The 64,865-nt window shown below is 41.8% G+C and overlaps 6 protein-coding genes and 6 non-coding genes across 16 annotated transcripts; 2 read left to right on the top strand and 10 right to left on the bottom strand.

The window, feature by feature from the left end:
• Positions 1-149: 149 nt before the first annotated feature.
• On the bottom strand, positions 150-1,515 carry LOC146985782 (uncharacterized). Its single transcript, XM_085780451.1, has 2 exons — positions 1,427-1,515; positions 150-1,148 (listed from the first exon to the last, which is right to left on the bottom strand). The coding sequence occupies exons 1-2, from the start codon at positions 1,442-1,444 to the stop codon at positions 150-152; spliced, it is 1,017 nt and encodes a 338-aa protein (XP_085636577.1). The 5' UTR covers positions 1,445-1,515.
• A 3,626-nt stretch (positions 1,516-5,141) lies between these two features.
• Positions 5,142-15,891, top strand: map2k1 (mitogen-activated protein kinase kinase 1). Its single transcript, XM_085779025.1, has 11 exons — positions 5,142-5,435; positions 11,061-11,271; positions 11,714-11,860; positions 12,080-12,157; positions 12,316-12,367; positions 13,131-13,255; positions 13,739-13,943; positions 14,930-14,994; positions 15,113-15,171; positions 15,304-15,349; positions 15,425-15,891. Exons 1-11 carry the CDS (start codon positions 5,353-5,355, stop codon positions 15,536-15,538), a joined length of 1,185 nt encoding a protein of 394 aa, XP_085635151.1. The 5' UTR covers positions 5,142-5,352; the 3' UTR covers positions 15,539-15,891.
• Positions 14,068-14,134, bottom strand: LOC146985781 (small nucleolar RNA SNORD18). The gene has a single exon (XR_015036118.1). It is a non-coding gene; the product is annotated as a small nucleolar RNA SNORD18 (small nucleolar RNA).
• LOC146985780 (small nucleolar RNA SNORD18) lies at positions 14,345-14,415 on the bottom strand. The gene has a single exon (XR_015036116.1). It is a non-coding gene; the product is annotated as a small nucleolar RNA SNORD18 (small nucleolar RNA).
• Positions 15,892-15,907: 16 nt separating the features above from the next.
• On the bottom strand, positions 15,908-19,441 carry rpl4 (ribosomal protein L4). The gene is made up of 10 exons (XM_085779026.1): positions 19,372-19,441; positions 18,456-18,627; positions 18,232-18,338; positions 17,857-17,995; positions 17,449-17,573; positions 17,056-17,185; positions 16,718-16,874; positions 16,426-16,509; positions 16,118-16,238; positions 15,908-16,030 (listed from the first exon to the last, which is right to left on the bottom strand). The coding sequence occupies exons 1-10, from the start codon at positions 19,372-19,374 to the stop codon at positions 15,959-15,961; spliced, it is 1,110 nt and encodes a 369-aa protein (XP_085635152.1). The 5' UTR covers positions 19,375-19,441; the 3' UTR covers positions 15,908-15,958.
• On the bottom strand, positions 16,314-16,380 carry LOC146985778 (small nucleolar RNA SNORD18). Its single transcript, XR_015036117.1, has one exon. It is a non-coding gene; the product is annotated as a small nucleolar RNA SNORD18 (small nucleolar RNA).
• Positions 16,591-16,661, bottom strand: LOC146985777 (small nucleolar RNA SNORD18). Its single transcript, XR_015036115.1, has one exon. It is a non-coding gene; the product is annotated as a small nucleolar RNA SNORD18 (small nucleolar RNA).
• On the bottom strand, positions 17,661-17,760 carry LOC146985776 (small nucleolar RNA SNORD16). The gene has a single exon (XR_015036121.1). It is a non-coding gene; the product is annotated as a small nucleolar RNA SNORD16 (small nucleolar RNA).
• Positions 18,055-18,152, bottom strand: LOC146985775 (small nucleolar RNA SNORD16). The gene has a single exon (XR_015036119.1). It is a non-coding gene; the product is annotated as a small nucleolar RNA SNORD16 (small nucleolar RNA).
• Positions 19,442-19,876: 435 nt separating the features above from the next.
• On the top strand, positions 19,877-25,467 carry zwilch (zwilch kinetochore protein). The gene is made up of 18 exons (XM_085779035.1): positions 19,877-20,051; positions 20,196-20,238; positions 20,579-20,671; positions 21,414-21,580; positions 21,754-21,944; positions 22,057-22,136; positions 22,214-22,369; positions 22,533-22,604; positions 22,692-22,785; positions 22,874-22,926; positions 23,031-23,133; positions 23,229-23,308; positions 23,418-23,574; positions 23,686-23,714; positions 23,797-23,933; positions 24,043-24,138; positions 24,629-24,744; positions 24,835-25,467. Exons 1-18 carry the CDS (start codon positions 20,002-20,004, stop codon positions 24,915-24,917), a joined length of 1,800 nt encoding a protein of 599 aa, XP_085635161.1. The 5' UTR covers positions 19,877-20,001; the 3' UTR covers positions 24,918-25,467.
• Positions 25,097-30,666, bottom strand: lctlb (lactase-like b). 5 transcript variants are annotated; one of them, XR_015035994.1, is made up of 16 exons: positions 30,525-30,647; positions 29,478-29,660; positions 29,201-29,361; positions 29,018-29,105; positions 28,814-28,923; positions 28,579-28,707; positions 28,375-28,470; positions 28,217-28,271; positions 27,951-28,112; positions 27,580-27,857; positions 27,359-27,485; positions 27,054-27,253; positions 26,813-26,876; positions 26,446-26,519; positions 25,844-25,888; positions 25,097-25,643 (listed from the first exon to the last, which is right to left on the bottom strand). XR_015035994.1 is itself a non-coding variant. In XM_085779019.1 (15 exons), the coding sequence occupies exons 2-15, from the start codon at positions 29,602-29,604 to the stop codon at positions 25,528-25,530; spliced, it is 1,758 nt and encodes a 585-aa protein (XP_085635145.1). In that variant the 5' UTR covers positions 29,605-29,660; positions 30,525-30,647; the 3' UTR covers positions 25,097-25,527. The 5 variants fall into 5 exon arrangements, 4 of the variants coding, with proteins under 4 accessions (XP_085635145.1, XP_085635146.1, XP_085635147.1 ...); XM_085779019.1 differs by lacking the exon at positions 26,446-26,519; XM_085779020.1 differs by lacking the exon at positions 26,446-26,519 and having other exon boundaries at positions 30,521-30,612.
• A 1,442-nt stretch (positions 30,667-32,108) lies between these two features.
• snapc5 (small nuclear RNA activating complex, polypeptide 5) lies at positions 32,109-33,942 on the bottom strand. The gene is made up of 4 exons (XM_085779032.1): positions 33,796-33,942; positions 33,335-33,457; positions 33,163-33,243; positions 32,109-32,776 (listed from the first exon to the last, which is right to left on the bottom strand). Exons 2-4 carry the CDS (start codon positions 33,422-33,424, stop codon positions 32,582-32,584), a joined length of 366 nt encoding a protein of 121 aa, XP_085635158.1. The 5' UTR covers positions 33,425-33,457; positions 33,796-33,942; the 3' UTR covers positions 32,109-32,581.
• Positions 33,943-64,865: the final 30,923 nt, after the last annotated feature.

Genomic DNA, 64,865 nt, shown 5'->3' with positions numbered 1-64,865 from the left:
ATGTTCTCAAGGACTGTCCATGAGCAAAAGTAATACAATTTCAAAAGTAACTGAAAATAAGTTACTCTGTATCTGAAAATAACAACAACAACGACCACTCAGGTTGCATGCAAATAAACGTTTTTAAGACATTTCATTTGTTAAATACTTCAAGTACCGAATACGCTGGAAGAGTCTGAGGTTTGCTTAAACTCTTCTCCTATGGTCACTAACATATGGCTTTTGATATGGCTCCTCAAATTTGACGATGTTCTGAAACTCTTCTCACACTGGTCACAAACATACGGCCTCTCCCCAGTGTGGATGTGCTGATGGACAGTTAATTCCCATAATCTTTTGAAACTCTTCCCACATTGGTCACAAAGATACAACTTTTCTCCAGTGTGGATGCGCAGATGATTGGTGAGACTGGTTCTAGTAGCGAAACTATTCCCGCACTGGTCACAAACATACGGCCTTTCACCAGTGTGGATGCGCTGATGACTGGTGAGATTGCCTCTAGTAGCGAAACTATTCCCACACTGGTCACAAACATACGGCCTTTCTCCAGTGTGGATGTGCTGATGTTTGGTGAGATTGCTTCTAGTAGCGAAACTATTCCCACACTGGTCACAAACATACGGCCTCTCCCCAGTGTGGATGCGCTGATGTTCAGTGAGATTGCTTCTAGTAGCGAAACTCTTCCTACACTGGTCACAAACATACGGCCTCTCCCCAGTGTGGATGTGCTGATGTTTGGTGAGACTGTTTCTAGTAGTGAAACTCTTCCCACACTGGTCACAAACATACGGCCGTTCTCCAGTGTGGATGCGCTGATGACTGGTGAGACTGTTTCTAGTAGTGAAACTCTTCCCACACTGGTCACAAACATACGGCCTTTCACCAGTGTGGATGCGCTGATGACTGGTGAGATTGCTTCTAGTAACGAAACTCTTCCCACACTGGTCACAAACATACGGCCTTTCACCAGTGTGGATGCGCTGATGTTTGGTGAGACTGGTTCTAGCAGTGAAACTCTTCCCACACTGGTCACAGACACTAGGCTTCTTCACGGTGTGGACACACTCTGGCTGATGTGGCCCATGTCCTCTGGTTAAACACCTTTCATCTTCATCTTTAGGTCCAGCTTGGTTTTGCTCCATATGTTTCTAATAAATAAAAACGTACAGGTGACATTGAATGGTCACGTTCATGAAATCTTTATTATTGTAAATGAAGATGGTTGGAAAACATTCATAGTTAATGTTTTACAAGAAGTGTGATGAAAAATCAATTTATTCTACTGGTGCAAGTTACAACTGCTGATTTGAACTGAGTAAATTGAGAGAATTTATATCACTAAGATGTATTTGAAGTTATTCCAGATAAACCAGGAGTCTGTTGACTGACTTTAAGTGTTAAATTTATAGTTATTTTTCAGTCTTACCTCTGCAGTGGAGCTCATGTTTCTGCTGCTGTTTCTCTTCTTCTACACCAAATTCTCCTCCACCCGTCAGTCAGCTCTGACAAAGATAATAACAACACTAAAAGTCCACAGAGCAATAACTATGACAATGACTGCAGAAATACAGCCGGGTCCTTCTACTGTATCTTTCAGCAACAGAGCCAAGAGAATAAACTTGCAAATCATTCAAATGATTTCTCTAAAATATCTAAATGATGATTTTGTTAAATGGTATAAAATTATATTTATTGAATTTATATATGAAAGCCCATTAAAAAACTCTACAAAGGAACTCTACATCAACATCACATTTATCAATATATGAAAATGTTCCTTTGGATAGGTTTTATATACTTTTACATCAATGCTTTTATTTTGTAGGTACATGTCATATCTAAATCTAACAGCTTATGCATAATGTAACGTTTGCATATAATTAAATGTACATTTCTGCAGGCTAACACTAAAAGACCCTCGTCTAAACTGACCATCAGTTCACTAGACCACAAGTGTAAAACATTTAAAGAAGTTTCATCTCACCGTGTAATGTCACTGTGTAGTTCAATCCCTGCAGGTGAAGGCAATCTTCATGCAGAGCTGCAGGTGTCTCTGTACTTTTGAATGTAAACGGATGATTTCCATGGTGACCGAAGTAGAATCCACCCAAAACATTGACAGTGTGGTAGCTTTTTAAAAATAAACACTCCAAACACAAGAGGTATCTACCAAATGCATCCTGGTCAAAGCTATGTTACAGAAAAAAAAAACATTCATGTCATGTTATGATAAGATCAATATAACAATGCATTGTTAATGCAACCCTATTATGCTGTGAATTGCTGTCATTGAATGTTTCCAATCCCTATGAGACTGTTGAAATTCTCCTGCTTGTGATTACTTCATGTGCCTCACCTGTGTTTACACCACTCTTGTCTCTTTGCCTTATGGGTTTGAATCCTATAGGCTACCTGTAGCCCTTTGTCGCATGCCATCCCCTCTCCCTCTCTCTTCCTGACATTCAGAACTATTGATTAAAAAAATGTCTAAGCTTTTTTCCATATCAATGTTCAGATTTTATTTGCAAAAAGCGGGTGATTTGAATTAAATAAAGTGTTAAACTGGGAGCCTAGTATTCATTGGAAATGAAAAGGAGGTTGAGCACAAAACTAAGAGCCTCTAAAAGGATAATCAGACTTTTTGTACAATACAGAAAGATTAATCAACAGCTTCTTTTCGTCTTCGACCACAGAGTGTCAACAATAATACTAAAAGATAACAAAATGCATAAGGGGGATAAGAGTGGGATAAATCATTGAATCCTTGGTTATTCTGGACCAAAATGAATAAAACAGGGAAACAATCTGCAGAAGCTTTCATAGGATTTCTAAGAGGCAGTTTATAACCTCTAAAATTGTTAAATTATTTGAAAGGACTGTCTTCAGATGAGAGTGTCCTGCTCTAGTAACAAAATGGTTTCTGTTTATTGTACACTGATCATACATGTACTTTCATCTTTATAAGTAATAAGAAGAGCGTTTTATTCATTCAAATTCATTTCATTGCATTAGAGGCACTTACCCTATTTGCATAATACTAACACACTACTTGGATAAAATCAATCACACATTTCATGACTTGCACGACTAATTTTTCAATAGTTTCTTTTTGGCTCATGATTTGAATACATCATGTAATGCAATCTAGTAAGAAGGTGCATTTCCTGAAACACTATCACAGCAGCCATAATACATTTCATTGTGGAGATTATTGGAAGGACTAAAAGCATCACTGTTATCCTGGAAAATTAAAAGATTTGAGAGAATAAGAGCCTGAATGTACACTGATATCAACAGCATTTATTATTTCTATTAGTTATACTGTACATTTTGCCTTTGGTGTAAAGTTTTCGTTTAATATGAAAATCCAGCAACTTGCTCCCACTCAAGGTTGAAACCAGATTGGTCAAGAGAACCCATGAGTCTGTTTTTCAAGCTGTTCCTAAGTCGTCTCAATGCTGCTCACCTTTGTGATGGTAAAAAAAGAAAGAAAGAAAGAAAGAAAGAAAGAAGAAAAAGAAAAGAACCATTCACCCTGTGTCTACTTTAAATACAACGAGTCTAAAATGCTGAAATTAGCTAATAAGATATGAATAGTTTGGAGAGGTAGAGGGTTTCTTAGCACATGTTGTCTCTCTCAACTCTCTGTCATTTGAGGCAGATGGCCTTTCACTCTGAGACTGGTTCTGCTTGGTCACACCTTGCCACTGGTGCCAGGTGCTTGTTCAACTAGCAGGAACTAGCAGAATGAACAGCCGTATTTCTACTCTACCCACCACCACTGTGTTATCTGTGTATCATCATCATCATCATCACTGCCACTGCATCTCTGACCAAAACAAATGTTTGGTCAATTACACCTCTGGAGGTGGAGGGAGGCTACAACCTCCCCCTCAATCAGCCAAGTGTTAGACACCATGGGAAAGTGGCCACTAACACTGAAGAAGCCCCACTGAATCATGTCACCATGTGTAAGCTACACAAAGAGCAAACAAAACACAACCCAGCAACAAACAACGGGGTCATTCCTATGTTCCCACAGCCTGATGTTCCCACATTTCTAACTTTTGTTGTCACTGAAAATTAGGCCCTATGTTCCCACAGCCCTTTGGTCCCACCACCATTGGTTGGGTTTAGGCAATGAAGAAAAGAGTTGGTTAAGTTTAGTAAAAAGACCCAGTAGAGGCTAGACAGGCCAGATAGATAGAGCCCAGATAGGTATAGAGAGTCCAGTGGGAACACAGGGCCTAATTTTGAGAAAAATCTTAGAACTGTGGGAACATAGGCATGGACCCACAACAACCATTAGCCAGCTAGCCATAGCGAGCTAACATCTGCAACAAATGTGTGGCAAGTTAGCAAACTTAACCATGTTTGTACGACCACCGACCACAATAGTTGGTGAAAACAGACATGTAACATTATGTTGCCACAGGAAAAGGTAGTAGTAGAGTGGGCTTAAAGAAGTACAAGAAGTAGTAGTAGTAGTAGAAGAAGCAGGTTTAAGTAAAGCATTAAAAAGTTTGAGTAGGCCTAGCCTACCTTTAGCTGCTCTTGGGTTCTCCATCTCCAAAGACAAACTTGGACCCATGGTCAGACTGGGAAAGAAATTTAGCCTGGGATGTAGTGGCTGTAACTTTAAAGAAAAAAAAGGGGGTGGGGGGGTATTTTGTCCGTCCAGGCGTCCACATGTCAGCCAGTTGTAGAGCCAGTCACCTCCACGGCCCCCTGTCTGTCCCCTGTCTTCTGGCCGCTCCGCCGCTGTCACCTGCACCCATAGACTGTAAAAAGAGGCCTGCACCACGCTGCCTGTTACCATGTGAACCGTCTACAAGTGTTTTGTGGAAATCCATGGACCAAAGGTTTTCACTCATAGGCTCAGGGCCATTACTCTTTACGCAGAGTATAGGAGCCTAATTAGCAGCAACATTATTGTTGTCAGGACTGGGTGAAATGTCTCACATTTAATCAATGAACTCCTGGTGAAAGGAGACTCCTCCTCTGACAGGTCCTTCAGCCCAGTCCCGCTCCCACAGGTTTGTTTGTGTGAATGGGACCAGGCCTTGTTGTAATACCACCCGTGGCCAGCAGAGGACGTCGCTGCCATGCTGTCCCGGCGGCCTGAGTGTAAACATTTCTGTGACGTTTCATTTCCCGGATCATTCACGTCCACCCATTAATAAGAAGGATATCAGTCCATCTGTCCCTGCAGCTCATGACAGCGCTGCTCGGTGTCTTACTCTGTCAGTCCCCGTCTCACCTTGTCTGCGTTTGATACCTTACTGAGCTCTCTTTCTTCTTCTCAACGTTTCCATCGTTACCGCCGTAGTTTGTGTGTTTTGTGTGTGTACCATGCAGAAGAGAAGGAAGCCAGAGCCGATCCAACTCAACCCGATCCCAGATGGGAACACAATCAACGGCACCGGGGCCACAGAGTGAGTGACAGCGTCCGTATACCGCTGGTATTCAGACTGGTGCATGTGGTGTATTGATTACAGGTTTCTCGTCTATCATATGATGGATGTTCAGTGTGCTGTAAAGGCCAATGACAACTACCAAATGCCACACAGATGACCGAAAGGTGCCTGTGTAGTGGGCTATGTGTCAACTTCTGTCCTGGGTCTCATGAGACTCTGCACCAGGTGTGTGTGTGTGTGTGCATGTGAGTGATTGAATACAATTTTCTAAGCTGTATCAATATTGTTTTCTATTTGTTGGATAGATGATGATCTAGCCTAAGTTTCCAAGGGAAATCAGGATTAGAGAAAGAATGATTCCTTCCACTAATGATGTAGCCTATCAGTCGATAATTGTTCATTTTATCAATGAATTAAAAACTACAGAATATCTGAAAATAGTGGGAAAGGTAGGCTACCTGAGGTGATTGATTCTGTCAGTTAACTAATCAATAATCAACCAGCTATCTGCTTCATCTCTGTCAGCATTAACTAGCAGCCAAAAACCCAAATGTAAAATGATATGAATGAAAAAGAGAAAAACAGCAAATCCTCATATTTTATAGGTATAACTTTTGGGCATTTTTGCTTCATAATTGACTCTCATAAATGCTTTTTTTTTCTAATACAGTATTTCCCTTCATCTTAATGATCTAAATATCATTGTCTCTAATGTGAAGCTCTCAGGTCATATCTTCATGGTGTCACTGAGTAGGAGGCCGCTCCATCACTGTTGTAACAGCACACTGTGATTAGTCACAGACCAACCTTTGCAGGGAGGTAGCGTGTAGAATAATATTTCTGTGTTGGAAGAAGTTTTGCTCGGGCCACCACCGTTTGATAAAACACAGTAATGGGGACATTAAACTGTTGTGACACCGTGCTCTAGATCTCAGTTCACAGAGAAAAGCCCAGTCAGTCCAACAACAAGCTGGATCAGATGAGATGAGAATTACATAACATGTCATCCCTGTGATGGCAGCTTTTCTGATGCGTTGTTGAGGCAGAACATTTCTGTCATTGTTCGATCGTGCATCTGAAGGCCTTTTGTGTGTTTGGCAGTACACTGTGTAAAAAGCAAAAAAAGAGGGAGAGAGAGAGACTGATATCAACCCCAGCCTTTAATTCAAATACATTTAATAATTTCTTTTCTTGAATGAAGGCTTATGAAATGCAACAATTTAAGAGAAGAAAGGCAGCACATTTTACATCTCATTTCACATCTAAGAGGCCGGAAGCATAAAATGTTTAACATTTTTTGCTTGAAACGTTACTTGCCAAATTATTTTTCGAGGCATTAACTACTCAATGAATCAACTAATTGGTGTAATCTGCAAATCTTATGTCAAACAATATTTTTAAAAAACTAAAAAACTAAACATCTGAACTATACCATACATTTGTAACATTTCATTTTGAATCAGAAAATGAATTTTTTTAAGAATCTGAACACCTGATGTGTTTAAGTTGGAGGTTAAAGATGCTACTCATGTTGAACAGAGGAATTTTGTGTTGGCTTTGTTTAGCGGAAGTTGACAATGACATAATGTTTGGCGAGCGGCGAGCACATTCCTGCTGCTGCTGCTGTTGGGCAGGCTGGAACGGGCTGAGGAGCAGCATGTCAGGATGAAGCAACAATCAGGAAGAGCTTGATTTGGCAGCCTCTGCTGTGGAGGAATCCCTCTTGCTACCACAGTGTGTGTGTGTGTGTGTGTGTGTGTGTGTGTGTGTGTGTGTGTGTGTGCGTGTGTGTGTGTGTGTGTGTGTGTGTGTGTGTGTGTGTGTGTGTGTGTGTGTGTTCCATTTCCAATAAAACTGCTGTGTTGTGCACCGTGACATTCAGACTGACATTCTGCTGACAGAAAAGCCCGGTGTTACTCTCAGTCATCTTTGCCATAAAAAGCCAGTGTCATGTGTGTCTCAGCGGTCTGAGGCACACAATTGCCCCTTATATGCCATAGACATAGGCTATAATTAAATCCTTCCATCTGCAATCTGCACACGGAAAATAGAAAAGGAGCAAAATTTTGTTATGTTGCACAGAAATTACAGCATTTCAAGTAAAAGGTTACTTATGTCCTAAAAATGCACCAGTTGTATGTTAGATGCCAAGGTGCCAGAGATCTTTCATATTTTCTAGGCTCACAGTCTGAATCTACTGTGGAAACGCTGATATGGGGGATGAACATCCGTTTACCTCAGACACTGAACTGGCATATCTGTAACTTTGTCCAGTTTATTTATATCAGTGAGGGTAAAGCCAAAATATCCAAAACATGTCTATGTATAATGCAATACTGTTTAATAGCAATACCATTCAACAGCCCCATTTCAACATGGTGGGATGCCACAACCTCCCCAAGTAGGATTTATTGAGTGAATTTGCTGACAATATACGTAGTAAATAATAATGACAGTAAGTCATTGGGCTTTGAAATGCATTATAATTCCAGTGTTTTTTGCAACTCCAGTGTAATGTTATTTAACTTACAAATTATTATGTAAATGATATAAATGTCTCCTGCGATCTAAATCTCCAAAAGTGCACATTGTCAAGGTCAAGGACATTTATTTTTACATTTATGTTTCTTTATTGACTTCTTTACTTTAATGGACAAGAGTGGAGGGTCAATAATTTGTTGAGATTAGATGGGCTTTGGAAAACATTTACACATAAATGAATAGTGCGACTGAATTTAAAGAACCAGGCCACTTTGCTTCACATAATGTAGCCGATTTTGGAAAGAGGAGAAACCCAAACTGTCCCAGTCTAAGATTCAAAATGTTATAGTTTCTTTTACAACTGAACTGGACAGAGATATCCACCATTTCAAAAAAGCATAGCGTTATGTATAAAGGCACTAGATAGCAATGATTTTATAAGATGTTTGGTCTCATAAAACATTATCATTAATAGAAAACCTACCAGTTGTTATGAACAGAGGGGAGAAACAGCTCATGTTTCAAAACACAGAAATTGTATGGAGCAGCAAGCAAGAGCTAGGATGCTCATACTAGCAGCATGAATGCTGCTTATTGGATGTAGATGAGCTTAATGCAATCGATGAGCCTTTTACTGAAACCAGCACCTTCCACTCTGGAGAGAAGGAATTGCAGGTCCAGCCCGTCAAATGCTTTCTCTGTGTAAAATGGCTGGCAGCCATGGGAAAACTGCACTGAGTGGCCCACACAATGCCAGCCAAGCATGTAATATTATCAGAGGAGATCTAAGAACAAACAGAAACAACCTGTTCTGAATAGACCTGTTCAAGCGATTTGCTACTAGAAGACTCTCTGGGGACAAGATCCTGCTATCACATACACATCCAGATTCCAGAATTAAAGAATTAAGTAGTTTGCCACTGTTTCCTTTGTATACGGTGTAGGGGTTTTGTTGATTATACATTCATTAGGTGAATACAGTTATAACTGTAGGAATAATGTTTTGCTAGAGTTCCTCTGTACACCTCTATATTTTAGTGTGTGAAAATGAAGATAACGATTAAGCCACTGAGCAACCACAGTTTATGGCACTGACTTCTCAGTGGTTACGTATGAGATGCTGTTCTATACTTGATGAATGCTGGGTGGCTAAAGCATCAGTCTTCATCACATTGTTGTGTTTCCTCGCTGAACGAAAAAATGAATTATGTATAAAAAAAATTCTTTGGATTCCTCATAAATGATACTCATCACTAAATGAAGCACCAGATTTGTAATATTCCTGATTTTTGCACTGAATCCATCATTTATCTCACAGTCCAGTATCACCTCACCTGTAGGTAAGAACAGTATAGGCCTAAGAACCGCAGCCTCTCAAGTTGATCTGGTTCAAAATATTTTGGATTTAATCAGTTATAATGCTGAAATATACCATTTTGCGGCCACAATAATAATTACTTACAGTGTAAGAGCTTATCACAAATTTGATTCTAATATGCAACTTATGTAACAGTGATGCATCTTCCCCCAGCAAGCTGTAGAAATATTTCAGCTCGTGCATTCAAGTTTGACTGGTTGTCCTTGGACATTGTGTGGATGGAGGCACAAAAGGCCAGCGTCGTGCTCACTTCTTCTTGCTCTTAGTGGGTGGAGGGAGGGGGTGCTGCTGCTGCAGTGTGCAGAAACCGTAGTCACTCCCGCATATTGTGTGTGGATGGTCTTTCAGGCTGTTCCTCTTCTCAGTATCTCCAGCCTCCTCCACCTCCAGCTCTTGTCGACAAAACACCCCCGCCACCCACAGCCAACCCAAACTCAGCACCGCGTCTCCATGGATATGCAGGCCTGTTGTCAAAAATAAAACCACTTAACCCTCTCTTTGCTGCGAGGTGCTGCAGCAGAGAGAGGAGAGAACGCCATCCTGCTCGGTTTGCTCACCACTGAGTTGTGATTAAGTAGGAAAAAAACATGATGAATACTGTTTTATTATCACCAGATAAGTGCATTATAATATGATGCAAATATGGAAGAGCACTCGAGAATAGAGAAAATGATTACGCCTCAGCAGCTGAGGATGGATGACCTTCAGTACATGAGCAGATGTGAAATGTTCATAATCTGAAATCAACAATCATCCAAAATCACGTTAGGTGAATTGATCATTTGTACCGTTAAAGTGTTTTCAATGTGATGCTCATTTGTGCCTCTTCTAATGAACATAAATCTCTACTTTTTCTTCATAGCAAGAAAAATGCACACAGACCTGCTGCTGTCTGAGCATCGAATGAGTCGATATGAGCTCATGACTTCTTCACATTACATGATCTTCCTCTAAAGTCTCTGATAAAAGCTCAGCCTGACTTTGTGTTGCAGTGCATACGGCTTTTTGATACAGAGGTGTGGGAGGAGAGGGAGAGTTCAAGGAGCAGCAGGTGAGCCTTCCACAATCAAATAGTATAGGAAGTGCATCACCATGACAACAGCGCCAGGGGAGCAGCGTCAGTGCTCAGAGGAAGTTCGAGCTTCCTCACATTGGGATCTGGGAAGGAATGCTGAAACACTCCCTATACAACTCCGTCTCTGTGTCTTCCTGCTGGCTCTTTGGTCCATGGCCATTGTTTCCGGTGGCACGTGCAGCAGCAGCACAGTATAGCTGTCACACACCGAGCTCTGTCTTTCCTCTGAGGATTCAATAATCTAACAGGTGCTGTGGTTCTGGCTGCACCAAGGATTACCTCATGTCTCCTGAGGGGACAGCAGCCCTTCCACTAGAGAACATCTGCAAACGCTCTGTTAGAATGAACTCAAGAGCCTTTATTTTGCCAAGAATACATTAAAAATGCATCGAACGCAACTGGACTTGGTTATTTGTCTAGGAAGATGTTTCACCTCTCATCCAAGCTTCATCAGTTCATGTTCGCATCTGACCAGGCTGAGACTGGTGCGACTGATGCAAACATGAACTGATGAAGCCTCTTGGATGAGAGGTGAAACGTCTTCCTAGACAAATAACCAAGTCCAGTTGTGTTCGATATAAATTTCCTTGAGATAAATATGACCCGGACAAATGAGAATATTCACAGGATTAAAAATGCACAAATTATCATTATCAAGCTCATTTTTTGAATCCAAATGTTTTTTTTCTGCATCCTACTCTTTGGTTAGGACAAACTTGGAGGCACTGCAGAAGAAACTGGAGGAGCTTGAGCTGGATGAGCAGCAACGGAAACGCCTGGAGGCCTTTCTGACACAGAAGCAGAAGGTGGGAGAGCTGAAGGACGATGATTTCGAGAAGATCTGTGAGCTGGGCGCAGGCAATGGAGGCGTTGTCTTCAAGGTCTCCCACCGACCCTCGGGTCTGATTATGGCGAGGAAGGTAAGCGAAGGCCGCGAGGGCTTTAGTGAAGATACTGTGGAGAAAAACAAACATTTTTTGCTTTCTGAAAGGCACTCAATCCAAGTTGTATCTAGTAGAGATGTGTACACTGGTATTACATAACTGTGAATAGATTTTTTTCCCCCTGAGTTTTCTTTACCAGTGTGTCAGACAGACATTGATTTTTACTGGCATCATCACTCAGAGAGTGTAGAGAGATTTTGTACTTTTCCTTGCACAATATGGAATACAGGTTACTGGGACAAGTCTGTCCAGAGAATATGTTGAGCTTCAAAATGTAACCAAAACATGCAGTTTTAATTATTCTTTCTCCCTAACATGTGGGTATTGTGTTTGATTTGTGTGTGCCCTCAGACATCCAAAAAGGAATGTGCTACCCAGGATGTGTGTGAAATAAAACCTAGTTTCCCCTGTGTTCCAGCTGATTCACCTGGAGATCAAACCAGCCATCAGGAACCAGATCATCAGGGAGCTGCAGGTGCTACACGAGTGTAACTCGCCCTACATTGTTGGCTTCTATGGAGCTTTCTACAGCGATGGAGAAATCAGCATCTGCATGGAGCACATGGTACAGCTGCTTTAGTGCTGCCTTACAGATTGTACTCGAGGCACCCAGCATTAGTTTCAATAATGTAATGTATTCAATGTAAAAATAAACACAACAGGCTTTCAAAGAAACTAACTTTGTTTCGATTTGTTTAATGTCACGCTTTCTATTTTGAATTACAAAGAGTCACCTCAGTAGATGCTCATCCACATTTTTTTCTTCCCTCCCTGCTGTCTGCAGGACGGTGGCTCCCTGGACCAGTCGTTGAAGAAAGCAGGCAAGATCCCAGAGCAGATCCTTGGCAAAGTCAGCATCGCTGTGGGTAGCTCCAACAGCCCTCCCACTACCTGGCTCTCATATGACAGCTATTATTGTTGTTTATATAAATATATATCTCTACATTATTAACTGGTGCATGTGTACTTTTATGTAATATTTGTCTTTGCTATGCTTATGTGCATTATTTGTCTTTTCAGGTCATTAAAGGGCTCTCCTACCTGAGGGAGAAACACAAGATCATGCACAGAGGTCAGTCACTATTCACTAAAATACGGTTTGGCTGCCTTTACAACAACACCAAAAAAAAAAATCCTTTGGTATGCCATACTTGAAGGGGAGGTTCATAGTTTTTTGTTTTTACAAGTCTTTCTTAAAACAATAGTGTGCACACTGAAAGAGATTATAACAATGAGCACTGTTGGAGTTATGATTTCTCCTCTTTACACTTACCATCAAAATATTATTTTGTCGTGTGTTTTCATTGTTGCAGATGGGAAAAACAAATCCCAGTTTATAATGCATAACATATTTATTCGAGATTTATCTGAAACTAATATGACGCTTTGGCAGGCTGCGTTAGTGAAGTGGATATCTTCCAGAGTTACAGCCTTTTTATTACAGGGACAACAACAAAAAACTGTATTAAACACTAAAAAGGCTGCAAATTTGGAAGCTTGTCGAAGTCAGACTGATGATGCACAAGGAGCAATGACTAAGATTTTGTCTGCCATCACCTTTTAATACTATAAGCAGGAAAAATTATAACAATGCTCATTCAAGCACCTGACTGAAGTTGGAATAGCTGTGAACACTGTTTGCTCTAAATAGCTCAAGGCTTTAAGTATTCAGCTTGGCGTTACAGTAACTCCCTGTTCAAATGTACAGACTACATGTTGTTGCACTGTTTTATGGAGATGAATAATGTGAAGAAATGTGTCAACAGACTACATGCTGCTCTACCCTGAACACATTGCCCACTGTGTCTCCTAAATATTGCATGCCCCTCTCTCAGATGTCAAGCCTTCCAACATCCTTGTGAATTCCCGCGGTGAGATCAAGCTGTGTGACTTTGGTGTGAGCGGACAGCTCATCGACTCCATGGCCAACTCCTTTGTGGGCACACGCTCCTACATGTCTGTGAGTTAAAATGGATTCGCTCCTTTTCCCCTGCTCGTATCGCCATTTTAAAAATAAACAAATCAGCTGGGACTTTTTATATTGTCTTAAAGTCAAGCGGTGGCCTGCATCTTCGTTTTTCACTATGATGAAATAAGCCAACATATAGCCAATCTGTGCAATCTATGTAGCTCATACTGTTGATATGTCATCTAAAGCATTAGTATTAACACAATGATTAGTGATGTAACTGTTTTATGTATTTTTTTTTTTTAAATACATCCAAGAATTACCTGATTGAAACTGATTAATCAAACTCAGGCTTAAACAGTAACATACTTGACTGACAGATATGGGAAACAGCACTCTCAATTATCCAGTGTGTATGAACGAACATAATTGGGCAACATTTATCATATTGCATGCATCTGCATGTCACTCATCACATATTTCAGTTTTACACTTTTACTTATTGTATTAATTGTATAATTGTGTGTTGTGCAGCCAGAACGTTTGCAGGGCACCCATTACTCTGTTCAGTCGGACATCTGGAGTATGGGTCTGTCCCTGGTTGAAATGGCCATTGGACGTTTCCCTATCCCACCGCCTGACGCTAAAGAACTGGAACAGATTTTTGGTCTCCCGGTGGAAGGGGAAGGGGCGTCCGGCGAGTCCTCCCCAAAGCCACGGCCTCCTGGACGACCAGGCTGTAAGTCTGAGAGGATTCTTCTTCAGTACTCTGCGGTTGATCTTCTTGCTGTAATGACAATATAATCCAGTTTTAACAATTTGAACTGCTAAAAACAGAAATACTTGTAAGTTATGCTTTCGTGTTGCTCAGGACTTCCATATAATCAGGATTCAGAAACACGGACCTGAAGTGGAACATCATCATAGCTGACCTAACAAAACAAACTTCATCAACTTAAAATGAGCAGTGCTTACTTAGGTGCACGAAGAGATTTCTGGATCTCCTCACTCTTGAGAATCCTGCTCAGGTCTGTGTTGGTCATCTTGTGCATTGGCAGGCTGAAATAAAAAGACATGAAGCATGTAGTTAATATACAGTTATAATGACATAACCGGAAACTGAGCCGTCCTGTGATGTTTAGACTCAGAACTTCGATAAATATCACATAGATTCAAAAACACGGACCTGAAGTGGAAGCTCATCACTGCAATATCATCAGTACCGGTGTCACTTGTGCAACAGAGTGGGTGCTTCTTAAATACTCACTTGTAGTCGACCTTCAGGGAGGCAGATTTACGCCAGGTGCCGTACAGCTCATCCAGCTTGCGGAAAGCGCTCTCGGTCCAGATGCAGAAGCGTCCAACATGACCACCAGGGGCGAGCCTCAGGAGGTTCAGTTTGTTCACATTCTGCAGAGTGATGCCTGCATCAAACAGCAAAAGCAATCAAATGATTACACAACTTCACAATATGCAATGTCAAAAGACTTTCACTGTCCACATCACATTTTCATCCTGTAAGTCTCATTGCTGCTGCATATCAAGTACACATGATGTTGATTTTACAATGTAAAGAATCTTAATATGATAAAAACTTGACACCTCACCTGTAATACTTCTTGAAGGCTTTAGTGATGCAGCATCTTGTTGCAGCAGATGGTCCTCATCTTACACTTACCCTTAGTCAAGCAATGACTGAATTATATTTGTCTCTTCTTCCAATAGCATACGGACCTGACAGTAGACCACCAATGGCTATATTTGAGCTGCTTGATTATATAGTAAATGAGGTGAGTGTGCTTGCTGCATTACCCCATACTCTTGTGTTGTGGTGTCAATCGTTCTAATGCTTTCGCCTGTGCCTTGATCATGTGAGATTTGATTTTTTACTGTCCATCTGACTTTCAGCCTCCACCAAAGCTTCCTGGGATATTTAGCTCTGAATTTCAAGACTTTGTGAATAAATGGTATGTAGAGGAAATGTTTGAAATATTTACTAGCAATAACACCAGTGGAACATCTGTATACGATCAGACTTTATGCCACCTAGTGGTGTAAAAAATGCATTACATTCTGTAAGTGTTGGCTTTCCTTTGCAGTTTGATTAAAAACCCTGCAGACAGGGCAGACCTGAAACAGTTGATGGTGAGTGTGCATACTTAAGTGTTCTCCTCTACTGGTAATTCGTTGGGCGGCTCACACCGGTTTCTATTCCCCCAGGTGCATCCCTTTATCAAAGAGTCGGAGGCGGAGCAGGTCGACTTTGCCGGCTGGTTGTGCAGCACCATTGGACTCAATCAGCCTGGGACGCCCACCCATGGCAACGCGATGTGAGATCTGAGCCATCAAACGCCATATTTCAAGGTCCTCTGTTGACTGGATTTGTATTATGGGCAAAAATTTATGTTTATACCAAGTACTCAAGATGTTGTGCAATCAATAGTTATATATTTAGTGAACAATCCGACATGCCAAGTGAAATTAACTCAAGCAAACAATTATTTGGGCTAAATCGCAGGCCTGCCAGAAAAGCCATCTTTTTCTAATGATCTAATTTAATCATGATAAATGCTGCTCAGCCTGTGTGCTTGACACTCCTTTTTACCCTCATGTCCTTTCAGCACCACCAGATTGAATCTTTGTTATCTAATGTGCAATAGTCTTGTGAATTAAAATTTTCAATGACATGTCTGACTCATTATATTTGAAACCATTCGTGTTTATTGTCACTGAACTCCAGTCCTTAGTATAAATTTATGCCTTGGGCTTGGCTGGTGCTCCCTTCTTTCCAGGCTTCTTCTTGGGTTTCAGCATCTTAGCCTTGATCTATGAAGAGAACGAACAAACTTTTTTAAAATCACTGACAATTGTCCACAATCTTTTGCTTCTAGTTTGAATTGTTGCAGTTCTCACCGATGGGTCATGCTGGAGGATGGCATGACGTCTTGCTGTCTTGGCATATGGGTTCAGTTTGAGCATTATCCTCAAGTTCTTCAGAGGATTCTTCTTCAGTACTCTGCGGTTGATCTTCTTGCTGTAATGACAATATAATCCAGTCTTAACAATTTGACCCGCTAAAACAGAAATACTTGTAAATTATGCTTTTGTGTTGCTCAGGACTTCCATATAATCAGGATTCAGAAACACGGACCTGAAGTGGAACATCATCATAGCTGACCTAACAAAACAAACTTCATCAACTTAAAATGAGCAGTGCTTACTTAGGTGCACGAAGAGATTTCTGGATCTCCTCACTCTTGAGAATCCTGCTCAGGTCTGTGTTGGTCATCTTGTGCATTGGCAGGCTGAAATAAAAAGACATGAAGCATGTAGTTAATATACAGTTATAATGACATAACCGGAAACTGAGCCGTCCTGTGATGTTTAGACTCAGAACTTCGATAAATATCACATAGATTCAAAAACACGGACCTGAAGTGGAAGCTCATCACTGCAATATCATCAGTACCGGTGTCACTTGTGCAACAGAGTGGGTGCTTCTTAAATACTCACTTGTAGTCGACCTTCAGGGAGGCAGATTTACGCCAGGTGCCGTACAGCTCATCCAGCTTGCGGAAAGCGCTCTCGGTCCAGATGCAGAAGCGTCCAACATGACCACCAGGGGCGAGCCTCAGGAGGTTCAGTTTGTTCACGTTCTGCAGAGTGATGCCTGCATCAAACAGCAAAAGCAATCAAACGATTACACAACTTCACAATATGCAATGTCAAAAGACTTTCACTGTCCACATCACATTTTCATCCTGCAAGTCTCGTTGCTGCTGCATATCAAGTACACATGATGGTAAGAATCTTAATATAATGCCACGCCTCCATTAAACACGACAACCCACCTGGGATATTTCTGAAGGCTTTGGTGACGCCAGCATCTTGGTTGTAGATGATGCATGGTCCTCTGCGTTGGATTCTGCGACGGTTCCTCATCTTACCCTTACCAGCACGCATGCGCTGAGAGGCGTAGACCTGGGAATGTAACAATTACAATGTTAGTCCAACAGAACCAAAAAAGGTTAGCAAAATGGGCAGCAACTAGAAAACAAACAAGTGAAAGTGATTACCAAATAAATTGCACACACTTGTGAGTTAGACAAGTGAAATAAGCTCAAATTACTCCCAAAACTGAGGACTTTTAGTATACAAAAGAGCAACAATTTCTACACCGTTACTTAAAGCAAAACTTTTTAATTTTGTTCCCGTTCTGCCAAACAATGGTTGAACTCAATTACCTTCTTGATGTCATTCCAGGCCTTGAGCTTCTTCAGCAGCAGCACGGCCTCCTTGGTCTTCTTGTAGCCCTCAACTTTGTCATCAACCACCAGTGGGACCTCAGGGATTTCCTCAATACGGTGTCCTAACATATGCAATCATATATATATAAACCGAAGATGTCCACAAAAGACTTGACATGATTTTGGGAGATTCAAGTGTTACTAGTGCTTGCTCAGATTTAAAGACTCATCAATACCATGTGACAGCTTAATGACAGCAGGCAACCGTCACTGTTCACCGGCTCAGACGCAAATTACACCATCATAGCAAGTTAAGTATACTTCGCCATTTAGAATAGTTTTTTGGTGGCTCTTCTAATTATGCCCATTACATTGCACTACAAAATATGGATTATTGGATCTTACCTTTGGACATCACAAGTGCAGGAATGGCTGAGGCAGCAAGGGCGGAGCAGATGGCATAGCGCTTCTGGGTGGTGTTGATCCTGCGGTGCCAGCGGCGCCAAGTCTTGGTTGGGGCAAACATGCGACCTCCACGACACATCTAGGTCAGAGTCAAGGTGGACAACTGCAGAGGAACGTCTAATAGTGGACTATCAAATCTGCTCAGACTCAATGTTCGTCAATCAACTGTGCCAGCATATGACAGTAGGCATCTGTCACTGATCACAGAGTCGGACGCAAATTACACCATCACAGCAAATCTTGCACTTTAGGTAATACATAGTGTTGTTACATGTGAGACTGAAGTTGAAATGCAATTTACAATCAAAAGGATACGTTTCCAAAAGCACCCTGGCCAGAGCGATGAGTACCACCACCCCTCACACGAGGGATACGGGCCACAGCTCTTCCTGTACCCCAGGACTCAGCACTGGTCTGGTGACCTGAAAAACACATTGTACATCACATGTCATTTCCTTATTACAGCAAGTCAGAGCTAGAGATAAATGTGGATGGAAGCAGTGTCAACATCACAGCTCAAGACTGGCATGTGCACTCACCTGCCAGTTCGCTGACTGCATAGGGCTGGCGGCTGTTCTTGCGCATGTTGGTGTGCACAAAATTCACAACATCAGGGCGAATTGGGGCCTTGAACACAGCAGGCATGACAACATTTTTGCCTGATGATTCGCCTTTCTCGGAATACACCGAGATCAGAGGTCGGGCACAGGCCTGTGAAGGGAAATGAAAGGTGCTCAGACAGATGCATGGTGGTGGATTTGTTATGCTTATCCTGTAAGATCTATGGCTTCTTTAAACGACTCACTTCAAATAACGTGTTATGAGAGGGCCATCGTGCCTATCGACGTGTGTGGGCAAAGTCTCTAAACTTTGCCAACATTAAATCCTCCTGAGGAAACGCTGAGGATTAATTATCACTACTTAAACTCACAAACACCTCGCATTTAACGTCCATGCTTGAAGTTACTGCATGGCCTCTGAAGTAACGCGTCTTTTGCCAAAACCACTGGTAAGTCTGCGTCTGTTGGCCTTAGCTTAGCTCGGCTCTGCTAACGTGGCCTAGCAAGCTACCCGTAAAGTTGACTCGTTCTCTCATTTATAATTACGGTTGCCATTTTAAAAGGGATGAGGAGCCTAATGTCGTTACGGGGGTTTTCAACATGAAATCTGCTACGGACGCATTAGCAACACGCGACATATCTTAGCTGCCGATTAGTGAGTATTTGCCACCGAGGCGACGACACACGTGTAACTGCTGAACTGAGGCTGCTCATCCAAAATGGCTCCTCGTGTTAGCTCCGCTAGCCGGGAGCTCTTTTGACTCACTACTCCGGTAAACGTAAAACGTATCTTCCCAGAAACATAAGACGCGGCCACGATTGTTCAGAACGAACTAATAGACAACTCTCGTGTGTTTCCTAGCATATTACCAAAGATATGGATGTCATTTCTCACCATTTTCGTAAATATTTTTTCGGCTCGCCGGGAACCACGCTCCTGACGGTATGGCGGCCACAGTAAAAAGGAAGTTGGCGAAGCAGCTTGAATGTTTTATGCATCCGCCCAGGAGCATACTACTTCCGTCCAGATCGTTATTACAACGATACGTTTGTTTATAATAGAAAAAGACAACAAAAATAACATATATCGGCGTAAAAACTATTCAGTTACTAGTTTCAGGCAAATTCCCAGAACTAAACACAACACTTTTAAAATTACTTGCCATGGTGGGGACTATTTCTTCACTCCATGTTGGCGAAGAATACGCGTAAAGACCGAACTACTTTCAAAATATTTTTTTATTAAATTTATTTTTTTGTTTTAACTTGCTTACACTTGTTTGCTCGTGTATATACACCACAATATACACACTTTATGACTTTATTTATATTTTATATATTTATTTTATCTTATTTAAAACTTATGACGACAGAACGGTAACCTGTGACCTCATGACGTCGATATTTAAGTGAGCGCGGGGCCGTCAAAACGTCAACAGTAGCAGAGAAAAACTTGTTAAATTCTTTTCCCTTTGTCGTCTACACAGTTGGCTCTGTAACATAACAACCACTGTGCGATTGTGCGATGGGTTTAAAGACGATATCACGAGCTAAGGAGTTTTTCAATGTTCTTCGGTGAGTTTCGATTATATCATGTTAATTTCTTTGTCCTTTTGGCTAACGTTAACGTGAAATACCTGATAAAAACTTAGCAACCTCAACCACGACATATCTTGCTCAGTTAATTTGTTGGATAATTTGAGCTGTGTTGTGCCGCAGATCGCTTCAAGAAGGAGAAAGCAACGATACATGCACATACGAGGTAAGTCTATTTTGTCTAATGTAAAACCTGCATCAGTTTTTATAACTAATAAGCTACTAACGTAACGTACAGTATGTAGCTGTCGTGTTTGATGTCAAGAAATGTACTAGAGTTTTACATATGTTTTAAAAGCAACAGTCAAACTTTAATTCACTCCACATTGTCAAAAGTGAGAATTGGCTGCTTTTCCTTATCTTTTGCACTCTTGATCAGAAAAAATAAGAAGTTAAATGACGTAACTTTGTGCTCAAGGATATTGTGAAAGAAATCTGAATAATCCATGATGAAAATAAACCATAATTTCATCTCCAATTCTGATATGGCATCTGCTTGATTACAGGAGGACATCCAAATATTAAAGACAAATGGAGACAGAATCGGTGTGGTGAACATGTATTGTGGCAACCAGCCGGTCTTCATCTGTCAAAAAGCTGTGAGTAATGTAAATGCTGTGACTGAATATAAACATAACAGGGTGTCTTAAGAAACTAGACACACATGACAGGGAAATGTGTAAACTAGCATGAGGATCTTATCTTGTATGATCTATGGTTTTGCATGGTTATTCCGATGCATCACCAGTTGCTTAAGATTTTTTGACATGCTATAGTATACTCAACGAGCCCTGCATTTCTGTTCGGTTCTCACCATTCTGTATTACAAGCCACGCACCACTACCAAACCAACAGATGTAACTTAATAAATAAAATACAAAGGCTCTTTTCAGTCTTTTCAAGCCCTTCACTAATGCTTCCCACTGGACCATGCTTGCCCCTCCCTACCTGTCTGACCTCCTCCACGTTGCCACGCCCTCCCGCACTCTCAGATCCTCCTCCTCCATCCACCTGACTGTCCCACCTGCCCGTCTCACCACCATGGGGAGCAGAGCATTCAGCCGCTCTGCTCCCCGTCTCTGGAACAGCCTACCACCAGGACTCAGGAACACTACCTCACTCCCTCACTTCAAATCCCAACTGAAAACCCATCTGTTCAAGACCGCCTTTTCCCTTTGACCTCATTTGCACTGTGTCGTTGTTTATTAACCCGATTTGATAATTTTGTTTTTTATTATTGTTTGTGTTGCGCTGTTTTTAACAAATGTACGGTGTCCTTGAGTGTTTAGAAAGGCGCCTATAAATAAAATGTATTATTATTTTATCTCTGGATTTCACAAGGTGCCGAAAATAAATGAACCTGATGATGATCAACGAATAGCTGAGTATTCAAACTGTGCTGGTGATGATGCTGGTGATGATGCTGATGCTGATGGCGATGCTGATGCTGATGCCAGTGTACTCAAGACAGAACTGGGACCACAGCCGCTCACACTGATGAAAGCAAGGTAGGCAGCACCAAGAAGCTTATTTTTATTCAAGTGCAGCAAATGCTGGTAGTTAAGCTATGTAGCTGACATATTAAGATGTGGTATTTTCTCTCTCTCTCTCTCTCTCTCTCTCTCTCTCTCTCTCTCTCTCTCTCTCTCTCTCTCTCTCTCTCTCTCTCTCTCTTAAATAGGCAATTGCTGTCTTGGTACACGTTATCTCAAAATGCTAATGTGGACACTGTGGACAACAACCCTGCCTTACACCCCCTGTGGGTACGATGTGACATGTCTGATCCTGCTAGAACAACCTGGTTTGGAGCTGAAACAGTCTGCGTGGGCAACAAAGTATCTGGTGTAAAATTATACTCAGTTACCTGCAAAGGTACAGCTCAAATACTCCATACCTCTTTGAATTTTAAATGTATATAATATATGATCATGAATTCCTGTGTGCTTTTGTACATTTTGTTATATTCCAATTTCAATGTTTCTAGGCTCATCAGTGGACAAAAAATCTATCCTAACCTTAGATGATCTTAAACAAGAGCACAAGAAAAGGCATCACCCATCCTCGGTAAGTTAGTGTGCATCCTCTCTTTAATGTCGGTATAAATGAATATGCCTTCACTTACCAACTGCCTGCGCTTCCAGATGGTGATAAAAGGCAGTGCCAGGTTCAACTTGTTTGGCTCCACTGTCGTTGAAAACACCATGATTGAGTCACAGAGTTCTGTGACAGTGGATTTCAAATGGAGTCACGTGGAGAGTATCCTTGAAACCCCACCCCTGTCTTCTACAGCCACACTGGTAAGCTTCAGTTTCACATACAGCAGTCTCCAAACAAACATAAAATCTAGACATAATAATAAGACATAATCACAGTGCAGTTGTTGTTCAGCAAGAGAAAATAACCTTCATCATTTTGCACAAATGATGATTCTTGCTGTGCTTTATATTTGTTCAATTGCAGAATATCAAAGTTGCAAGTGGAGATATGAGAAGCCCATTGTTCGAGGTGTACAGGGAGCTAGAGTTTCTTCAGGTTTGTGTCCCATGGTAATCTGAGATGAACGACCCTGAGCATTAATACAAATAAACAAGTAATTATATCAGATTCCTGTTATGTCAGACTCTTGCTGATGGTTTGAAAACTGGTGAGACTGAATGGATGGAACCTTTGGAAAGCACGTCGCCTGTGGATCTCACCAAGGCCTACCTTGAAGGTTTCAGTTCTGTTTCACAAATGTACCTTGTCTATGACTTACCAGTTGCCACTCATTGTTAATGAAGAGGGTTATTTTCTTCTTTCAGAGCTTCAAAACACTGCAAAGACACCACAGGACCAGGCCGCAAAAACGGCTGAGGTATGCTTGTCTTAAAAGCAAGAGATGGTCTAAATTAAAAGATGTAGTACATGTGGTAGCTTCCCAGCTTCTTCATCTTTTCTCCATATTTTTTTTTCTTAAAGAACTCAAAGGTGAAGTCTGACGCAGAAACTTCCATTTTCAACTCTCTCTTGGAACGAGGCGATTTGGATTTTGTGGAACAGTTGTGGGTTCGCATGAGAAAGAGTGCGTCCTATTTTATTTATTTTTTCAAAGTTTTATTTGATGTTACATTATAACAATGCAATGACAAAAATGTTCTTGAATCTTTTCCATCACAGGTGTGACTTCATATCAAGACATTAGAGACTGCCTGAAACTGGTCACTGAAGCGCTGAGATACGGAAACATCAAACCCTGGGTATGGGATGATGGAGCTTCTCAAAAGAGATGATCGCTAAGAAAAGAAGTTTGGTGTGTGTTCAGATTTATTTTATTTTTTTTGCTTTGTTTTATGTCACTTCCTCTAGATTCACAGAGATAGCAGTAGCACCCTCAGCAAGCTCATCCTGCAGTCCTACCACCAGCAGATCGATCACGTGTCTCTCACAGGCGTCACCCCTATCCAGATGCTGCTAGAGATGGGTGTGGACAAGATGAGGAAGGATTACATTAACTATCTCATTGGTAACCACTGACTTATCATTCTGAATCCCTCCGCTCTTCTGTTGTTTCCAAATTGATTATTACCACACTGCATGTGATGTGAATAATTAAATATATTGTTTTTTTCCTCAGGTGAAGAACTGACAACCCTAAACCACTTGGTAAGTTTTAAGACCAGTTTGCTTAGAGCTATTTTCAAATGACTCTTGGCAAAATATTGAGTTTTAATGCTTTCCTCCTCAGGATTACTACGTGAGTACAGAGGTTGATCTACAGGAGCAAGTGATCCGACTCAGGAAACTGCACCATCTGCTGGAGATAATTGTGACTTGCAGCACATTCCTGGCTTTGCCCTACGACCGGCTCTTCCTTCTCACACAGTAAATGAACTCAGCTTTTTCTTGTGATGTTTGTGTGTGAACTGTTTCCATCGATGGTGTTAAAGTACACCAACTAGATGGCTTTTTTTCCCCCTTTCCTTTCTCATAGGTTGTGTTTGCAGCACTACAAAACATACCCATACAATGAAGAACATGAATTCAAACTCCAAATAAAACCCACCCTGATCAGCCATTTCTACCAGAAGTAAGGCATACAACCATTTGCATGCATACTGCTTTATTTTGTTCAAAGAAATTTCTAAAGGAAATTGTGAGATTTGTCCACTCAGTCATGTTGTAAAACAAACTAGTGATTTTTTTCAGCTGTGATAGTGTCAAAGTGTGGAATAGAAATAAGAATTTCTGTGATTGGATGTCACACCCCATTCAAACGTGTTTCTACTTTTTAATTTTACTTAAGAAGCAAGTCCAGTTGTCCACAGTGTTCAGGTGTGCTCATGAGATTGGTTGTGCTCAGGCCGGAGCACATCTTCTCTCACACTGTTTTCTAATGTCACTGCCTGCATCCAAATACAGCATTAGAGATTCAAGCCCACTATATCTTCAGTGGGTTTTTAATATGAATTCACCACGATATTGAGCGGTGCCTTCTTATAATCAGGTCACAGAATGTGTATTTTAGAGCCAGCTACAAAATGTTAACATGGGCCATTGTCTCATCTGTAATGTTCCAGAGAGCAGCCACTTCTGTGGGGAGTGGAGGTGTCCAGTGGCCACGGTCCTCGTGAGGTCAGGACATCCTTACAGCTCAGTGACAAACCACTGGTTGATCATGTCATCTTTGAAACAGGTGATCTTCGTACACTTCCACAAATATGCAAGCCATGTATTTCCCTAGTTGAGCGCATCTTTATTTTATTTTATTTTTTTCTGTTTCTAGATTATGCAAATGAAACGGTGAATGGGGACAGCGAAGATCCCGCTTTCTGCTCCACGTTGGTGTGCTGCAGTCTTACTTACTGACTTACTTTGCATGGAATTACACAGAACACAACTGAACATAAGGAGATGTTTATTTTATAGATGTAATTTTTCCATCAGTAATTAACATGTATTCAAATACCGAATAGAATATACTGCATCACAAAACCTACAATGAGCACTAGAGGGTTTTCTGTTAATATACTATAGCTTTCTCTTTGTGTATATATATTCTGTGACCCTGTCTGGGGTTTCCTATCCATATCTTTACTATCATATTACATCGTATTGCTTACTTTTTATATTTTAAATAGCAGATGGCATTGTTATTTCTGAGCAACTCCTGGTTTAAACCAAATAAAAACACAAAATCAAGTAGATCATAAGGTGTGTTTGCAATGGTAGTATTCCACAGCAATATTTTAATAAGAAAAAGCTAAATTGTTGCAGGGCTGTACTTATGTCACAATTGTAGGCTCAACCAATATTTTTATGGCAAACACTGTTTACACGTCAAATTAAGTAAATCAGTACTTCTTTAGAAATTCAGTTCAAATAAAGTATTTATGTTCACACATGAGCCATGAAAGAATATGAGTGTTTGCGTGTCTTTGTGTATGTGTGGGGATGTTATTGTAAACATGCACACTTTCTAGTTCCGCCTCCGCAGCAGGAACATTAGGAAGATGGCACTGAGCAAAATAGAGAGGGTGCACACAGTGGGAACAACGATCTCAGTAACCATCTCCATGTGGCTGGTCAAAGGGTCTGCAAAGCACACACACATACACACACACACACACACACACACACATTAACAACTCACTAGGATTATTGTGTAGTTCAGACAGTGCTTATGAAGCGTGTAATAATGCTCAAGCACAGCACTCAAAGGGTTAATATTGTTTCCCCCCCCTAAATCAAATCATCTTTTATCTGATTTATAGTGAGCATGAGTGATTCCTTACCATGTATAAGTCTTAGAATATTGGCAGCAGTACTCCGCTGTTCCTCTAATAAAGAAAGAGAAATGACTCAGAGTTGATTAACGGCACTTTAACCCTTTGAGAACTGCATGCAGCTGCTGGGGGATATCGCAGAAAGCAGCATTAATGCCACAGCCGGATAACTTGGAAAAAAAGTAAAATAAAATTCATCTGAAATGTTTTTTACTGTTAGCATGAGTCCAAAAGCTCATGATGAGATGTTTCCTACAGTCAATTAATATTTATCAGAAGCAGTTTCACAGGTGCCATTATTAGTTCTGCTTTCTGAAACCCCCTGTGGGCAGAAATTCACTCATCAGCTTTACGTTTACTGAGTTTTTGTTGTCGAAGCTGCTGTGAAATCAAAAGGGCCGTTGTAGGTTGCAAATGAGATTCAGGCACACTGGTAAAACTTGGAGTTAAGTGAGGTAGTTGGCTGCACACTCTTTAGAAGGAGCACAAGCTCATTTTAAATGCACGTGTTAGTGTTAAACTGCAGAGGCCTACACTGTGTTAGTCATATTTCAAACCACAAAATCACAAAGCAACACAAATGAGAAGTGACATTAAAGAAAGACATATACCATTAAGTTCTAAACTTCATCATGCACTGGCCAAACCTTTGCCATTTCTGCATGTTCCTTGGATTTTCTTCTAGCTGGAGGGGCAAACAAAGAAGATACCTCAGATACTACTCTGTTGGAGATTTTGTTCATTCTGGTTGATATTTACAGCCTTCTTATTTAACTAAGAATTTGTCCATGTGTTTTCTGTGGTGCCTAAAGAACAGCGACACGTATTCAAGTCAAATTATAATTTATAGATCTACTGCAGTAAATTCTGATGGCAGGTTTTTGATATTTAGGGCAGAATCTTTATTTGTTTACCCCAGCTAGTTGTTCACCTCTGAACTCTGGTAAACAAAGTCAGGGATGTTTGAGATTAACTAACCTGCTGCTAGGAGCTGGTTGCTAGAAGAACAGGTCTCGATCGCCTTCCTCCTCCAGTTCTCAACCTGTGAGGGTTTACAATGCAGTTATAATCATTATTTACTTAATTTGTTATACAGTACTAACAAATATTTGAATGTCTTTATTCCACAGAAAATTAGTTAATCTGCATTTTGAATGTTAAAGATGCTTCAAAGAAGAAGGACTGAAAGTCGGTCCACGCACCACCCAATATCTCTCACCTCTCTCTGATTGGGAAATCCATTGGAGGTGATGACGCGCTTGTAAAACTGAACAGAAGCTTTGGGATAGCGAGGCTTGTTTTTGTTCCTGAAGTCCACATAGTACAAGCCAAACCTCTCGGAGTAGCCTTCGTCCCACTCAAATTTGTCTAGCAGGGACCATGCGGTGTAGCCCTTCACATTGACTCCATCTTTGATCGCTGCGTTACACCATGGCGGGAACACACAGACTTTAGATTAGTCACCAGGTCAGACCGATACACTTTCTTTTGATTTTGCTATACCGTATGCATGAGCTCATTCACCTTTTAGCATCTCATTGATGTAGTCTTTATAGTACTGTATCCTCCAGTCATCGCATAGCTCTGTGCATAACATCTTCTCAGAGACTCCATTCTCAGTCACATAAATCATTGGGTTTCCATACTGAGCCTGACAAAGGAACCAATCAGAATGATGTACAGTCAATTTTTTATGCAATTGCATAGAAGATACAACTAGCCTACTGTCAATCCTTTTCCGTTACCTTGACAAAATTGAGCAGACGTCTGAAACCCCAGGGCACAGAGTAGAGCCACTCTGACCCGGGGTCAGGCCACCGTGGGTCGACCAGCTCGGCCAGATCGCGGTCACTGAAGTAGCTGCTGCTGCTGCGGGTTGATGGGTTGTTCTTTTGGGTGATGTAGCGGGTGGTGAAATGGCCGATGCCGAGGAAGTCACAGGTCCCTTTGATGTAGCTCTTCTCTTGGGGAGAAAACGTAGGCAGTCGAGATGTCCCCAGGCCCTGCTGGACACTCTTTCTCCCTGCATACAGAGTCACAACAACCAGCCCTTTAGCTAACTCAACAATGACTAATACTGCTCAACTGATTGACTGCTTGTTGCATTTCAACCTACCAATGAAGTCTTTCATTACTTGAGGGTAGTCTCCATGAAAGACGGGTGTGGCAAACCAGCCCAGGTAGAATTGGACATATCTCTCAGCTGCTTCAATGTCTTTCTGGTTGCTGATGTCCACAGGCTCTCCCCAATCACCGGACAGAGAGATGCCAACCATACCTGCAGATATTCACAGCAGCTGTCAACACTCAAACAGACGCTACAGTTCAGAGCCATATGCTGAATTAAATCAGTGCTACTTTCAGAGCTGCTATTGAGATTACCTTTTTGTTTTGCCCTCCATTGCGTGTCATACGTGTGCCAAACTTTAGCATGTGCCTATAAAAAAAAATATTTTTATAAATTGCAGATATATATCATATATAACAGATGTTGCTAAGTGCTTTTGAAACTATAATAGAACACAGTTGTATTCTCATACCTTGATTATGTGGTGAGCAGCTCTGTACGCCCCTGTTCCCCTCAGCCTGAGTCCAGGAGCATGCTCACCCGTCTCATAGCCTTCAACTGCCACAGACTGTAGTGGAGAACAGTTTCAGGTAAATACATGTTTTCCCAAGTTCAATGATTAAAAAAGAAGAAGTAAATTCACATATCACAAGGTGGTTGTTTATTTTGAGCCTACCCATGGATTGTTGAAGGTGATCCAATACTTGATGCGGTTACCAAATCTCTCAAAGCACAGGTTGGCAAACTCATTGAAATGGTTCACCATGCTTATATTCTGCCATCCACCATATTTTTCTTGTAAAACCTAGAAAAGCAGAGGGTTAAATAATACTAGTTTTGAAGGATAGTTGGCTACCATAATTGAAAACCACTGCAGTTAAAGTTGGTGGTCATAAGTATTTTGGACCAACCTGGGGAAGATCCCAGTGATACAGAGTGGCGATGGGCGTGATCTTATTCTCCAGCAGATGGTCGATCAGTTCGTCATAGTACTGTATTCCTTTCTCATTTATATGGTCAGCTGAGGATGGTGATAAAAATGTAGATACAGTTCAGATTTAGAAATTAGCAGATAGTTGCACATGAGTGGACTTCGGTCAACAACAGTTACTCACACTTTATGCCAGTGGGGATGAGTCTCGGCCAGGAGATGGAGAAGCGATAGTGGTTGAGCTTCAGCTCCTTCATCAAAGAAACATCATCCTGTGCAACAAAGACACACACAGTGGATTGAAATATTTTTTCCCTTGTTTTCTCCATATCTCTCAGGCAACCACCACACATGATGATCACCCCACCTTGACTCTGTAGTAGCCCTCACAGGAAGAATCCCCAGTTTCATTTTGTTGGATTTTGCCTTTCTTATGGCTGAACACGTCCCAGATGCTCAGTCCTTTTCCATCTTTGTCCCAGGCTCCTTCTGTTTGATAGGCTGAACTGCCGGCACCCCACGAAAATCCTGATGAATACAACATTGGCAACAACCATTCAATTCTGACCAGCTCCTAATGATTATAATTAAAATATCCTGCGCCTACTCCACTGCAAAAAAACAAAACGAAACAAAAAAAGTACCAGCTGGAAAAGTGCCATAATAGAAGGAGCCGTGGTCGTTCTTTGTCCAGTCGAAGTCCTCAGCCGCAGACAGACACAGCACCAACATAAACACATGGCACACACTGAATGCACAGCGGGGCATCATGGTACTCCTGAACCTGCAGCTCAGTCCCTGTCTGGTTCTACTCCAGTCACTGACGCCTGCACATAGACAAGAGACAAGACAAGAGTAATGAGTATGGGTTGTTGTAGCCAGAACCACACATCCTTACATCTCCCTTCTCTATAAATTATATGTAATAGTACAAGGGACAATTTTTTTTTTATTAAATATGATCACAGTATACACTCTGGAAGCATCCACTGTGATGCACAGTGGGGGTCCCATGTCCCTAATGCAGAGCCAAATACCCCTATTCAAACTCAATGGAGTGTAAGCTCATCTTGCTGAGGCAGTCAGAACCCATACAAACTGTGGTTTCACCTCTGTAAGCAAAGTTGATGTTGGAGAGGTTGATATATTTACGGTGCACAACAGATGAATCTTTCCATGCATATAGATTCAATGTAAACTGGAACACGTCATAACCCCGTTATTTGACCATACAGTATATTATATGCAAAATGAATGCTACATGTTGCATTGTTAATCTATCAGTGGAAAATACTCATAGTTCTTTGCAAATAATTTCCATTTTATTGCATATTTGCATTACATTTTTACTCTTATCATCCTAAAAAAAAAAACTGATATGGTTGTAATGCATTTAATTTATCATAGCATGCAAAACTGAAGACACTATACTATGATCATTTCAAGCTTTAAATCAGAAATATATCAATAAATTTCAAATGTGCCTGAAATTGTGAATACTAATTGAACTATTCATTTCTGTTCTGGTCTGTTTTTCCCCTACATAATTTTCTTTCATTTGCATCTTTTTCAGTATTATTCCATCTACAAATATTTATCTCAAATCACTCATGCAAAAAGGGAAAATAATTATAATACATTTTTATTCACATCAGCAAATGTACAGAATTAAAGTCCAATCGGCAACATACCTTAAGAAGAATTCATTTGCAACAGGTGTGTGCTGAGCCCAGGTCCCTGGGTGACTGAGAGCTCTCCTGGCATAGCAGACCATGTAGAAAGCTGTATATATCTATTGGTGGAGTCTCTATTGTATGTTGCCTGGTGGAGCACCACCCTTCTCCAGAGCTGTCCCTGCTGTCAGTGTGAAAGCTGCCCTCTTTGTGAGGCTCACTGTATTGTTTTAGATGTTTAGAAAATGCTGAATGGTTTGTGAGTGGAAAGTGTTTGCACTGCATTACCCATTCGCCTGGGTCAAGTCAGGACAATTTAATGTAGGTATTACCTTAATTGAGAAACAAGATGTATTCTCTTATTGTCCGTAAACACTCATCATATGTGACAAACATTACTGCATGTTTGGAAACATGCTCGTGCAATACTAAAATTTAGTTTCAAAACACTTTATCTGTCCCAAGCAAGTTTTCAAGGTGCAGGGAATCTGTGTTTTGGCAATATTAATGTGTGTGTGATCTTCTTCATAGTATTTTCATATATATAGTTAGTAAAGACACCACTGAGTCACCAAATATGAGTCTGTCATCAGAGACAGTTACCAGCTACTGGTACCTCTCTGCAGCATTTCAACACTTGACATGAAGGATTGTTGGAAGATTGTCTGTGTTTTGGTGAGATAAGAGTTTCTTTAGGTCTGGATGCACTGAAATCTAAAGAAAAAGACCTGTGACACAGTTGTCAGGTTATTACACGATGGGCTTACCTAACTGCTCAGCACATTTTACAGTTATGATTGTGATTTTTTTTTAATATTTACTTGTCTGCATACCGATTGGGATGTTTGGACATTTACAACTTTTTTCTGAGGTCTGTTAGTGAGTAATTCATCTGATGAGATGATTATGACAGAAGAGAAGTCAACAAAAGTGATATTACATGTGGGTATTTTTCTGTACAGAGCTCATAATGTTTATACGTTCACACAAATGCATAAATTTTCCATCATCACCTCTCAAAGGCTTACACCCAAACTACTGTGGATCATAAGCTAGCCCAGTTACATTCCCAATAATTTTGATAGTTTTAATTGCCAGTTGTGTTGTGATGTTTATGTCCTAGTCAACAGGGCTTTAGGCCTATGAAAATGTGAGGATATTAGAAATCATTCACCTAGGACCTAGGAGGAGCTGGAATAATCTTAAAACTTCAAAATTCATTTGCACATTATGATAATGTTCCTCTACTGGTCCTTTAGTTTTATTCACTTTGATCTTTTCAAAAAGATGAAGACTCAGCTGAAACTGTGAGCACTCAGGTGACCTGTTAGAAAGTCAGGCAGTAAAAATCCAATTCCTTTAATGAAGGAAGGATGTACTGTATTGGTGTGGCACACTCTGATATTCTCTGCATGGATAAACAAGGGCCTATGTTGGTATTCATCCTCAAGATAACTGGATTCTACACCAGATCACACATCACCATAAATGTAATCATTTATCTATCTTCATCTAAAGGCTTATCCTGCCTGTTTCCGCTCACCAAATCTGTTTCTTTCTTCAAGTGTTGCACAAAGAAAAAACCTTTTTATATACCTTGAACCATATGCAAAACATTTTATTTTGTGCTTACAATTATCAGTTCTTACATAGTGCATACACACTATATTCTTATATGGCCCAGCCATACATTTTCATACTATCAGACACATCTCAAAATGTAATTCTCACGTCAACTTCTGCTCAGTTTATCTTCAAAATGCACAATATATGTAGTAAGCTAGAAGTACCTAATAACACTGTCTTACTGCATTTCAGTGAGATATATCTCACAAAATTTGACACACGAACTCTAACATAGTCTCAAATCCTGCTGACAGGCCTTAATTCAGGCAAAGGAGAGGATACTGGTAGCACCACACGTCATCACACTATAACTGCTACTAACCCCATCTAAATAAATTAAACTTCATAAGTGATAGTACAAAACAGGTGAAGAAATAAACAGCTGTCCTTTTACATGTGGTTCTTCTCCGGTGGTGCAAACATAGAAGCCCAATGAAACGCTGAGAATCTCAGTAATCATCCTCCTCCTCCTCCTCCTCAGGCACAAATCTGAGATCATCTTCATCCGCTTCTTCGTCATCCTCATCTTCCTCCTCATCGTCGTCTTCCTCCTCCTCCTCCTCCTCCATATCATAATCTACAGCGGCATTCAGTAGCAGTTTGGTTTGATTGATCTCACTCTCATCGTCAAGGTTAACATGAACCTGAAACAATGACAGTGAATGAGAAAACATAAACAAAAATTAAACCTTGTAGGCTAAATCTAAGTAGGAGGCCCTACATGAAATATTAGTTACAGTTAGGAGAATAAAAAACAACCTTTCACTTAGTCGTTACTTAAACATGCAAATCTTAGTTTAACAGTACACTGAGGTTTCTGAAGCAACAGGATGCTACAGGACACTGTAACATCTCTAGCACAAACATCTAATTCTATATAATGAACAACTTCATAAAAACAACTTGAGTGTGATAACCAGCAAACACAAGCAAAGCTTCAGCTGAGATATCTTATGAAAGATTGTGAGCTTCCAACATTTAGCAGTGTTGTTCCCTCATGTTTTCTCTGGTATGTAGGCTAATCCCTTACCTCAGTTTCAGGGGAGAGGCGTTCAGAGGCTCCTTCTTCTGTTTGAGCATTAATGATGGATCTCAAGGCTCCCTCTTCGAACTGAAACACAAAATGAACACAAGAGTATATATTAGCCACAAGTATCACAAACCTGTACACAAACGCAGCCCTGTTCTGCAGCCTGATTCACCTTCAACCTGTTCAGTTGGTCTTGTAGCATCACTTTGATTTTGAGGAGAGTCTCCTCTTCCTTCTTCAGCTCCTGCAGACGGCTGTGCATCTTTACTGGTGCCGCTGTAGTCAGACCATTCCTCTGATAATCAAACATACATCAGCAATCAATGATACAGTGTTATGTCAAATTGTATTTGCACTTTGTTTCCTTTATAAGCCATACTGCATCTTGTTTTCATTATGACAAAGAATCAAATCTGCTTATAGATGTGAGTTTATCATGTGTTTAAAATCCAACCGGCGTTAATTCTTCAATGCAATACTGCGTCAATTTTTTTTAAATATATAAATCGGTAAGCAGACTGTGCTGTTACTGCTAGCTGGATGCTAAGGAAAACAATTTGGCTGAATAGCGGAACCGCAAAAATGACAATTAATTTCCACAAATGTAAGAGTAAAGTCCAGTTTGACTGTTACCTCTGTATATAAATCCTGCCTAGTGTTGCATATCGACGTCGACAGCGGGAATACACAAGATAACGTGCCACTGAACGCCTTTATTTTGGATTTAGCTGTTGTGCTACAGTTGAAGCTACAAGCTGAAGTTTGGTTCCTGTGCTCATGCCGTCATATCCGGGAGTATTAGTGTATCTTCATGACTATCGGAATTAAAATATAAAATAAATAAAACAATTTTAGATAAATGCAAGGGATTTAGGATAGGTTAAAAGTTGCTATAAATTCGGATTCTGTATTTGTTTCAGACACTGTTGTAACAAGGAGCAGCTGTAACGAGCAGCTGTGCATTTCGGTAGCCGCAGAAAGAGGATGTAACGAGGGGTCCCTGAATGCAGCACCGACGTCGGCGGACCGTTGATTCTGGCGACATCGTGTGGTTAAACGACGGCAGCTGCTTCACCTGAAGTGAACAAAAAAGAAAACAAACAAACATAGTTTTACCGAGTTTGACCCGTTTTTCAACCAAATGCGGTTTTGAACGGTAAGAAAACCTGGCCGTGTTTCTGATGTACACCAGTTTACTTCCAATGAATGGTAAAATTAGAATTTGTTAACAAACCACAGCAGCTCTTTCATGTGACTACGATACCTTATTGTCAGCAGTTTGAGCAGGTGTAGCTAACTTAGCTATTAATCATATAATTCCTCCCCACTCGTTTATCAATGGCCTCCTCCTTTTCAAAGGTTTGAAGTGGCAGGTGCCAACTTTACGGCACTAGGAAGCCTAATTTGTAACAAATGTAGTTCATGGTGTTAGTCTCCCTCATAAAACATAAGGGTCACAGTATTGGAAGGCAAATAGGCCTTAAACCCGAGGTAGGCTGTGTTTGCTACTTCAGACAGTGTGTGCAGGGTGTAACTGAGCTCATGAGCAAGGTGTGAATTTGTCTTTCATGCTGGCGTAACTTCAAGAATTGGGTTTATTTTATGGTTAGAACGACTGGAGGCAAGTGTTGCAAACATATTTTTTAAAGGAAATTTGTGAATTTGTGACCGTATCTGTGGGAGCTTTAAGAGTTTTCATGCACGTGGAGGAAAAAGCCAAAAAGGGATCGTGCATGCTTCATTTGTCCGTGACTGAGCAGCCCTCTGTTTATCCAGGTATCTGACCTGCCCCATTATCAATTATTGTGCAGTCTTGCACACTACCTGCAGAGCATTCCTCTTTTCCCCAAAACCTTGTTACACTGAAAGGGAGCAGGCGACGTAGATAGAAGAATTCAGTGAAAATTTAAATAAATCACAGATGGAACTCATTGATGTGAACAAGATCTGAAACGGCTCTTAATCAGTCTTCAAAAAATGTTAGAAGAGCCCATTAGGTTCTTTATAGGATTCCTTGACTAAGTCCATCCAGATGTGTGCATTGATAATCACAGCACCCAGGCACGACTGGAGACTAACAATGGAGGCCTACCAAAAGGAGAGAGACATACCTGTCTGTGCTCACACACGTGAAAACAGCACTTTCCTCAGATTTCCTAAATCAGATCCCTTCTATTGGTGTGAGACCTTAATTACAACAGTACATGTCATTACTCTGATGAAATATCAGGACCCTTGAAATTATGTTGATGCACCTGATCCTACAAACAAGAGATTTGTAAATATGTGCCCATCCTTTTGGTGAATATGCATGGTTTTGGTTGGTACACCTATGCTATTCTACATGATTTATATTGATACTGCAATACTGTTTTTTCCCCCTTGTTTCAATGCTTAAGACTAAATCACTAAAATCACTAGTCATCACATAAAAATATGTTTCTTTTCCATGTTTCCGGATTTGTTTTTGTTTTGTTAAACTTTTTGCTTTCCTTTGTAAAGGACCTTGTAACACTGTAGTACTACTATATAAAATTCATTATTGTTATCATTACCTGTGACCCACACTGCTATCTTGACCCTTGTGTCTATAATTTCACTTTGTAAAAATACTGTGTTGTTTTTGTTTCTGGTGAGAAACAGGGGGTGTCCAGCACATGGCAGTGCAGTGGCGGAAGACCCAGTCCCAGATATTCCACAGCAACGCAGGTTTCGCAGAGGGCCGGGAAGATGTCCTTGTGCTTCTGATACAGGTTTGATACCAAGCATTACTGTCAATACAAGTGTTTCTGATTTAACCAGGCATGTGCTGATGTTTAATTACCACAGTACATCTATTTTTTAAATCAATTTATTGCAGTATACTCTTTAGTATTATGTCAGAATAATTTAAGAAATTAACTCCATAGTGATGTCCAAGACAAATGATTTTACAAAGAAATAGAGATGTGTTGTGTACTGTATACTGCATACAGTATGTTATGTTTTATTGTAAAACATATTTAATGAAGAAGATGGATTCAAATGCTTCCAGAAAAAAGTATATGGCATGTAAATGTAAATATTTTTGACTGCTTTTAAACAGATGTTTAAATTTTCCAATACAATGCCTTGGTGTAGACAATAATTGATGTCTTTACTGATGGAAACGTGCAAGGGGAATAGTTCAGTCCAACACCCAATTTGTGCTGGTCAAGTAATAGATTAGCTGCCTGTTGTTCCTTACAGCATTGTGCATTCGGTGTGTTGTGGTATGTGACCATGTACCAAAACATTAATGTTTTGAGAGCCAAATTGCAAAGGAAGCCTTGGGAGGCTGAAACCAGAGCTGTACATCAGCGTAGTGGAGACCTCGAGGATTTGGGGGTCAGACGAAAAGGTGCTCCGAGGCCTGCACCCCACTATCACAGCTGCCAGCCTCCCAGCACAGACAGGAGAGGCCCCACTCTGGCACGACGGTTTTACTTGAAGCTGGTTTCAGCAGCTTGGAGGTGGCTAATACTGAACAGTTATCACTCTGCTTCTTGAGAGCCACAGTTGCTTTCTTCTTGTCATCACACAGACTCTGTTGCTGCTACATTGCAATTTTGTCCCAGTCAAAGCTCTCCTTGGCAGGGCTTGAGCCTAGTGCTGAGGCCTGGTGGCAGCTGAGGCCGCGGCTCAGTCGCCCTGCGTGCCGCTGTGAGAGGTGGTCTGCTATGCTTGTGCAGCGTTTGAAAGTGCTCCCACTGTCTGTGGAATGCACTGCTAGGCGTGTTGGACGAGGGGCCTCCCAAAAGGGAGAGGAGGGAAGGGGGCGGGGACCACAGAGAGAGAAGAGGGGGGTGACCTTTGAACAGTGCCGTCAGGAAGTTATGACTCAATTTTCATTTGGGCCAGTAAAACAGAGAGCAAGAGCACGGAAATAGTGGAGAGATGAAAGATGGAGAAGGGGAGAGGGAGTGAAGATGATGATACAAATTGTAAGGTGAGGGCCAGAGAGATAAGATTGTAACAGAGCACTGAGGGGTTTGTGAGGTTGATGGGGTTGGTGAGACACTGGGGAGTCATGGGTTCTTGTGCAGTGACAGCTGAGGAAAACCAGATCATGGCCAGCATTTCTTATCATTAGTCTCAAGTTCAGAAATGAGCCACCCAGTCTGACAGAGTCTTACTCCGAAAGCCGATTGTGTGTCACAAAGTTGGACACGTTCTAAGCTATCTGACTGTCATGTGCTATAGGTCAGGCCGTCTGTAGAAGGTGAAGGGAAAGGTGGGGGTGGCAGCTCCAGGATGTTCCCTCTCAAGCGTTACAGTGATGTGGACAGGAGCCTCGGGCGCCTATGAAAGGAAAGGGCTCATGTGGAGATGCCGGAGCCTTTGTTTCCAAGGAACTACCTCAACCTTTACATTTCCTGTCCTGAACTCCCACACACACACGGCTGTGCAAATTGGCACGCACACACAGTGGGACAAATGTATTGGAGCGCATTCATTGTAATCAGCACAATCGTCTGCACGTACACACAGCCAGAAAGATATAGATGCATATTTTGGTGGTGAACAAGTGCATATGTAAGTGTTCTGTGTCATGCGTGCAAAAAATATTCCTATAGACTATCACACCCCTGCATGCCTCATACTGCCAAAAACAGGAAATATATGTTTTTTTAATGTTATGTTATAATTGTAGTCAGTAGAAATGATCCACATGCGAGTGAAGATGTAAGTAAAGGTCTGACGTGCCTTTGTTCTTGGCACATGAAACGTCTCACACTAATCATGTCGAAGTCCCAGTGGGCATAGTGTGACTGGATCTCAGAGGATGATTGATAACAGTGTTAATCACCAGATTACCGACAGCAATATGGTATGATCCACAGCGTGGTTTTTGTCTTTCAACACTTGGATGTTTACGTGTGTGTATTTAGGCGTACAGCTAGGTGCCCGCTGCAGCTGTGATGCCATCCTCATTTTTCCTCAAGTGAGTGTAGTAAAAGTCAAGCATTGCTCAGCTGCAAAACCTGATCATTGTTGTTGTCAGCACCGCACGATCTGCAGCACTTACATTCAAGGAGACACTCTTGATTCACTTCAGTGCCCTCTTCATGAAACTCTGAATGAAGCCTTTTTATCCCATGTTCATATTTGATTTCTGCCCGCTTGTATGGCTTTTGTTTGGCTTCTGTAGTTAAAAACGACTGTCCAGTGAGAGAGTGGATTCAGGCAAGCTGGGAAGTTTGTGCAAAAATGCAGAAAGTGAAAAAGCAGAGTGGTTCTGGTTCTCAGAAGTATGTCGGATGCATGGAAAACTGAAAAGTGGCTAAAAGCTCTGGCACATCCTCGATGTAAGGCAGTCCAATGCAACCACAGTAAAAGGCTGTTGATTTAGCTCGGGCTAAATGGAGTGAGCTTCTTTATGTTGCGACCCAGGGAATGCCTCAGATCACAGCATGAGGTTTGGGCCCTGATACGATGTGGTCAGGTCAGGGATGGCAGGAGGGAGTTTGGGACCAGGACTGAGGAGAACGCTTCTGTCACAGCTGAAATTTGTAACTAATTGACCACCCATACACAGCATTCCTGCTCCACCGGCCTTTCTCCGGAGACCGACAAACCAACCCAGAATTCAAGAACACCTCCACCAGACCAGGCCGACTGACTACAGTGTTAATTACATTTTCCTGTTTCTTCTCTTTCTCTCTCTCCCTCGGTCTTTCCTTCTTTCTCTTTCTTCTGCTCACTCTCTTGCTTTCTGAGCCTGGTGTATTGGTCTGTGTGTGTAGTCATCTCCCTTGGTACCCTAAGTTAAACATCCTTGTAATGTCAGAGCAGCCAGAGGGAAATTCGCTGTGTTTACCTTTCTTCTGTTGTTTCATTCATTTCATAATGATTCTTAATTAGCAAATCTGCAGGCTCATTTTCCACTCTCGGTGAACCTTTTCGATCTCAAATATCTCCATGCCAGCGAACAAAATATTGCGAAAGATGTTTTAAACTATCATGCTCAGTACATTTCTCCCAAAAAAAAAAAAGCACATATTAAGGGAACATTATCAAAAACGCTGATTTATGTTATTAGTTGTAGAAAGAAAAATGAATATCGATAGATGTATAATTATTGGCTCTTCTCAGATATCAGTACAAGTATTTGCCTCCTGAAGCAGTTGAGCTGTAGTAAAACCTGCAGTTTCCAACTGAACAAAAGCATCAGTCAAGTCTTGAAATGTTCCTCTTTAGATAATTTCTCCAATATTTGCTCCAGCAGGGATTACTGTAGTCCATTTCCTTGTCACCTAAATGTTAATGTTATGTTTCGAGTATCAATTCGCTCCATGTGTATGTAATGAGGTGATGTCAGCAGTCAGCTGTGAGAATGGCAGCCTAATGGAGGTATAAGGCAGAGCAGGCTCATTGGTTGGAGGAATGTGTGAACACAGTGACAAAACCATTTATTTGCAGGCGCTTCCACAGTGAGATCTAGCACCCGCAGCCCAAGTGCAACCCCAGGGAAGACACAGCTGCGTGTGAATGTTGTAGCTTCAGCCCGGCTGACTTTGAACGGCCGTCATGAGAGTGGCCCTGATCTCTTGGAGCACCACCCATCTTGTCTGATATTCTGAGTGCACAAACTGAGACATTCCAGATGTGCAAAGCGCCTGTGACAAATGATCGCAGTTTGGATTTTTTAGCTTTCGCATGCTGCGGGCTTCTTGGCACAGTGAAGAGGGTCTTGGGCTGAGAGTTTTCCCCTCTCTCCAGCTTCACTAACTGCTGCAGCACCACAGACTCTGGACATGACCTGCTGTGGATTGTTATATTACAGAGAGCCTCCAGGGTGGGGCTATGACTTAATATTGACCCTTTTCATCACTGCACTGCCTGCTCGGACAGGACTCTGGGGACTCTGTGTCATTTAGTGAACTGTTGACTGGATTAAATCAACTTGAATAATTCAGATCCTAGGCACAGCACAAAACAAAGTTGGTCTCATTTTAGTTTCAAGCCATAACCCTTTGAGAAGAGAGGAGTGAAAATAACATCTATTACTGCCAGATTAGTCACTGCATATTAGGGGGTGATGTTGGTTTTGATTGGATTCCAACTCTACTCCAGTTTCTTCTGTGGTTGCATGAAATATGTCCTTTTTAAATTCACAACTGGAGTCTCGAGGTGTGCTCCATGTTTTAAAAGCCGTTATAGAAGCCCATTGATTTCTCCATTTCATTAAACAGGACTTGTACTATGCCATAGCTGATGTCATTCTACAGTTTCCTGTCATTTTCCAGCTCAGGCACCGGTCCACTTGCCCTTCTCCAAAGCCCAACCAGTCAAACCCTGGTCCCTGACATGATTGATTCTTTTACACTTCATTTGTAGCACTCATCAAAATTTCACTGAGTCATGAAACTTTGGCTGACTACTGTCCAAAATAATCTAACCACAGCAAAAGAAATGCTAGGCCCTCTTGGGACATGGATTTCCCGAGTGATCTGATTTGGTAATAAAAAGAGCACAAATATGCGGCATTGAAATATGCAATACTGGATTCAGTTTTTCCTGCAAAGTTTGCCTGAGGCAGTTGAATCACTCAAAACAATTTTATAAGATTCTCATTTTGCCAGCAAGTCTCATATTGGCAGAAGGAGTGTATGAAAGAAAAAAAAAAGTAGGTCGGTGAACACTGCTTTCTAGACTGCCACATTTCTCTCTCCACAGTCTTGGATTGCAGTGATTGCAGTTGAAGTCACAAGCAGTATTTATATAAAGTTGTCCCCTCCCCACTCCATTGCTACACACTGGTGCAAATGGAGATTACGGTCAGAAAAAGACGGCAGCAGATTTAACAAGAATGCTTCTGAGATCTTAAGTACTCCGGTGTGTGTGTGGAATCTGGCACATGTTCATATCTGCATTTGTGGGCTCATATGTTTGAAGCACTGTTAGTTGTAAGATTGTAATCACGAATGTCATGTATGACCAGCTGTGACGTGTCTGAGCCATTGCCTGACTATAATCCAGACACACATCTAGAAAAGAAAGGGAGGCGATTATCAATCTCTTCAACTTTCTGTGGCATTTTTCTGTTGCAGCAGCTAACATAATAAAAGTAATGATAATGGGTAAAGAGGTGTGTCAAACACACTACAGACGAGGCGGTTTTCATGTCAGTGCTGACATGCTAGTTGTTGTCGACTGTTGGCTGCAACAGGAAAAGTGGATGTAGTGTGGTCGGCTTAATGCACCATATGTTGTATAATGAGAGGACAGTGAGAGGTAGTTTATTTATCTTTTTTTCCCATAGCTGGACTAAATGCAAGAAGTGCTCCACAACGGCAGGTTACATTGTGGGACCAGGGAGGAAGTGTTGTGGAGGGGCTATGAGGGCGTTGCTTGGCAACAGGGTGGGCAACTTGGCGTAATGAGCGCGGGGCTCAGGAGCTGTCTGCTCAGTGTTCCAGGTCCTGACAAGAACAGACAGGCTGGCCTGGGACGGCCTGCATGGAGCTGCCACCACGGCCACCTGCTCACAGCAATCATCACCAGTGCTCCAGCCAGCCACCGATACAGCATACAGACCCAATTAAGAGCTCTGCATGTCCCCCTCCAGCCAGCCATCACTAACACTCCTGCAAGTCTGACAAGGCTGCCTTTTTTCCCCTTAGCAAATCTCTAATTAACAACGTTGGTAGTGGTGAGGCCAGTCTGTGTAGGGCTGCTGAAAAGGGCTGGGACACAGCTCGGGTAATCAGCTTAAATACAGGTTTATTTCCTGCCCCCTGTGCCTCGCTACTTCCAGCAGAGATTGCATTCTTTTATCTGTTTATCTCCAATTTCCTCTGACTTGTAACGTGTCTCTCAGACACACTGTCACCTCCACTTGAAGCCAGACGGGCTGTTTCTGCGATCAGATGGTTTCAGAGCAGTGATCAGAGTTGGTTTTGGCAGGACATAGTTCTCAACATCATCTTTGTCTGTTCCATTACTGCCTTGCCTCCTCCTTCATACACTCCCAGCTCACTGAAGGCCTCTGATCTTAGCAGCAGAGACACGACTGAACATCTAAAGGATCATAGGTTCTCATATTGATATGTAATTCTCATTCGATTATATTTAACATGTGGTTTTGTAACCCAGTAAAGATAGGGATATATCACAACATTTTAGTCCTGTAACTAAGCAACACCAGATTTTATTTTGTTAAAATGGAAAAAAAGAAGAAGGGAGAAAATTATATTGTGAAATGACCTCATTACCAGAGCAGGATTAAGAGAGTTGTGTGTTCCAGCCGAGAGCAGAGGAGGCAGAGGAATTTCCTTTCAGAGGGGAGGTGTTATTGTTGGAGCTCTTTGCAGAGCCGCTGGATGAAATATCCTCTTCCCCAGTTTGGGATTGACTCTCGATACAGGAGCACCGCTCTTGATTACAGGGAATTGAGCCAAATCATCTGCTTTGAGCAGACAAAAATAATATAGTCTGATTTACCTTAAAATGACAGCAATGGCTAAGTGAAGAGCCCATCTCGTTATCATTATTGTTATTGAATATATTTGCAAGTGCATTATGTTTTTCTTCCATAAATCATGACACATGTCTCTAATGTCCTCTCTGGCTTTTAAGGAGAGAAAAGTTGGCTGTCATAAAGATTTACAGTGGTCCGGAGGTTTCTGCTCTTGGATTTGGATACTTGCAGTTAATATTAGTGGTTGATAATGATACAGTTTTGCACTCTATATGACTCCGAGGGTACTTTGTAATGCTTTTTGGCCAACATTGAAAGAATAGGCTGACTGTATTTTCTGGGTGTTTTTTCCTGTTCTGTTCCCAGAATCTAGATTGATGGTGTTCACTGTAGAGGACAAAGTGTGAACAGTGTTTTTGTTTTGCTTGTCATGACAAGCTTGAAAACATTGCATGTGTTTATTTAGTTAGACCTTGGAGGCAACAACTATGTTATTCTATCATATACGTGTTTTCTTAGTTTGCTGAAATGTATTATTGTATATTTTAACAATGTTGCTTTGAAAAACACGTTTTTTTTTCCCTCATTCACTTACCCAAAAGCTACTTCAGCCGATGGGTTTAAATATGAGTGTAAATTTATGTGATGAACCGGTGACTTGTTTAGGGTTGTTCACTTGTTCAGCCAGTGCATGTTGGTATTGCTTCAACCACCTTGATCCTCAACAGTGAAAACTTTATAGGAAATGGATGAATGGATAATTCAGAGGCTACGCAGCAGAGGGTGCTGTTTATCAGAGGGGGTGAACCACTTGGCTGCTTGTTTGGTAAGACTGACTTCAAGAGACACAAATAGAAAATGTGTTGATGTTTAATGATGAAAAGTTATATTTAAGTTTTTTTTTGTTTGTTTTTTTAAATATTGGTCTTAATCGTGTATGTAATTCAGATACAATTTAGATACATCTGTCTTCATGCCGGTCTGTCAGACATTCACTTTAAGGCATTCACTGTGATTGGTGACGTATTAATTTGAGCTGCATAAACCCATGACAGCTAAGGTATCACATGACAGGCTTCAGGGTCTGAAATCAAAGGAAACCACTTGAGCGGCACCTGGAAACACCTCTCAAATGAGACACCATACAAACACACTATTTCCTGTTCACTGAAAGACACATCCAGGCAGCATACGCGCTCTGTGTTAATCTTTCCATCATGTATTTTTCTACATTTTGTCCTCACAAATGGCAGTGTCTATATATATATACTGTGTATATATATATATATATATATATATATATATATATATATATATACATTTTGAAATTATATATGTGTGTGTGTGTATGTACTTCTTTTTTCTTTTTACCATTTTTATACTAAGGTGCTATGAGGAGGCACCTATTTCGCTGTTTTAGTTATTTAAAACATTTGTTATGTTCAGTAATAGTTATGGAACTGGGTAGGCTGAAGGCTCATTGAGCTTCCCTTTCATTGCCTACCATGCATGGAAACTTGTGTGCTGCCCAAAGCCCAATCTGTTCATGTACAGGCAGTGGTTTCAGTGCAGGAGGTTCAACAAATACCTAAATGGGGAGAATTGGGTGTGGGGCTGAAAAGAGGGGAGCAGTCTAGCACCAAGCTGCACTACCTGCATTAGGTCATCAACTGAAAAACGGTAGGGCGTCATTCACCACCTCCATCCCCCTTCCTGGTAGCCCCTGCATGACAGATTGTCCCAAGCATGCAGAATGTTTTCTGTCGTGAACAATGAATTTGTAGTACCCAGTCCCCCAGCAGGACTGTGAGGAGAGAGAGGGGAGGAATGATGAAGGGGGCTGTCGTTGCTGCAGCTACCCCAGGACTGGCAGCGTCTACTCTGGTGAGCCTGGTCTCCTGGGCCCTCGTCTCACTTAGCCCCTCAATATCCCTCTTTCTCTCTGTGGGGCCAGGGCTGCTCTGGATGAAATTTCAGCAGGGGTATGTGGGAATGGTTCACGGAGTTTAGCACCTTCTTTAACATTGGCAAAATAAATGACTTCTCCTAATGCTCTAATTGGTGGCAGTTTGATGATCAGGTATCACTGGCCTTCAGGGCTGAAGCACCTCGTTGTTTTGCTACAGCTGGGTGAAAGAGCCAGTCTGTACCTGTTGCTTCTAAGATTTTTTTTTCTTCAAGTAAAGAGGGAAAAATGCATGGTAGCATGTGGTCTGTCGGTTCTTCTGAACTGTCTTTTTTCCATGAAGTCAAAGTAAAGCATTTGACATTTTAAGTTAAGCCTGGCTACTGATCTCTCCTCCTCAAAATCCCTGCCCCCTGGCTGGGATCTGCGTGTGAATTGTGAATCAAATGAGTGGCTTAAAAATGGTTCAGCCTCTCTCACACCCCCACCCTCTCTCACTCACTCTTTGTCTCTCTTCGTGTGGTTTGGTAGGTGACTGTCTAGTCTCCTTTATAGTTTGTCCATGTGCTAAAGATTTTAAGAACAAAAGCAACCAGGGGTGAATAGAAGCACCTATAATCTACAGAACGCCTCCTAACTCTTCTTGCTCACAAAGTCTAAAAGTCAGAGTCAGACCCCTGCTGTTCTGCTGAACCAACTGTAGGCCCATACTGACGGACTCGATGTATATGTACTTCACCTCACTGATCACATTATCTCACCTGCTGCATCATTTGACTACATCAAATACACCCATCACTCTGCAGCTGAACTCGCTGAATGAGCTCTCGGCCAGGTTTTGACGTCACTGAATGGCACAGTTTCTTTCACAAAATAATCCTTTGATTCAGCCAACATATTTTTTCTCTCCTGAGGAATACATAATTCCCATGCCAAAGCTTTTAACCTGTGCCAGAAAGGGCTTGTTACGCTGCCTTGTATATAAAACAGGGTAAGTAAACTGAATTAATGATCAGTGAATCAGGAAGCTCACAGACAGGCTGGGTCTGTGCCCAACACAGGCTGATGTCGCGTAGTGGATAACAACCCTCGTTTACTGTAAAAGTTGTCTCCTCACAGACAGGATGGCATGTTGCTGATTGTTTTGAACGCTAAATGCAGAGTGAGCAGTCCACTTAGTCTTCCCACAAACATTTCCTTTTTTCGTACCGTTTAACGGGGTCACAGAACAGTTTTGAAAGTTGAAACCTGACGGAGACAATGTTCTTACTTCAGAAATAAATATAAACCACATTGTTTTGTTGCTCAACCCAAAGAATGCTTAGTATGCTGCTTGCAAGAAGGTTTTGGGCAGTGTGAGGGAAACTGTTTATATGTGAAGTGAAGGACAGTGGACGGTGGTGCCGTGGTGTCAGTTTGTTATTGTACCGTATGCCTCATGGCTGCAGCATGTCACTTTCCATCACTTTCCCAGGTTAGCCCTGTGTAAGGCTTTAGGCCGGCTCAGTGTTTACAATACCTCCCATTCAGCCTGCTGCTCCTCAATGAAATTTCTATTTATAGAGGCCACTGGCGTGCAGAGAGTCATCTGCTTGTTCTGAATGAGGTCTGGTGGTTTTGACAAGGTTAGCTGGATTAAAACATTTGAGGGAGGGGGCTGAAGGACAGGTCACAGGGGCTCGTTGGGGTGAGAAGGCCACCACGAGAAGACTGGCTGCCTTTATTGTATGTGATGGTCAGTGTCAGCACACTATTTAGTTAAATGCCGGACATGTGATGAAGCTCAGTTAGCCAAACATTTACTCAAAACCCAAACTCCAGTTTTATCCTTTTAATGTGGCATTCGAGTCTGCCCTTCACCTACACTGACGCCAAGTATGCATAGATTTCTGTTCTTATGACGGGAAGTCAATATAAAGTAAGAGCTGTTACAACCAGTCAGTAGTGTCATGCACATTGATGTAATAATTTTGACAACACTGCCCCATAGATGGCCCTTAGGGCTCCACCCATTCTTTCAGCCAATAGCTCACAGAGAAAGAGGCATTCTCCAATCAGAGGCCAGCTTTTGTAAAAGTGAGCTGTTTCATTGCCTGGAAAATATTTTTGACTGAATTCAAAATGTTTTTGACTGGTGCCCTAATGAACTTAATGTCTGTTGTCAGTTTTCTTAAAGGTGCCTTTATTGTGCCACTGGACCTTCTGACTAATACTGTTGTTGTATGGAGGAAATGTTTTCTGCAGAACTGTATGGTGGCAAGATAGAATTGAGAAAATATGGCAATTTCCTTAATCCTTGCAGAGTTTTTTCCCTTTCTGTGTCTTTGTTTTGATTCCTCAGTGTGTGATGATGTTTCCCACACAGTGGTGCTGCAGCCAACTTGCCCTGCTCCATTGTGCTGCTGGCCTCTCTTTGAACCTGTACAGCTATAAACATGGCTAAGTGCTCTCCAGCAGAAGCAGGCTTGCAGGAGGACAATACTGTGACAGGAATTTGCAGTACACTGTCCCCGGCCACGCACTGGAGCAAACGGGACAGAGACAAGAGGCTGGATGAGGCACTTGAGTACAGATCAGTTACTACACCCTCTAACCCCTGCAGCAAATCTAAGCTGAGATGTCTGTCAGAAACACCCACAAACTCCACACACATGCCATCATCATCATCTGCCTCCCATGTTCCTTCAACCTCGGGCTATTCTCTCCTCCTAGCAGAGTTTAGCCAAACCTAAACAGAGAGCTGATCTTTCTCTCTTTTAATATCGAATTGGAGCCTCTGGCTGATCTCTGTAAGCTGCTGATTTGGCTTCAAAGATTTGGCCAGCTATCTCCCAAGTATCTCCCAGAAAAACATTGTCACTGTGAGGTCAGGATAAGCTGTGTTGGGATAAAGTGCAAATGAATGCCAGTGTGGTCGTGTTTGGACAATTTAGCAAGGCTGCAGAGTAAAAACCCTCAAAGTCATCTAAACATAGGGACTCCTAAACCTCCCAGTCTCTCACAGTCTTGACTGAGTGGCCAGATGATAGACGGCCTCTGAGACGACTGAAGAGGAATCCTACCCCAGAGCAGGGAACAACTGAGCAGTTTATGCCATCCAAATCTGCATTTTTTCCACTCTTTAAAAGCCTTAAGTTTGACTTTGTCTTTTCAATTGCTAAGTGTCCTGTTTGTCTCTCACGTGTGTACTTTTGCAGTGCCCCTACTTTGAGTTCCTCCACTCCAGCCACAGCTCCCCCTGAGTAGAAACCCTGCCACCCACACAGTTCAGATACTATCTTGTGCATAAACACAAGCATAAGGGGTCTCTCTAACATATATATATACATAGTGTATCAACATATAGATATGCACATACAGCCACTAGAAGATATTGTAGGATGGTTACTTGGTCTACATTAAGTAGAGACCTTGTTAATAATGTATAACACCATCTCCTAAATAGTGATGATTTTGTTGACACAAATATAAATTCTGCCCCAACAGGAGCTGTGCTGGTCCTTAGTGAGGGTTGAGACATTCCAAGTCAGCGCAGGGTTTACTCAGATCAGAGACAGTTTCATTCAAGACTTCAATTAAGGCCTCCACAACCCTTGACTCATTTTCCACTCTCTAATTTTTCTAATGGCTGGGACAGGAGGCTGGGAACAGCACAGCCAGCTTTGCACTGCTCATTAGCTCTAGCACCGCCGCCCGCGCTGCATTTAACTTAATAATGAGGCCAAATTAACAGCAGCCCTGGCCTTGCTCCAGGTGCATTGTGGGTGAGACTGAGGGTTTGTAGGACGGGAGGGGGAGTACCTGGCCTGCTAAGGAGGTTTAGACAAAGTAAGGCAGTAATGACTGGAAACACAACATCTCAGGACTGCCTATCTACTCCCACCCATTCACTCCACCCAATATCCACCATGTCCATTCTGCTTGTGACTTTAAATCAGCTGATTTTCTCAAGCTTTGCTCTGCATTAATTGCATGCCTCTGTTGTACCAAAGCATGAAAATATTAAATACATATCTCAGGACCAGGCCGGATTACAGAGGGGGAACGGATGGAGAGATCTGATCTGTGCCAAAGCAGGGTACTGTGCAGGGTGGGGTGAGTGGGTGGAGACCACATGTCCTCATCTCCTGGTCTCATGTGTGGACACTGTACAGCCATGGTCGTCCTCCAGCTTAACCCTGTGCCAAAGTGGGCGCTGCCAAGGGCTAAGTGTTAATTAATCCAGCCAGGGAGAGCATACAAACAAACAAGGCCCTGAATGACAGACACTTTCTTTAGTCTTACATACACCCTCACTCACACCCACACCCTCACTCATTATTATTTTTCATTCTGTATTATGTGCCTCTAGAGCCAACTTTTTACTGCTGCATTCAGAGGAAATGCCACCCAAGTCCAGTAAACATGCGCCTGCAAGTGATTTTGTATCATACATGATCTCACTCAACCAACAAGTGGAGAGTGTGTTCATTTTATTCTGCAGTGAAGAGCGTCATCGGGACTGTGCTGATTTAAACTAAGTCCCCTGATGGCTTTATTTGTTTCTTATGCTTGACCACATCACAATTAATATATTTCTTATCCCAGATGTTATAATAGAGCATCCCCAGCATCTTTTTTTCTTCCTTAAAGAAGAATATAAAATATTATATTTGTAAAACTCATGTGGCACACTCACTGCTGTTCCACAACTATTTCCAGACTCTTCAAACAGACTGCATGATAAATATATCCTATTATATTGTGTACTCGGTTTGTTATCTGTCACAAATTTCTTGCTTGTTTAATGGGACACAAGAAAAATATAAAGATTATTTTGAATAGAAATGTAAAATAATGCGGTCACACTGGTATATAGACAAATTGGACTTGATAAAACTTGGAAAAATTAAAATGTGGTTCACATTGCACAGATTGAATAACAAGATGTAATTTCTGACTGCCTTCTTTGTTTGGATTAGAACACAGTTGCAACATGGGAAATGGTTAGGGTTATGGGCAATAATTTATTATGCAGTGAGTGGAATGTTTTTTCATTCATCTGTTTAGAAAGGTCTTTGAGGATTTCGGAAATGCCTTCAGAACAGTGTTAGCTAACTCTTGACAGATGAACCTTAACAGTAATTAATTTTCCAGACAAGCTGAGCTCTCTGAAATAAATGCATTGGTGATAAGTGAAAGGCACAAATTGGAGCCACTGTGATGCTGGAGTGGCATGTTAATGTGTTCTTGCCAACATATTACAGCTTTGGGGTTCAGGTTTGAAGATCTTAATTAGACTCAGACCCACTGAGACAGTTTTGGATGTGAGAAAAATGTCTCTGTGAAAGCAGCATTACCTCCAGCTCTGTGCGAGGCGATGACAGCATCAACTCACTTGAAGCTGCTGCATGTTGAGGAGAATACAGAGTTAAGTGTTTGTTCACCTGCTGAAGGGCTGGCAGCCAATAACCTCAAACATCAGTTGCCAGTGCGGTGGTCATGTGACTTCTCTCCTGCTATCATAGCCCTGATGTGAACCCTGACCCTGTGACAAGGTTAACTCTAATTCCCTCTGAGGAGCATTCAGGAAACAAGTTCCCATTTTCTCACTCACACTCACTCAGTGTAGTGACAGGATGCGCTCTATTTAGAAAACCATGCAAAAGCACAGTTTTTTGACGGCTGCTATGTTAGTGACTTGGCAGACTTCAGACTGTTAATGCAGCGTACAGGCCAAAGGTGACGGAGGTGAAGCATACATCAGGATTTGATCAAGTGTATGTGCTTACTGTAATTTATTCTGACTCACTTTAGTCAACAGTGAGGGAATGGCTGTGCATGAATTTAAGCAGTTTTTGCATCTACAGATGCAGTTAGATGCAAAAACATACACTGTTGCCTGCAGAATGTCTTACTATAAACAGAGAAAAGATTATTTTTTAAAACGAGGAATGACAATGCTATTGGACTTGTTATGTAACTGTGTGGTTTTGCCTGTTCTCTGAGCTGCATATGTACATTTTCCATGACCTGGTTTTCAGCTGGCAAGTAGCCTGGCACATTGTAGGTAATTGTACAATTTTCCCCTCCGGGTAGATGGTGTTTTTTTAACCAAAGCCTTTGATAGTTTGACTTTTTATTTAAGCTTTCAGTGTCTCCCAACAAAACTACTCAGGAATATATTACCACTGAGTCAATTTGCATTCGTGGACCATATGACATAGGAGGGTTTCTCATTACAAAAAATACCAAATGCTTGGAAATCATTTGATTATTTGCAGGAAAAATAAAAAAATACAGTGCAGGTAAGGATACAATTAGAGTGTTTTCTGCTTTAGTCTTAGTGTCTAGTTGACTTTGAGTGTGTCCCCTCTCTGCCAAGAACAGGCTGCCCATGTTGTGAACATTATGATTTTACTAATAGTTTGTTTCAATATAAATTGGATATGATTTTAGTGTAGTTCTGCAATGTTGATATATTTTGTGCATTTAAATGACTAGAAGGAGACTCTGTGGCCATAGCCTATAATTTCTTCACATTCATCATCATCATCCTCGTTTGTGTGTGTGTGTGTGTGTGTGTGTGTGTGCGTGTGTGTGTGTGCGTGTGTGCGTGTGTGTGTGTGTGTGTGTGTGTGTGTGTGTGTGTGTGTGTGTGTGTGTGTGTGTGTGTGTGTGTGTGTGTGTGTGTGTGTGTGTGTGTGTGTGTGTGTAACAGAGCCCCTGGTGTTTGGACAAAGCAAACACACTATCATTACTGGCATGATTATGGGGCATTGAAAGTTTAAGCAAATATTCAAGAGGCTTTGTCTGTTTTTAGGATTTTTTTGATATACGGATGACCACTGAAATAGCTAAAACCCCAACAAGGCCAAAGCGGAGTCTTGCTTTGTTCCCAGTCCTGACCTATCCTTCAAAGAAATGTTTGAGCAACCAAGAGGGCCTGCAATCCGACTTTTCCCTAGACCACTAAAGAGCCAACTCATGTAAAGAAAAAGGAGTGCCCTTTGACCGAAATCATTTACACAGTACACATCCTTCTGCACTGCACAGTGACTTTGTCAGCTGGGCTAATATCTCTGTCTCTGTGTTCATAAGCTGTTTGTCTTGTGACCGATGCTGAGGGGTGCAGGAGACATTTTTTAAGCCAATTTGAGATCAATGTCAACTGGACACTAATAATCTCATACAGTTTATGTGGCCAGTTGATGCCTTGTCTGAAAACCATTGTGAATGGACTACTTTTTCCCATGTTCCCAAGCAGTTGAGATCCATCATGTTTTGATTGTGCTGACGTAACATTGTGGACTCTGTCCAAGGAGCTGTATTCACCATAAATTTAGAGACACTTTACACTTCAATTGGTCTATAACACAGTCAAACAATCTGGCACTCATAACAGTGTGAAGCTGGTAACTCTTTACCACGGGTACAAATAGCAAGTCAAGAGGAATTTACTCAGCATTAAAGGACTCCCACGTCTCACTCCAAGTTAAAATAATGTTGTTCTGGATATAATCATCCAATTAGGGCGAGGGAGGCAGGACTTGGCTGGGACAAGGATCACATTTCAAAGACTTGTGTCTGCCAGCCTCCACACTGATGGTAAGATAGCCAGTACTTAGAGATTGTGTGCAAGTTAGTGGGAGAAAAGCATTCCTGTATGCCTGTGTATGATCACGTGCAACTGTGTTGCTTGCTTCACCAACAGTATGGACGATGTTGTCCACATTGCACAGTTATCTGAAGTTCATCTTGAACATTCCTTATTTCTTTTGTTGTGGTAGGATGTGCATTAACTTGAGCATTTGTAGTGATTTGGATTATTATAGGAGATGGTTTGTGAAGGCTTTCAGTTATTAATGGGACATTAATTATTTCCTGATTTGAAAAAAAAGAAAGAAAAAAGTTATTTACATGACTGACAGATGCTGTTTTCACATTGGTACAAATCCAGTATTGTAATCCTAAATGGTAAGATGTGACATTATTTCACCGAGGAGCCATAGTAACGTACATAACTGGGTTTTTGCAATTTAAGGGCAAAGAGCAGTTTGGTCATTCACAATCTTCTGGTACAAATGGATAGACTTTAAAGGTCACTTCTCTACTTTGTATTCTTTGAGAGTGTGTACTCGACCTCCCTCTTGTTTGTAAGAAAGTGTATGAGAGGAGAGAAGAGACATCCTGTCACTGACACGTTTACAGGCTGCCAGGCCTGCAGAGTGCTGGGGGTGTGGCCTGATGGCAGCAGTGCTGTCTGAGTAATTACAGGCTCCCTGGTAGATATTACTAAGGTCCCAAAGATCCCGTCTCCACACAAGGCCACTCTCCCACTGTAGTTAAGGCAGCAGGGGGAAAAATCTCAACCAAAGAAAAGTCAGGGATTGAAGAAAACAAACCTTTTCCTTCTCCCTAGCCTAATTCAACAAGAACAGCTCTGTTTTCTGTTTAGTTTCTGCCAAAAAATATGTACCCCAGTATAGGCACTATTTTATTATCCAGCAGGGCTCTTGGTATTTTGAAAATGAGGTAAGCTCAATTACCAACAAAGGGCTCCTCTCAGGGGTCTGTCATCACAAGGGGCGAATGGGAGGGAGAGAGAGGAAAGAGAGACCCCTCTGCCTGTACTTTGACACTACAGGATTATGGGCATAGTGGTCTGAATTGTGGCCATATTTCAGATCACATTTTGTGGAGGCCAGATGTTCTATAAATATTCTATAAAAAAGATAATATTGATAAACTGTAATGAAAGAGTGCATTGTTAAATAATTAACTTTATTCTCATGACCTATCCCCCCTCTCATAAAAATGACATTGTAAAATAAAAGTGTCACAGAAAAGATACAAATAAAATGGCTGAAATCAAGAGTAACTTCAATAAAACTCGACTGTGAAACTGCAGGAAATGGGAATTATCAGATTATGCGAATGATGTATTTTCCTGTCAAGCGATGGCCATTTTGCATCAACATTTGGTCTAATCCTTCATTATTTACTCATTTCTATAGCTGTTAAAAGCTGTACCATTTGAACTAAAAGCATGAGCTTACATAATTTCATTTTATTTGCTTTTGTGTAAGTAAGCCCTACTTGTCTTCCTAGTTAAGTGGGAGGCAAAATGTTTTTTAAAGGCAATTTAAATAGCTTGACATGATGAAAAGAAATGCAATGAACATGACAATAAAATACATTTTGGTAGGATGAAAAAAAAAAAGGACAAAAAAATGTGAAGCTGAGAAGCAGTTTCTGTTAAAAGTGAAACCTCTTTTTGGCCTTGATCTGTTTCTTCAAATTTGGCACAAGTATTCATTGGGGTTCAAAGATGAACTGAGGAGATTTTAAGTGTCAAAGGTCAAGGGTGTGGTGACATCACAGAACACAGTTTTGGCATTGTGAATGTGATATCTCAGTAACTTCCTGAAGATTTTTTTCACAAAGATTTATTTGGACTCAAGGATAAACTGAGAAGGTGTGAGGGGGGTCAAGGGTCAAATGTCAAGGTCACCCCACAAAACATGATTTTGACATTGTGAACACAATATTTCTGTAACACCTCGGGGCATTTTCTTCAAACTGATTAGATTTTGGAGGATAAAGGTGAAGGTCACGGTGACGTCAGAAATCTCCTTCTAACCATTATTCAACCTCATACGGCAGTTATGACAACTTGACACAAAAACAGGGATGTAACCTGAAACTAGTCTCAGAGGTGGAGGCATACAACCGTGAAGCAGTAATTCTAGTTGGTCTATAAAATGTTCACAAAATGAGAGGTCTCAAGGAAAGGGCCAAATAACTTGTTATGGGGCCACGGTATGTAAATGGCAGATGGCCTCCCACTGTGGTGATGCAGTATAGGCACCAGGGCTGTTTGGGTTCCAGCCTGTCCTAGGAGCCGCCTGACATCTCCTTGCTTCCTTATCTTAATGAACATTAACCGTTTCTGCTCTGTGTCAGCTCTGCAGCTTCAAGGAAGGGACAGGAAGAGAGGAAGAGAGTGAGGGAGTAAGAGAGCAAAAGAGATAGTGAGGGAGAGAGAAAGAGGGCCTCTGATAGAAAATTCCTGACAGCTGATAAGAGGGAGAAGGAGATCCAGTTTACTGCACAGATAGGGTAGGAATGTGCGGCCAGATGATGATGACTGGGTCCATGACTACACTGCCCCTATCTGTGCCTGCCAAGACACATCACCACCGACTGCCTGCATGCGAGCCAGCCTCCTCGTTTCCCAGAAAAATACTGGATTTGTGTGCTCCTTCATGACTGTGCCTTTACCAGTCTCTCTGAATTTTGCACTGTAATATCATGGACCCATAATTATGTTACGGCCATAGTGCAGTTCAGTCCGTTCAAAATCACTATTTTGATTTTCTGGTACCTGACAGCAGAGTCTATATGTACAGCTACATAAAATGTGGTATATAAAATATTCATACATGCCAGGCATCTAATTTTAGCATGATCAGTATATGCACCGCAAACTGCAGGCTAAATGAACCTTTCCCTAGAAACACACAATTTCATGTGAATTATTGGTCTGCTACAATAGCAACGAAAAGGACATGAGAGGAAATGGAATCCAGCTCAGACAGTGTGGAGCAGGGCCAGGCAGTCAGAGAGGGCGTTTTAGCCGTGCAACTGAGCTCCCAGCTTTTTAATTTACGATAAATCACAGTGAATAGCTGTACCCTAAAAAGGCTTGCGTAGACGCCGTCTCTCAGTCAGAGACAGAGAGAAAGAGCGGGGTGAAGCAGATTGGGTTAGTGGGAGCCAGGGCTGTATGTGGATCAGACTCCTGCTGAGCTGTCTCCAGAGGAAATCAAACAAGCCTGTGCGGTTCATTATTTCGTCAGTCGACTCAGCAACAGAGAGCACTGGCGACACGGCCATTTACTGGGAGTCTCCACTGACCCCGCTTAGCATGGCTACAATCAGAGCAGCCAGTCAGCTGGAAAAGCTAAGGATCCACTGCCTTGTTGCTGTGGATTTATTTTGCAACAAATCCATGTTATGTTGTGCTGTCTTTTCACAAACTAATGAAAAAGCTGAAATGAGGCCTAATTCTCTCAAATGTTTGATCTTTAAGCTTAATAATTCAGGAACGGAGTGAGAATATCTTCCCAGCCGCTGCTCACGCACATACCTGATGTGAACACGACTATTGTCACAGCCTTTAGTCGCTGATATTTGGAGGGAGACGGGGTGGGGGAGCAGGAGGGGGGTCAAGGTCTCCTCTGTTTGTTCGCCTCTTGGAATACAAAAGCCTGTGTGGTGACCCCATCGCCAGACTACCATTAGACTTACAGTTGACAGGAAGCAGCAGCGCACATGCACAGCAGTCCAGTCCTCAACCTCTGAACTGCAAATCACCTCACCTTTCAACTGACGAGAAAAGTAAGGAAGAGGGAAACATGTAGAGCGGCACGTTCTCCTGCACACACGATGCTTTTTATAGACATCGACGTTAGAGAGCGATAAAGTCCAGCAGGCTGGAAGTCTACTGTGCACTGCACCTCTTGTGTAAGAAGCCCTTCTTGTCTTCCTAAAAAAAAAAACATAAGGCTCATCTGTGAGTCAAACTGAGATAAAGGTGTATGTGCTAATGATGCGCGGATGACGTAACTGCATTATAGATTGAGCGGAAGAATAGAATGGGTTCATGATAATTTTCCATTCTTGCACATCTCTATTTATGAACAGAGCGCCCGGCGGCTATCGGCCAGCGCAGACGCCAGTCTCCACACTATCATCAGGGTCTGATGAAGCAGATAGCACTGGGAGCGTTCACTGCTTCACAGTGTGCAGTCGTGCGTGGCGATATGGGTGGAGTTGAGGGGTGGGGGCGGGGGGTATTCAAGGATGGCTAGACAGTTTGCAATCTGCTGTGAGAAAAAGACAAGCATTCAATCAGCTGGTGCGCAGAAGACAGAATGGCACCAGCAGAGCGCCAGCCAGGCACAAAGCTGGCCAGAGGCATAGGTCACAAATGTTATCACCAGCCATCCTCTGGTGACATGCTAACTCTATCTCCATCATCAAGGTCAGGTCATTGTTTGCTTTGTCACTGGCTGACTCACGGCCGTCACCCCTACTTGTTGGTAGTGGACAAACAGGCTTGGGTGTGGTATGAAATCCATAGCTTTTACCAGCTTAAAACATTATGAGGTTCACGAATGCAATCTATTTGACAGATTTTTATACTAAATAGTTGCCACATAAACTTGTAAAATGAATCTAGTTCTGTTGTGTCTCATCGCTGGGTTTGCTGCTCCTATATAAGCGTCTGAGTCACTGAGTTGGATTTTTATTTGTCTTGAAAATTAATTTTGGGTCTGCGTTCACTCTTTCATCCCAGAGTGCAGTGCATTTGTGGAGTTTCTGGTTTAACAGCACTGTGCTGGGCAGGTGACAGGTGTGTTTACAGCATCTGAGCTCTGAAAGACATTACAGAAGCTTATAGGTGGGTTCACCCGGTTGTTGTATTTACATCAATGCTGATCAAAGCTGAAGCAGGTAGACACCTATGTCTACTGCATGTTACCCGGATGTGAATGCCAGTTGAACACGTTTTGCATTGTCAACAAAAGCATAAAGTTAGCAGGTCTTGGCGGCTTTTTGAGCAGTCAAAATGCAGTGACTCTGATTGACTACCTGTACGCGCCTGTCGCCGCAAACACAATGAGTCATGTGGATTATGGAAGGGTGTGACGCATTCCATCAGCTGGTTTAATTTCTGAATTTGAGTCTCCAGATTGTGACTTTTAAGCCACGCCACCCATCCGGCTCGGGAGAGTGTTCCTGAGAATCCTGGATAGCGTCTCTCACTGAGACACAAGGCTTTAAACAGTGACTGATGAGATGTCTGAGTATGTCGAGGCGCAGTGTTAAAATGTTGTGAATCAGCTAATTGCACTGATAATTATAATGGAGAGCTTTCTGTACAGAGAGTGAATGCCATAAACCAACAGTACAGTGCTTGTGCTTGGCAGAGTTGAGCCAGTCTGAGCTGGCATAGTCGTAAAAGGAGCCAAAGGAATGCCAGCATAGGATCGCAATGGAAGAAAGGAAAATTCAAAAAAGTGGTTAATAAAAAGTGATTTTACTATTTTTCTTTTGCTTTGTTTTTGGGTCGTACATATTATTTACCTGTTCTTTGTATAGACATACCAGGCCAGGCCAGTGTTATTGTACAGCTACTGTTGGTGTATATTCTTAGTTGGCCTACAATGATATACAAATCTCAATATGTTCTCTCATGATAAAACACAAATAAATAACCAGCTTTATCTACAATTTTACAGTTGTGGTAATCAAAGGCATGCCATCACTCCCCAGCGAGGTACACAAGTTCTTGAAAAATTCCACTGTCTCTTCACGGTGCTCATAACTTGACATCTAAGTGTAACTGCAGGAATCCCGGAGCCACTTGGGAAGTACAGTGTAAGGTGATCTGAAGTCATAATGGCTGTCATACTGTGCACGAGGAGCTTAAAGCCGGGACCAACCAGCCCATGGCATCCCTCCAGTCCTGTAACATATCGGGGGAATTCTCAGTGGGAGATTCATTCCAGTGTTGTTCTTTCAAAAGGTGGTCATTGTGGAAAACAAAGATATATTCACAACAATGGCACCTGGAGCAAAGGCCGACAGGATGCCGCTAGTCTTTCCTTAACAAACAAGTTATCATTTCCTTATTTTTTTGGTGAGAATCGTGTGAATTATGTTGATAAATCAATGGCAGATAAATGGGGTTTTGCCCTTTGTTTTATTTACAACAATTTTTGCTCAGACATAGAAACTAAAGTTGAGTCCTGGATATTGCGGTTAAAAACAGTGGAGCAGTTTTATTCTGGTGCCATAACATTTTAAAAGTGCCACTATATTTCTTCTTTTTCTTCTCTTCTTCTTTCTTAGCTCGATTATTGGTTCCATAATATCCTCCAGGCATATGTGTGTATCCCAGCTACATGTTATTAAACATATCCACCAAGCCCACTGATCACAGTGACATCTTGTCCTTCATTCCTTTGGTGTGCCATAAAAGACTGTATGTTTGTGTTGGTATTGGCATGAGTCCTTGTCTGTATTTGTGAGTGTTGAGTTTCAGAAAGCATACTTGATCATGATTGTGTAACTCTGAGGCACAGAGGCAAGGATATTAAAAGCAGATGTGGCCTCTTAACTTGAGAATAGGTGGGGGGTGGGGGGTCCTGAAGGGGGTGGTTTGGGTTCTGGGCAAAACATTCCCCCATTATTGATTGCTGATCCTCTGGTATGTTTGGGCTATCAGCAGGGTTCTAAGGCCTGAGATGATAAATTATAATGGGAGAGGGGAAGTTGTAGATGGGAAGAGGAGAATAGAAAACACCACTGAGTTCAGTTCCTAACAAGATATGAGAATTTAAGAGTTGTAACACACTTCCTGAATTTTTGTTGCAATTGATGTTAAACTTTTTCCATTAAGATTGCAGGCCAAGCTTGGCTGCCCAAACTCTGACGGCCTTTACATGCCACACCCCAACATTTGCTGCTTTTTTTTTCTTCTATTAATCACTCATGACTCCTTATAATCCCCCCACCACCTTTGCCACCCTTGGCCACACACATACACACACGCACTCATCACTGCCACAGAATTCGATATTGTAGAAGGATACTCTGTCACACACACACCCGCATTGTCTCAGAGCGACAGTGGAAACAACAGCGTTTGAGACATGTTTTATCTGCCGCAGGTTGCAGTGTGAGGGAGGGAAAGAAGAAACTTCCTTGTGAAAGTAGGAATGCAAAGTATTCCCCACAATGCCACACTGCTGCAATTACTCCAGAGCCTGGTACAGAGCCAAGACAATGAGAGGACAGCTTGTGGTGTTGAGAGGGAGAGCAGTTCAACTCCCATCTTTCTTCTGTGTACTGTGGGCCCGCAGCAGTCCACACAGCAACTTTGTTTCTCAGGCATCTACATGGAGGCCTGCTGTGTCCAAAATGAATGTGATTCCATCTGGTATTTAGATCAGTTGGTTTCAAAACATCATAACCCAGTAAAACCTTGCCTGCCTTACATTGCAGAATGAGCTACAGTTGTGTTGAGAGACAGAAAAACGTTGCACATGAATGTGCTTCATGCTGATGTACGTGTGGTAGCGCATGTGGACATGAATATGTCAGTAACTAATATAGTCTCCTGAATCTCCATTGCTTTCTGTTCTTTATGTTCACTATGCTGCTGTGCTGACTGATAATTTTCATTCTTACTTGGCAATTAACTGGCGCAGTCCTCCTCTGTGAAAAGAGACAGAAAAGAAAAGAGGTGAGATTAGCCAGACTGGGAGGGGGAGTGAGGGATGTGGGAAGGGAGCTTGCTGTTGCCAGAGTGTCTGCCTCCCCAGGCCTTGTCCACTGCCGCCAAGGGCCGCCTGACCTCCCGCCACTGTTATCAGCTGGCTCAGCAGCGGCAAAGAAACAGCTAAACAAGGCACTGTTTATCTGTGCAGACTGTATTCATTGCACATCCCAGCCGCTGGGTTGCGGCACCACTCAAATCTGCCCGGCTCTGCAAAGAAAGGGACGGCAGACCTGCTCTCAAAAACAGTCTGCACAGAGGTGCCAGGGGTACAGATCAATAGGCGACAGTGTCCCAGCTCTGTCCGACACTGCAGACCCAACAACCCCACCTCTCCACACCAGCCTCTCCCAAAATCCTCACTTATCCACTTTCAGCACATTGCATTTATAGAATTTCAGCACACTATCATATGAGCTGGGTTTACTCTCTCTCAAAATTATTGTGGCCGATTCATTACCACTCACTTTTTCATTCACTCGTGACTCAGCAAAATGATGAATTGACATGGTCATCAGACTCTGGTGCAACTGTGCTTCACTGGTTACCAGTTCATTTTAGCGTTAGTTGTGGAATTGATAATATATTATGTTGAAACTATAGTTGTGTGGGTAGAGCAACAGAAACATGACACTGAAAAACATCCTGTCTGATACAGGGTGGAGTTGTTTTTCATTCTGTAAAGCACTGTGTTAATTGTTTGCATAAAAAGTGCTAAACAATGATATATACATTCTGACTGATAATTATGCTGAATTGTAAATCCTTATTTTTCAACAAATATTAGTTTCACAAAACTCTTGGGCCTCCCCCTCGGATACACAGGATCTGTAAGCACTCTCTCACTCCTCACACGCACAAGCATGCACACACAAAACCATCCTCCTCTTATCTGTAGGCTGAGGAGTCCTGACTCCAGCCTGTGCAGACAGCGCTATCTAACTGGGCCATGTCTCTGTATACACAAGGAAATCACCTACTCCTCATGAAGAAATTAAATCTGCTTCAGACATCCTGGCCCTCATCTGAGGAAAAAAAAAAGTGAAAAAAACATATTTTGAAAGGTTAATTCAGCTTGAGACTAGTCACACACAAACCCTTGTTGAAAAAAATAGCATAAAAACACTTTTGTCTTGTATTAGAGCAAATCCCTCTTATTCCTTTGAGCATGTTAAGGACAATGTCTTTGTTGTGGTTTATGCTGCCTTGGCCTCTGTCCCAGGCCATTTATCAATGAAGCATAACACAAGCAGTTGCATTTCATTCAGACTTTTCTCTGGATGAGCCGGCTTAGCATTTCTCTAGTCTCGAGTCTAGTGTTCTGCTAAGATTAAAATGCATTTGAGTCACTGTGTTGAGCTTGTGGCACTGTTTGAGATTGACATGGACAGACTGACAGCTAGGTAGAGCAGAGCAGACAGCAAAGTGCTTGAGGCAAGAAGTCAGAGGTCAGAGGTCATAGGGAAGTGAGGATGGCTGACCTCTCAACAGGACAAACTGTTCAGAGGTGTTGACTTTAACATTGCCCAGACTCTGGTGTGGTTCTCGCCCTCCATTTTAGCTGACCTGTCCCAAGTGCTCACCGCAGGAGAGATCAGCAAGATTCCTAGTAATAGAGCGATGTAAGACCCAGCACAGTGGGGGCTCTTTGACACTGATACTCCGAGGATCCTCAGTGGCAGAATATGCTGACTTATCAACACCACTTGATGAAACACACGTTTGAGATTCCTGGAGAGTGTTTGGCGTTTCCATGCCAGTCAGCCTCATCACTACAGGAGGTGTCGCAACTCTCACAGCTCCGGCATAACTATGAATTTGACACTGCCGTATCTCAAACTTATGGCTGTAATGGAGGAGGGAGACATCCTGTTCTGTTGGGTATCGGTACAGATATACTGAATTGATTCGATTCCGATTCACAAGTTCCCGATTTGATTCGATTTCGGATTTGATTCGATATTATTTCATTTAGCGATACCGGTATTTCAATTTTAATACCAATTTTGCTTGACTGTGAAAGAGATTTTCACAGAACTAAGGCTGCAAATTGTACAAAGATGGTACACTAACCTGATGCAGCAGTTACGTTAATGCACATTTATTTAGCATGACCCGCTCCAGAAGTTAATAGTACAACTCTTCAAGTACTGTAATCAATGTGCAACATTTCAGCAGTGAATGGACACAACAAAATGACAATGTAATGCTTCTCTGTGATCTCGTCTGCAATCGAGCAAGACTAACAAACAGGAAATGGCTATACATTAAAAGATCGATCTAAGGATTTTATGAATCGATATCAGATCTTCTAAATGAAGATCGATATGAATTGGAAAACCGATTTTTTAAACCCAGCCCTAGTTGGTAAGATTAGGGTTTTTAGGTTTGTGAAGTAAATGTGTGTAAAAGCACAACACCATATATTTTCATTAAGCGCTCCATCCATAAACAAACAACAGGATGAGAACCAGCCACTTGTTTCATTTTTGGGTATCTTGAGGGGGAAGTTAGTTGGTTGTGTTTACAAAGCAGACAAAACAGTCTGCGAGTCCTACTCCATGAATAATTGATGATTATTCAAAAGATGACTCACATTAGTGGTTTCTATGGTAATGAATCATTTTGTCGTTGTGGAGCTATGCAGGGAATTAGGCCTGGGTCTCTTCCCTGCCTCTGGCTAGACAGAAGTTACAGAGGCCCTACTCAGAGATACATAGGCTTTAATGAGACTCCAGTGTAGGGGACAGGAAATATTGAGCCAAAATTTCAAGGATGGTGACAGGATGGCTGAGCTGACTAACAATAGAGCAAATTGGCCTAGATTACAGTATGTCGTCTGAATCATATTGTTGTAAAAATGGGCCTTTGGTAAATGTGCTACAGTCATGTCTCCCTGGCTTGATGATAGAACACTTCAGTCTAACTGCCAGCACGCACGTTTAGTGTTTGCAAATGACTGGCAACTACGGTATGCAAAAATGCACTGTAGGGAATAATGCTGCACTACTTAACCTGCCTCCAGAACATGTTTGCAGTAATGATCCTACACATACATTAACTGCACAAGTGAGTTAGTGACAGTTATAATTTAAAAATTAATGTTCACTACCAGGTGTTGCAACAAGGAACAAAAGCACACTTACACAGGGTTTATGTCAGAACTGGTATGCTGCTGGTATGCAAAGTCAGCGAGGAAGGGAAAAAACATTAACACTAATCACATACTTACCTGAGGCCTCATGTAGAAATGTTGCATATGTGCAAAAAAAACTTGTGCGCACTATCCTTCACAGAGGTCGGATGAATGTGAGAATTTCCTTCATGTGAGCTTTGTGTCAGAAGCACACACATTTCAAAAGGCTTTACTCAGTTGATGACACTTGGAGGGAATGCAACAAAACTGCTAATGTTATAAATCGTTTCACAAATCTGTTGGACCACATGTTGAAACAACTGCTCTGTTTGAGCAACGTAGACACATAGGCCTCATTGTAAACAAGAACACATTCAGACGCAGTTAAATAAGTGGACATAAAAGCATGGACCAAAGAATGCAATCCATACGCTGACCAGAGTGGGAGCGTTGACCTCTTTAGAGGACATGGTGGATGGCAGAATTAGACGTTAACAGATACTTGGAGACCATGCTGATTTTGATGGCCCATGATGATGACTGTTTTATCAGCTGTTTCAGATTTCCAAGCGCAATCCTCCTGCAACCGTACGCTGAGAGGGACATGGCGAAGAGTCACGCATTGCCTATTCCCTTTCAAGTGTTGACCACAGTGGGTTTCTTGGCATCACCGTGCCAAGCGTCCTTGAGGCGCGTCATGCCAGCTATGTGGGACACCATCATGTGTATGTCAGCCAGGTGTATAAAATTGCCATACCATGTAGTTGACCAGGCTAACGTCAAAGCCCAGTTTGCAGCCAGAATCATTTGCCCTAATGTAGCTACAGTAACAGCTAACAAACTGTGTGGTTGTTATGAGCTAATGTATGAAGTTGGAAAAGATTTGGATCGTCTCACCTTTTTCCTGGCCCATTGTTTCACCTCCATCCGTATGGATTTCAAAAAATAGTGCATTGTTGTGCACAGAAATGTGAAAAACCAAATACCCCTGTGAACTATTTTTGTCGTCTCATTCAAGAGAAAGTGCATAATGTACGAGGAAGAGCCCCATTCTGGTGCATTAACAGCTTCCACTACACTTTCCCACTCCATTTTGTTTTCTTTTATCATTGATGCCAGAAGACAGACAGCCAAATCATTTTTCTGGGCTCAAAACCGAAACCAGCACTTCTACATCACTGAAAGTATTTGGATAGCTCGTCATTTGCTTTTGCCATTTTTCCTGATTATGAAGAGAGGGTTAGCCCAGGAGGCATGCTATTACTAAATTGCATATTACATTTAGGGTGGACAGAGGGTGGAATGTAGTGTTCCTCATACATAATTATTCTGGTGCATAAGCAGCTTTCCAGCTTCATGCATTATGCTACATTTCAGTATGAATCCTACATGAGCTCCCTACAGAGGCAGCACCATGCAGACACCTCACTACCGTGTTGTATCCACAGACCATTTCACCCTAACGCCTCAAATAACCTCATCCATATGATCCTTGGACAAGGCTGGTATCACCCAGTGTGCTGTATGTTGGTGTTAACATTGCAGCAGAGCCAAAAGGACAGTTTCCTGTTTTGAGGAACTAAAGTCTGTTTTCTGAGGCAAACATTAACCAATCCAGGATACATCGTGCAGAGCCTTACATTTGAAGCATACTTTATCAGCCTCTGCATATTTTTCCTAAATCTTTTTGACTCCAGAGAAGTTCAGTATCAGTTCTCGTCATCATTTCTGTCTGAATGTGGCCTGAGTGACACGACTGGTGTCTCTGTGTCTAGAGAGGAGGAGGGCTTATCTTTTACCACTGGTTGGGGAAACTCTGAGCTGCAATCTTTTGGAGAGAATATGGTTCTAATTACAGATCTCTCCCTTCTTCTTTTTCTGTGTTTCA

The sequence above is a fragment of the Trachurus japonicus genome, chromosome 6 (assembly GCF_045865225.1).
Source record: "Trachurus japonicus isolate A0001 chromosome 6, Traja_1.0".
NCBI lineage: Eukaryota > Metazoa > Chordata > Actinopteri > Carangiformes > Carangidae > Trachurus > Trachurus japonicus.
This window is presented reverse-complemented; position numbering and strand designations above follow the sequence as displayed.

What these genes read in the sequence shown, in the direction of transcription:
- map2k1 (XM_085779025.1), top strand. Translation starts at nt 5,353, where the DNA reads ATGCAGAAGAGAAGGAAGCCAGAGCCGATCCAACTCAACCCGATCCCA. An exon ending in TTGGCAAAGTCAGCATCGCT is followed by an intron (nt 12,158 to 12,315) that starts GTGGGTAGCTCC and finishes TTGTCTTTTCAG; the next exon opens with GTCATTAAAGGGCTCTCCTA. An exon ending in ACACAAGATCATGCACAGAG is followed by an intron (nt 12,368 to 13,130) that starts GTCAGTCACTAT and finishes CCCCTCTCTCAG; the next exon opens with ATGTCAAGCCTTCCAACATC.
- rpl4 (XM_085779026.1), bottom strand. An exon ending in TGCAGTCAGCGAACTGGCAG is followed by an intron (nt 18,339 to 18,455) that starts GTGAGTGCACAT and finishes TGTGTTTTTCAG; the next exon opens with GTCACCAGACCAGTGCTGAG. An exon ending in GCCAGGGTGCTTTTGGAAAC is followed by an intron (nt 17,996 to 18,231) that starts GTATCCTTTTGA and finishes ACTCTGACCTAG; the next exon opens with ATGTGTCGTGGAGGTCGCAT.
- zwilch (XM_085779035.1), top strand. Translation starts at nt 20,002, where the DNA reads ATGGGTTTAAAGACGATATCACGAGCTAAGGAGTTTTTCAATGTTCTT. An exon ending in TCTTCATCTGTCAAAAAGCT is followed by an intron (nt 20,672 to 21,413) that starts GTGAGTAATGTA and finishes GGATTTCACAAG; the next exon opens with GTGCCGAAAATAAATGAACC. An exon ending in AAAGGCATCACCCATCCTCG is followed by an intron (nt 22,137 to 22,213) that starts GTAAGTTAGTGT and finishes CTGCGCTTCCAG; the next exon opens with ATGGTGATAAAAGGCAGTGC.
- lctlb (XM_085779019.1), bottom strand. Translation starts at nt 29,604, where the DNA reads ATGATGCCCCGCTGTGCATTCAGTGTGTGCCATGTGTTTATGTTGGTG. An exon ending in AGTAATGAAAGACTTCATTG is followed by an intron (nt 27,858 to 27,950) that starts GTAGGTTGAAAT and finishes CTCTGTATGCAG; the next exon opens with GGAGAAAGAGTGTCCAGCAG. An exon ending in GATTTCCCAATCAGAGAGAG is followed by an intron (nt 26,877 to 27,053) that starts GTGAGAGATATT and finishes AAACCCTCACAG; the next exon opens with GTTGAGAACTGGAGGAGGAA.
- snapc5 (XM_085779032.1), bottom strand. Translation starts at nt 33,424, where the DNA reads ATGCACAGCCGTCTGCAGGAGCTGAAGAAGGAAGAGGAGACTCTCCTC. An exon ending in ACCAACTGAACAGGTTGAAG is followed by an intron (nt 33,244 to 33,334) that starts GTGAATCAGGCT and finishes TTTGTGTTTCAG; the next exon opens with TTCGAAGAGGGAGCCTTGAG. An exon ending in GCCTCTCCCCTGAAACTGAG is followed by an intron (nt 32,777 to 33,162) that starts GTAAGGGATTAG and finishes TCATTGTTTCAG; the next exon opens with GTTCATGTTAACCTTGACGA.